The sequence below is a fragment of the Vicia villosa genome, unplaced genomic scaffold (assembly GCF_029867415.1).
Source record: "Vicia villosa cultivar HV-30 ecotype Madison, WI unplaced genomic scaffold, Vvil1.0 ctg.001413F_1_1, whole genome shotgun sequence".
Taxonomy (NCBI): Eukaryota; Viridiplantae; Streptophyta; class Magnoliopsida; order Fabales; family Fabaceae; genus Vicia; species Vicia villosa.
Window position 1 is genome coordinate 384520 of NW_026705608.1, and position 72089 is coordinate 456608.

Genomic DNA, 72089 nt, shown 5'->3' on the forward strand with positions numbered 1-72089 from the left:
CTCAGCAAGCACGACAAATTTTCCTATGTAGCCAGTCTGTAGGAATGCATCAAGGGCATCAACATATGTTCCAAAAAGTATGCATTCAAGTTTCATTCTGTATAGAGATTAAAAAACAAATTCACTAAGTATGCATTCAAGTTTCATTTTGTATAGAGATTAAAAAACAAATTCACTAAGTATGCATTCAAGTTTCATTGTGCATAGAGATTAAAAAACAAATTCACTTAATGTAAGTCATATGGCACCTCAGCTGTAGTATTCAAAGGTTTGTATAATATACAATAGCTTACCCATTAGACTCTAACTCAATCACATTAAACTTAGTGGTGACACAATTCCTTTCATAAACCCTTTCACGTCCCACAGCAGATACAATTGCCACAACTTCTATTTTGAGTGATTAGGAAAAGCAATATCAAAAACATATAATTGTATAATATAATAAAGCACAAAACATAAACAGAATCAAATTTAGAAGAAAAAAAATTGGTTTTACCGATCAAATAGTCCATATCAATTTTCCCAACAATTTCTAGAAAAGATACCAATCTATAAGGAGAGATTGTTATCAGCAGAGCTGTCTCAAGTTTTTGGAGGCCTTGTGTAGGCTAGTCATAATTTAGCAAGAACATAAATAAACAGAGTCCCTATATAATCACAATTTAACTTGGCAAATATTTTATGAGGCCCCATAGCCATAAGTTAACCTTCAAAATTTTGAGGCCCTGTGCGGTAGGCCGCCTTGCACGCCCTCAAAGACGGTCCTGGTTATCAGATTAGTTTCAACTTTTGTAACAACCGTGCCACTTTGCAAACTCAACTTGAATTTATGTTTTGTAGTCCTATAAGCTCCAGAATTAGCGGCAACACCAAAGGATTTCAAATTATACACAGTTCCATCACATATCTTAGATTGAAAAGACAATATGACTTTCCTAACTGAAGCTTGTATCTTGTCACCCTTTAAATTCATAAGCAAAAGAAAAACAATATCACAAAATATAATCAAGAAATAAGGAATTAAGTATAATAAAACCAAACGACAACGATAACCTTTTCATCCATCAAAACCGTTTCCATTGCATAAAAATTCGGTTTGGAATTTATATCCGGTACAAACTATAAACGAACAATTTGAATAACAATGTCCCATGATTCCTTGGCAGAAGTGATGTCGTCAACATAGTCATGTCTTCTAGCGGCCATGGAAAATTCCTGATAGAGAATCAATGGATGATAATTGCAGAAAAATAGATGAGGAAATGGAAGGAATCATGTTTTGGAAAAAGGAATTGGACTTGTTTATACCCCCAAATTTATCGGAAATCAGAAATCAACATGTATTAAATGCACTTACATGGAAAACTGAATGGAATAAACAACATTGATAATTAGATGTATGATAATTAAAAGTGAATTGTAAGGGCTTCATTGAGAAGAACAACTCGAATTGATAGAGGAAGGTCGTCGTTTTGAGGTGAAAGGCGTTAATTGCATGAGTTTCAAAGCTATGCCGGTTCAACTTCTGAACAAATGAAGGGACCCATCTATGTTTTTTGTTTTCAAGGCCCAAGATATGGCAACGCAGAAAATTATACCCCGTACCCCTACATTTATCCCAATACCCCTACAATTTTAAAAAAATCCCAATTTTGTCCTTATTAAATTTTTAACTTTTCTTTTTTATTTTTTTTTTCAATTTTACTGAACCGGATATCCCAGGGGTGGGTGTTCCGGTTCCTTTTTTTTTTCAATTTTACTGAACCGGATATCCCAGGGGTGGGTGTTCCGGTTCTTTTTTTTTTTTCAATTTTGCGCAGTCGATGATGGTCGGATGCTGCATCGGGAAGGCTTCCTCGTAGCTGCTGCGTGCGGAATCAAACGAGATCGAGATCTGGAAGTTTAAACTGCAAGGTTCTTCTTCTGCAAAAGAAACAAATGTGAATTGAAAATGCTTCAAATAGATCTTTGTTTTTCTTTGGTGATTTGGTATATTGTTTATAGTTTTAACAGGTTTTAATTCTGTTAGGTTTGTGATTGTTTCATATTTCATGGAGAATGTTAATAAAATATGATGAAACATGATTTTTGAAAATTATTGATGGATGGATGTTGTTGTAAAGTGTTTATGGTTTGTATTTGTGCATCTGAGAAAACAAAGGAACCGGAACACCCACCCCTGGGATATCCGGTTCAGTAAAATGGAAAAAAAAAGAACCGGAACACCCACCCCTAGGATAACCGGTTCAGTAAAATTGAAAGAAAAAAAAACCGGAACACCCACCCCTGGAATATCCGGTTCAGTAAAATTGAAAATAAAAATAAAAAAGAAAAGTTAAAAATTTAATAAGGACAAAATTGGGATTTTTTTAAAATTGTAGGGGTATTGGGATAAATGTAGGGGTACGGGGTATAATTTTCGGCAACGCACAGTTTGTTATTATCAGGGTTTTAATTGTATCCAAAGTCTAAAATAATAGCTAAAATTCAGTAAAATATTACATTAATTACAAATAAATATTTTTAAATAAATTAATTATAGTCACCATTTAAATATTTTAGAAGTTAAGAATTATAAAGAAGTTACGATTTATAGATTTAAATATAGTTAATTACAATTAAATCTTTTTAAAATAAATTCAAAAATGTAAAAAGTTTTATTATATTAAATTAATTAATAAATATTATTAATATTAATGATAAACTACTTTTATAAATTATATTGAATAATAAATAAATTGAATAATGTGTATACTCGATAAACCATTTGCACTACAATTAACTTTTTTGTTAAACTTAATTATTTTAATTTATATATAAAATTTAGATTAACTAAAAGTGGGCAATTTCATATTTTTTAACTATAATGAACTAATAAAAACAAATATGCGTATTCCTGATATTGAGAATTCAAAGTTTTACTAAAAGTCAATTTCTTAAATTTATATTCTTTGAATGAGAATTCAAAATAAATAATAAATACTAACTATTTACAAATAGCAAAATTGCCATAAAACTTCTTTTGCTTTAATATTTTAAAATTTAAATTATTAAAAATGAATAATAATGTAGATAGTGAAATAAATGAAACAGATTCGAGAGCAAGTATCCCATTATCAAATCCCTCTTCATATTTTATAATCGAAAAAAATCATACAGGTGCTTTTTTGGGTATAATATTAGGTCTTCACAACTGTTTAGAAATGGGATAAGTATTTTGATGAGATATTATTTAATTTGGGAAATGAGTAATGGGGTACAATACATTACTTTTTTCTTGTGTTTAGTTTTCCTTTCAATGGTTTAAAAATAAATACACACATTTGAGGATAAGAAGTTAACATAACAATAAACCATATTTAAATTTGAAATTGTTTCAAGTGAACCGATACAAATTTATAAGAAGTTAACATAATAATGACCAATATTTTAATTTGATATTTTTTCAAGAGAACCGATATAAATTTATAAGTTAACATAACAATAAACCATATTTTAAGATATTGTTTCAAGTGAACCGATACAAATTTATAAGTTCAAAAACACAACTCAAAGTAATGGAAATGTATTGATCAAAACATTCTTAAAATATGTGTTATAATGGAAAAATGTATTGATCAATACATAGAAGATAACTTCTTTTAACTGGTGATAAAAGCAAGAGACAGGACTAATAATAAGGAGGTTTACACTACTTAAAAAAGTAAGGGGTGATTGAAATAGATTTAGGAAACATGTAAGCATAAATAAATCAATTAAACACAAAAACATATTCCATTTAAGTCTAAAACAACTACTGAAATAAATCAGCAAAAAGTCAGGTATTGAACCAGTGATTGTAGATTACAACTACCAGAATGAAACGAAAACCTCAGTCAAAAATATAGAAGAATAACAACCTCAAAGTTCTAAAACAACCAAAAGCATACAAAACTTCTAGGTCATTCTTTGAGCAGCTTCCTTGGCAATGAGTCTTTCCTTGGCCTTGGTTTTTGCTTGAGATTTGGAACCCATGATACCGCCACCCCACTTCTTCCTGTATTCCTCATACTTGTCGTTGAAGTTAGCCTGAAAAAAATCAAGACATTGTAGATTAGTAAAATATAACAATCTATTCAAAATTTAGAGTATGAAAATGCAAACAAGACTATAAGAATCAAACTCTAAAGTTTAACCACCTTAATGGCTTCTAGGATTCTGCTGAATTCCATTTTGTCTTCATTCTTGACAGTTGTCAAGCACAAAACTGCAGCAGTTTTCTTGTGAACAATCTGCAAAATTAGACATTACCTAAGTCAAAATTTATATACTCGCATGTGGAGCTATGGTAATACTATAAACTATAAAAAGAAAAATTACTGTTCCGAGGCGTGCTTTGCCCTTGACAATGCAGTAAGGAATTTCCATCTTCCTGCACAAAGCTGGAAGCCATACAACAAGCTCAATTGGGTCGACATCATGAGCAATCACGACAAGTTGTGCCTTGTTCTGAGAAAACCACAAGTATATGTTAGAACAAAATCATCCAAATGGGTATATGAGAGTATGCATAATCATTCATTAACATAAGGCACAAATAATACCTGCTCAATAAGATAGGTAACATGGTTGAGACCGTATTTCACATTAATAGGCTTCTTTGTCTCAACAGTTTTGCCCTCAGATTCAGCTTGAGCCCTTTTCAATAGACGCTCTTTCTTCTCAGGTTTGTCCTCAGGCCTATACTTAAGGAGCATCTTGAATAGGTTTGTGGCTGCACAGTACATCAAATAGAATTGATTAGCACAAGTAAAAAGCAATTACAATATTACAATCATAAAACAAAAAATGAACATCATAAACATCATTCATCACTACATGTAGCATGTCATATACCAGCAAGCACACAATATCAAACAAACATCTCTCAATATTAACCTCTAAAAACATACTTATAATGTATCATTTCTAAGCATTTAACAAAATTAATAAATTTTAGCTTAACAAAATCATACAAGATATATAACACAAGCAAGTAACATGCAGCAAATCATTCAAGATCAAACAACCAATTAATCCAGACTATTCTTTAAACCCAACAAATCAAATTACATAGCACCAACATCTGTTACACATCTGAGAAAGGTGTGTCTGTGTGAGTGTCTGTCAGAAACAAATTATAAACGTTTAATTCAGTCATTTTTACCAACACCACTTGTGATTAAGTATAATTCATTCATTCATTTCTACAAATTTGATGTCAATTTACAAATTATAAACATATCAAAAACAAAACTTCTATGTCAATAGTACCCAAATTTTAACAAAAACCCATTAAAAATTAACATAAAACCTAATTAAAAAAAACAAACTTTTGCAAAACAGAATCAAAACCAAAAAACCCTAATACTATTGAACAAACATTGAACATTTAACAAAAACCACCAAACTAAAATAAAATCTAAATTAAAAATCACCACTTTATAATCACAAATGATTTATTATGAACAGAGCGAGTTAACAAGTTATATTTACCAAGGTTTTTATCGAGTGTCTTGGTGAACTGGTTAAGTGCAGGTGGAACCTTCAACCTCTGCTTAAGGATCCTCTTCTTCCTCTGGATTTGAACAGTCTTAGGCCATTTCACAAACCGAGTCAAATCCCTCTTCGGAGGCAAAGCACCGCCGATCCCGAATTGCTTTGGCCTCTTCTCGAAAAGCGGGTTCACCACTTTCTCTGGCTGCTTCTTCTTAGCAGCTGCAACTGGTGCTTTTCCACCGCGCTTTGGTCCCTGCAAAACAAAGAGAATCGCGTTTGAGAATAAGCGGTTTTGAGAATAAGCAGATCGATTCAGAGAGAGGGGGAAGAATTGTTACCATAGCTGCTGTTGTTGATGGAAGTGGCGGATGAAGAAGAAAGTGTAGACAAAGGAAAAACCCTAGTTGTGATTGAAGTGAACTTAAAAGGATTCTGAAATGTGGGCTTTCGGTTATGGGTCGGGTTTGGCCCATAGTCGATTTTGTTAGTGTGTTTTGTTAGGCCCGGTTCATAATAAATGAAAATGATTATTATGTAAGTAAAATGTTTGTGATAAAATATTTATTCAATAAATGTAATTTATAAATTATTAAAATAAATTTATGATTTAACTTTAACCGTACAAAAACTATTAAAATTGTATAATTTTTATTTATTGATACAAATAAAAGTAACTATTTTTTAAAAAAATATATTTTTAATTAGTTTACGAGTGACAAACACTTGTCTCATTTACACATTTATGTAAATATTATTTTAATTTTATAAATTAATTAATAATATTTTTATTGTACAAAAAAAAAGTACAAGTGTGTTTCTCTAGCAAAGGCACGGAGACTCATGAGCCCTAGTAGATATATTACATGAAATAGGTCAGGGTTAGTCCACAACGGCGAGTAGCCTTTTTATGGTGGTTTTTTAGAGTATTTACGTGAGATGGGTGATCCTGATGGTGGTCGGTGTTGTTAGGTTATATGTGGGTGGTTATAATGGTGTTTTAGGTGGCTACTCGGAGTTGAGTGTTTTCTGAATAATATTGGGTGGTAATAAGTGGTTGTCACTTGAATGAATGAGGATCTTCTATCCCTTTGGTCGACATTCCTTTTATAAGAGTTTTCCAGAGTTATGGTTCCCCGGACGTGGTCTCGTATACTCCCCTTTTTAGGGAGACTATTAGATCGACTATATCATCGAAGTCAATGAAGACTTTAGTTACTTAAGATGAGGGCGACCAATTGGATTTCCTTAGGCGGCCCAACTATCAGGCGATGGGCGCTTTAATCTAGGACTTTGTCAAATAGGACAATACAATACTTTTTTTCATATTTGACCACTAGCTCACTTTTTTCATATATTATATCGTACTTGTATCAATTACACAAAAATGATAATCTAATTTTATTCGTATAAGACAACATACACGATCAAAATTACATTATTTTTCATTCACTAATATCAACTAGAATGGGATAATTTTCTCGTGCCTTGATAGAGGTATTCCATAATAAAGTAGTAAAGAACCAAGTGTATATGCATCGTGTAACACCCTAATTTTTATTAATTGTTTTATTTTGAATTATTGGTGATTAATGATGATTTTTGGTGTTCTATTTAGTTATCCCGTTGTTGTGATTAGAGGGATGTGAAGCTTGAGGGTGTGTGTCCTTGAAGTAGAAATGTGGAGAGTAATTACAGATTGGTAGAGTTTGATTAACACTATAATGAATAACGTTTTTTATGACAAAGCTTTCATCTCGAACATGCTAAAAACCGAGCATATATATATATATATATATATATATATATATATATATATATATATATATATATATATATATATATATATATATATATATATATATATATATATATATATATATATATCCTAGGAGTGTCATGTTTGATTTTTTTTAATAAAATAAACAACATTTTACCTTGGTGTTATTTAAATCAAGGTAACACAGCTAGCTATAAGTGAGCGCCATCTTTTATACATACGAAAAATTAATAAACCTATTCTCTTGGTTTTTTTGGAGAACTGAGGCAATATAGCTATAAGGCATATCGCTTTGAATGCCCATTACTACATTTAAAAAAATCAATGATTTATCACTTGGCGTCTTTTTCAGATTCCATGTTTTTCTTTGTTAATTATTCTTAAAATCTTTGTTATCAATAAACAAGAATAGACAATAAAAAGAGGAAATATTTTATTGATGATAAAAAAAATAAGACAACAGTTAAAACTATTCCACATATTCAAACTTCCCAGTCCACTCAACTTTAACATTATTCCTAACTTAGAGAAAAGTTCAGAAATAACTATTTCATATGGTAAGAGGAAAGCCATTTCCTCCCGAGAAACGCCTATCATTTCCTTTAAGAAGTTGAAAATGGTAAGATGAAAATTAACTCTGATGTTGTAGGTGAGAAAGTACAAGAGAGGATTGTCATACCAAGTAAGTGTTTCTAGTTGTTTCTCTCTTGGGCAAAGATTTGCCACTAGAAGTTGAAACCAAAATTTTACAATTGGGAATAGAAACTCATGACTTATCACTAGTACAAAAATGTTAATTTACACCCGTTTTTTATTAAATTTACACTCATTATTTTTATAAAAAAATCACGTGTATATCCACCGGGTGAGAAATGTCTAACTAATTTACACCCTTTAAAACGGGTGTAAATAATTTCTTAATTACACCATATTTTAATTAAAATTGGGTGTAAATACATTCTACGTTACACCTTATTTTAACAAAAATCGGGTGTAATTACGATTTTAATTACACCCTATTTTAATAAAAATCGGGTGTAAATACGTTTTTAATATTCAACACAACTACTTGTCTCTTAACAGTTGATTCTCATAGCAATCAGTGATGGAGTAATGAAGAAATAAGAGCCATTGACATAGGAATATTCGACTGCATAATAACCAGCTGGCACAATAAAGACATTCATCCAAATTCATCCAAAACTCTTTAACGAGATTAGTTTATACGGGGCCATGTAGAATGTGAAAGTAACCATTCAACATTTGTTTGTTAACAAATTTTCTTAATTCAAAAAGATCGAAATCATTGAAATCAACAAACTTTTCATTGATAACGAACAAAATAATTGCATCCATTATTGAATAAAAATACTTTAAAACAAGGAAACAAGACACTGAGAGTTTGAATGAGACGTTTAAAATACGAAAAGACTTTAAAATAAGGTCTGAAGACACAGAGAGTTAGAAACGAGACGTTTAAATAGCTTAAAAGCCTTATTGAAAATCCAAAAGAGACGTTGCAACTTGAATATAGATGATCATTGATATTCTAGTGATATGATTTCAATGCATGCACGCCACGTTTTAATTAGGTTTTAAAACAATATACTGCCTCGAATTTTCGCATAACAAAGGGGAAAACAAAACTGGAACCTCTGTTTTTATTATATTTTGTATTTGTAAATTAAATGATCTAACTCGTCGGTTTTCATAATAATAGAAGGATAAATTAATCATATCTTACTATAAAAGCACTCCTTAAATAAAGTTTACCCTAATCCTAACTCGTACGCATCATACATTGGGATAGATGCTTATCATTTCCTTTAAGAAGCTTGAAAAAAACTCTATTATGGATTACAAGTGGAGAAAGGCATTTTTCAATGGTTGGAAAAGATATCTCCTTTATAAGTTGTATGCATTCAATCCATATAACATTTTCCAATGTTTGGAATAGATAACTTCTCACAGCTAAGAAGTCGAATTTATTGCAATATTGTGTTTAAATATTTTGTGTAAACAATGTAACTTCAAAAGAAGATTTTACACCTCGTTTTTCCTAAAAATCGAGAGGATGATTTAACGTTAAAATTGAGGATATTTACCATCGTCCTTAATCAAATCCTCGTCGTCCATTTCATGACTATCAGCACTCAAGAAACTACCATTAGTGATTCGCGTGAAACATAAATAACTTCCATTATAAAAACATTTTGAATATCAAAAACTGATAATAAAACCTCATGAAGCGCTTGAAACTATCCTCCACTTTGAGGTTTGCAAGAGTGTTTGTCGTGAAGAGTTTTCTATGATGGACTGCAAGAGTAGAAAATTATTTGGGTTTAAGGTTTGCGTTCTTAAATATTTATTTAAGTAGAAAATCATTTATTTATCTAACCCTTTTTTCTCCAACCTTGTTTGTTCATATCACAAACAATTGCAAGCAAAAGCCATAGAGAATATTATGCATCCGTCATTTGATCTTCCCCAAAATTATATGATTTGAAGATCTAAAATCTATATCTTGGGGAAATTCATTTTTTTGTGTAAACAATGTAATATTTTGGACAAGTAATGTTGTTTGTGAATAAATTATTTTAGTAATTTTCTATGTAAACAATGTGTAATACGGTGAACTGACTTTTAAAGAAAATGTGCGGATAGCAAGAGTCGCCACCGACTTTTATTTTATCCAATATAGAAAGGCTAAAAGAACAGGAAAAGACCTTTTAAAAAGATTTTGAGTTCGGGGGGTAAGTTATACAAAGGGAAGGTGTAAGGTACCCTTTGCATCCATGGTTATCCATGGGCTCTTAATTGCTTAGCTCACTTGTTTGTTTGAATTGTTTGAAAAGATTTTGAATAAGAAAAGATTTCAAAGAAGAACTTTAGCTTGTAAATAAGCATAGTCTTTTTGAAAGGTTTCTTTGAAAAGGAGTGGGAAAAAGATTTTGAATTTGAATTTGAATAGAGCAAGCAATCAGGAGCACCTACCCTAAGTTTAAAAAATCGTTCTTTTAGTCTTTCAGGCAAAAGGGTCTATCCATACCATGAAAAGGCAGGAAGCCTTTCAATTGGATGTTTAAGGGTCATCGAGAATAATCGTTCGCCACAAGACTGTCCCTGCCATAAAGAGGGCAGGTAGTCTAAGGGAAGGATATAATAGTCATTTGATTTTCTTAGGCATCATGCGAGGATACCTTAGCAATTGGGACACTTATTCTTTATAAGGCAACCTCGAGGGAGTTTCAATGACTTTGAAGGCAACAGGCAACATTGCTTTAGGTATCCTCGGAATCGAGGGACTTGACTATTTAGTATACTTAGAGGCAACAAGACAACAATATAAGGCAACAGGCAACAAGAAATGTTACCCTAAAGGTGTGTGGGTGCACAATCATGTGGTTAACTTCGATGACATTTATCTTGTAATTAGGTGATCTACGTTCAATTCATGGTTATCACTCCCTAAATTACTAACCACGCAACTAAAATAAAATAAAGGCAGAAATACAATTTCCTACGTTATTACAATAAACACCTGCGGGGATGGGATGGGGGGAAATTAAAAGGCAGAAAATAAGAGAGATCAATAATTAATTTAATTATCTTTAATGCTTTGATCTTCCTCGAACCTTTGATTGACTCTGAACATCTGAGAATTAAATGGAAAATAATAGGGGTTAGTGTATTACAGATTCATTAACTAAGGCAAACCCTATTTTAATAAAAAAGTCAAAAATAAAAATTAAAATGATATATAAACAAAAGATAGTTAGAAACTTAGCTTTTTGATATGAATACGCGTGTCTGAAAGATCTTGATCAATCCTGAAAGTCAGGCACAAAGAAAAGGCATGTGAGTGCATTAAAGGCCTCAATAATTATAACGTGGCAGATCAAAAATTAAAATGGTAATTATATGGGCAAACCAATAAACAGGCAAAATCCCAAATGGGGAACAAGTTAACCACAGTTAATAGGCAAGGCAAATAGCATAAGGCAAATAAAAGTTTTGAAGAAAGTTTTGAAGATAGATAAACCCTGATTAACTAAAAATCTACAAACCCTAACTAAACAAAATATGTAAAATAAATGATTTTAATATTTTTAATAATTATTAAAGGTTAAGGAAAATCGAAAATTCGATTAAATAAAATAAGTGGTTATAAAATTATCAAGTAAAGATAAAATGCAAAAATAAAATAAAGTTGATAAAAAGAATAAAATAAGAAAAGAAAATAATTAAAAAGGATGTATGTAATAAATAAAAAAGAAATAAATTAGAAGGACTTAGCTTTAGATCTAGTATGTGCACTCCTTGAGAGTCCATCGTAAAGCATGCCTTCAGGGTCGTCAGATTTGGCCTTGTGAAGATCTGGCGGTTGAGATTTGGGGGTGTATCGTGAGCTCCTGTTGCTTGTACGTACCTGATCTGTTGGCAGCAATTTATCAAAATAATATGTCTTTGTTGGGGTTCGAACCCCAGTCTCCATCATTGCCAGCGCACACCCTTTGCCAAGTGAATAAAATTTGTTTTCTGTATTATAATCACAACCAATTAATAATATATAAAAAACAACAATATAATGGAATTCAAATCAAGAAGTCAAAAGTGGCCCCCCTGGATACTGAGTGACGAATCAGAATGAGGGAAAGTGGATTGGAATTATTAACTGGCCATTCAGACGTAAACACGCGCGAGGAGAGAAAAAGAGTGGTTGACCGCCCATTGACATTACGCCACGCGTGCCCCCTACACTTCATCTTCTTCATTGTGCTCACCTATGGATTTTCTTACGAAAATCGCTGCGGATCTCCCTGCGAATTTTTCCGCAGGTTTTCTTCTTCCATGGTTATGATTCGAAACCTGCCATGAACCACGTTAACTAATCTGCACGCTTACCCAAATCCACTATTTTGACCATTGTGAGTTCAGAGGTGATCTTCGTTTGGCCTGGGAACACCTACAAATGGTGATACGAAAAGTTGAAGCTTAAAGCTTCAACAATGGTGGATTCCTGTTTATGGCCCAAAGCTCCACTATATTATGTTGAACCTGCTCTAATTAACCTTAGAAACTTGTTAGGATCGTTAGTACACGTCCAAACATGATGAAATACAATATATGAAACTTACAACGTGAATATCTTATGAAGAACGAGATCTCCATGTTATGAACGTGATGAACCTCAAATTATGATCCTACCTTACCTTGTGGTACCTCAGAGGTCGATTGGTGTTGTTTGTTTGCCTTTTTTCCTTCTCCAACTAGCTTTTTCCTCATGCCCTAGTTTTTAATGATTTTTTATGGTTCTTTTGGCTAGGGTTTCGTGGCAGCAAACCTTGTGTCTTATATCTGAACATGGTGTGTTTATATATTGGATGGATTAGGGCAACAAATATTGGCCAATTCCAAGTGATTGAAATAAGTGAGATTTGATTTTTCAATCATGCAAATTATGCTATTTTTGAATCTAATCTTGCTCCATTGAGTTTCCACGAATTTGACTCATATTATGGCCCTTTGAGTGATTGAAATTGATTGGAATATAAAACCAAATCAAATCTTTATTATTTTCCTTCAATCATTTGATTTAAATTGCATTTTAAATGAATAAAAATTCAAATAAAAATGAAATAAAATCATATGGACGTGGGAATGGACTTGGATATTCTCATTAGCATTAGAAACAAGTTTGGATCAAAAAATATTGGGCCCATTTGCAATAAAGTCCAATTTAGCCCTTATTTGTTTCATGCACCTTACCCAAAATTGGCCAACTTCAACAAGTCATAACTCCTTCAGTATTTATCATATGAAGATATTCTAGGACTTTTTGGAAAGCCCAAGATGTCCTATATAAGCCACTTTGGAACCTTTTTTCCATTTGGAGATTTTATCTTGATGATATTGCTCCTGACAAAAAACAGCTTTTTGCGATCTTCTAGAAGGACCTATAATGTTTTGGCTTATATCTCTTAAATGAAGTTTTTTTAGCCTTGGCATGTGAGAGACAAAATTGTAGAGAATTCAATTTCCTTCAAAATGAGCTTTGGATGGAAAATTTCTGGTGTTCCATGTGAAAGTTATGGCTGGTCAAAGTTCAGTTGACTTTTAGGTCCAAAACCCTAATTTAGAAAGTTTGAATTTCTGAGCTTTCCTCGATGAATCATGATCAATCCTTGATCAAATGATGACTAATATCTCAAAATAAGGATGTTGACCAAAAAATCAGGAATTTTGACTATACTTTGACCACAGTTGACTTTTAGGTCAAACTAGTCGATTGTTGACTATCTGAACAAATGACTGAGCATTCTTTGGGATCAGAGCTTGAAACTTGTCATGAGGATCCTTTGAAGCATATGATAGGCCATGGAGTCCACTTGAGATATCAGAAGTTGATTTCTCCTTAAGAAAAGAGAAAACCCTAATTGGAGACTTTGTTACTTAGGAGACAGGTAAGTGAGCCTAATCCTCAGTACTTGAGAATTTGAAAGTCAAGTGGATCAAAATATCTTGAAATATGATGGGCAAATTTTGGGATATGACACAATGTAATAAGTTTTAATTTAAGAAATGAGCCGATTTAGTCTATCTATCCATTATAACCCATATCGAGTCATTGCCTTAGTAGTCTTCGGCAAACCCTACATGAAATCCATAAAAATGTTGTCCCATTTCCATTCTGAAATATTCAACGTTGCATCAGCCCCAAAGGCTTCTGATCGATGTACGATCTTCGACTTCTCACAAGTCAAACAAGCATAAACAAACTCAACAACTTCTTTTTTCATACCGGACCACCAAAACAACTTCTTCAAATCCTGATACATCTTTGTAGCCCCGGGATGAATACTTAAACTACTTTGATGTCCTTCCTCAAGAATACTCTTCTTAAGTTCTGATATATCTGGAACACGCACTATATTTTCGAACCTCGTCACACAATTCTCATCAATTCGGAACTCACCTTTGTTACCTTGGTTAATTAGCAGTTGTCGATTAACCAATTTCACACCAGCTTTCTGATCTTCTCTGATCTTCTCAAGGATACCAATTGTCAACTTCAACATATCCAACTTCAAACTGTTAGGAGTTTCTTCGCACACTAAGCTCATATCTCTGAATTGATCAATCAATTCGAACTCGAGTACCATAAGCATCAACATGTGCAAAGACTTCATACTCAAAGCATCTGCTACAACATTTGCTTTACTAGGATGATAACTCAAATTAAAATCAAAATCCTTCAACAACTTAAGCTATCTTCTCTTATCATATTAAATTCCTTCTAATCAAACAAGTACTCAAGACTTTTGTGATCATTGAACACTTCGAATCTCGAACGAAATAGATAATGTCTCCAAATTTTTAATATAAAAACCATCGTTGCCAATTCCAAGTCATGCGTAGGATAATTCCTCTCATGCACCTTCAGTTGTCTGGACGCATAAGCTACAACTTGACCATTATGCATCAGCACACCACCAAGACCCATCTTAGAAGCATCACAGTATACTGAAAACAATTCACTTGGATTAGGTGAAACTAATATTGGAGTAGTCGTCAACTTTTTCTTCATTTCCACAAAACTCTCTTCACACGCAACATCCTACATATAAGCTTGACCCTTTCGAGTCAACTGAGTCAATGGCAATGCCAACTTAGAAAAGTCATCAATAAACTTGCGATAATAACAAGCCAAACCAAGAAAAATTTGTATCTCAGTAGCAGACTTCGGAGTCTCCCTCCATAACACAACATAAATCTTACAAAGGTCAACATCAATTCCATCACTTAAAATCACATGGCCAAGGGAACTCACTTCCTTCAACCAGAACTCACACTTTGACAATTTTGCATACAACTTCTTATTTTTCAACACTCGCAACACAATTCTCAAATGCTCAGCATGTTCTTCTTCTGATTTGGAATATATCAGAATATCACTAATGAAGACCACCATAAATTTATCCAGATACAAATAGAACATTTGATTCATATTTTCCATGAAAATGTAACACCCCAGTTTTCGATATTCAATGATTTAGTGTTATTTTGATATTTTGTTGATTTATTGGATGAATTTTCTTTGATGCTATATGATGATTGTGGAATCGGATGGTATGTATCCTTATAATAGAGCGTAGTGCCTTTGAATTAAAAGTTGCGGAATTAAATAAATATGATTAGTTCTAATTATTCATTTGATTAAATTTATTAGAATATTAGATGATTTAATATGATTAGAATAAAAATTATTATTGAACTTTAATAATAGTAATAATAATAATAAGAGAGTAAATGAGTAAATAGTTAGTGTGCTTATGTTGTGTTAGCATGAGGAATAATGGATGTGTGTTTATTAAGCCCATTAGTGAAGTTAAAAATTAGTAAGGAGTTAAATAAAAATAAGAAAGAAAATAGAGAAGTTGGAGAGAACGTGAAAAGAGAAGGTTTTCGTGAAAGAGGATAAGAGGCACAAAGAGGCTAGGGCAAGGATTTCATTGAAAGAGTAGAGAACCTACAATCCAAGGTAAGGGTTGGGTTCTAACTCTATAAGATTGGATATGATGATTTGTATGTAGGAATGAATTTTAGGATTTAATTGATAACTTAGGTTTTGAAGGGAAATTATATGAAATTAATAAAATCGATGCATGTTGATAACGATTCTTGTTGCTATGTGTTGTATGGAAATTGTATGGCTATGCATTCTGGCTTTGTTGTTGTGTTTCGTAAAAATTTGTATTTCGACCGTAAAACGAAGAATTCTATGAAATTGATGTATGTTAGTGATGATTCTTGTAGATATATGTATATGCGTTGTAGAACTTATATTACATGAATTTTGATGTTGTTGTGTTTCGTAAAAATTAGTATTTTGACCTTAAAATGAATAATTCTATGAAATTGATGTATGTTAGTGACGATTCTTATTGATATGTGTTGTATATGTGTTGTAGAACTTATATTGCATGAATTGTGATGTTGTTGTTGTGTTTCGTAAAAATTCGTATTATGACCGTAAAACAAAGAATTCTATGAAATTGATGTATGTTAGTGACGATTCTTGTTGATATGTGTGTTTTAGAACTTATATTGCAAGAATTGTGATGTTGTTGTTGTGTTTCGTAAAAATTCGTATTTTGACCGTAAAACAAAGAATTCTATGAAATTGATGTATGTTAGTGACGATTCTTGTTGATATGTGTTGTATAACTTATATTGCATGAATTGTGATGTTGTTGTTGTGTTTCGTAAAAATTCGTATTTTGACCGTAAAACAAAGAGTTCTATGAAATTGATGTATGTTAGTGACGATTCTTGTTGGTATGTGTTGTAGAACTTATATTGCATGAATTGTGATGTTGTTGTTGTGTATGTTTGTATGATGATGTTATTATGACGATGAAGTGATGATCTATATTGGCGTTTGTTGAAGGCTTATGCCTTGTGGTTGCATAATTGTTGTTGTTATGTTGCATTTTATGATGTCGCATTTGTTGAGTCGTATATATTGCATTTTTACAATGGCCTGGATTGGCAAACACGTTGGCATAGATTGGCAAAAATGCGTTAGTCTGGATTGGCAAAACTACGATGGCCTCAATCCCATCGTGTGGATTGAGTGCAAATTATGATGAAGGTGTATGCCTTGTTGATGCCTCTATTTATTTGCAATTTTGTGATGACGGTGTATGTCTTATTGGTACTACATGCATTCACGTAGTCATTGGTCTAGTTGCATTTTACACAATGATGAATGATGATGAGTTGTTTGATGATGAATGATGATGAGCTGTTTGGTGATGAATACTTCTATAATCAATGATGTAATGATGGAATAGATGTTGTAAAATAATTGTATACTACTTGTTAATAAATGACGTGGATGTGTTTTGAAGTGGTGAATCGTGTATGACTCTATTCTTATATACTTGTTATCATACACTTTCTTATATTGTTATGATATCTCACCCATTCTATTTGAATGTTACCCCTATGTTGGTAACGTGCAGGTAATCTGAAGTAGCTTGAGATTGAGGTTAGCTGAGGGGATTGTCTCATAGTGAGTAGAATGAGTCAGTGTCAACTCTGATATGTAACACCGAGGTTAATTGCTTCTGTTTTGTTATGTTAGGAGTAAAACCCTTATACAGCTCCACTTTATTGTATTTATTTAATGATGTTTGTTGAATGTTGAATTATGATGATTATAACTTATGTTGAAGAGTTAAGAGTAAATATTGTTGATGTTTTCCGTTGCGAGTAAATGAAATGAAGTTTATATATGATGAATATATAATTATGTGTTATGTATCTTGTTATATGAGCATATGTGATGAATGAAGGTGACATCCTAATTGTCTAATTATTTTAATTCCTTCTATTTATTTTATAAAATCATTGGGGAATTAGGGTGTTACATTAGTGGTATCAGAGCAGGTCGGTCCGTCCGGCCAAGTTGTTGAGTCAGTAGTGTGGTTTCACAGTGAAATATTGTTGACGTATTATTCCCTAGTACACGACATGTGTGTGAAACACTGTCGGTGCTTTCTTGTTCTTCTAATCACTTGTTTTCAGGAGGGAAATCAGAACAAGTGAGGGAGAGGTTGTTGCCTCTCGAGGCTGTTTTAGTTGCAAGGTATGAAGAGTTGGTTTAGTGTGGCCCGAAGTGTAGAAGTTAAAATGTTGGTGAGACCTTGTTAATTTCTGAATTCGGAGTAAGTACAAATTCAAGATTTATGTCTGGCGGTCAAGTCGAAGTATCATTGAGAGGGAATAATCAGGTACTTATGTTGTTCGCATCTCTAGGAATGGAGTCTTGGTGTTTCAAAGACGGAGTTTTTGGCGATTATTGTCTCTCTTGAGTTATAAGAAGAATGAGGTTTTGGAAATGTGTTAGAATTCATGTTTTATGGTTCCAAATCATTACCATATGTTAGGTATGAATGGATGAGTGTTTATTTCATGAAAGATGGCTGAATTTTAGTGAAGAATTAGTATGAACCCGATGGCTGTTCGCAGGAATTTTCTGGTTTTTGGGGAAACTACAAAAATTCATAACTTCTGATCGGGTGTCCGTTAGATGCACTGTTTGAATATGGGAAAAGCTCATACAATGTAATTTCTTGAAAAAATAGTTTCTTGTTCAGGAAATGAATTTAAATTGGTGTGTAATGAGACTTTATGGTGTCGGTGTATGATGTCGGTTGGAAATTCATAACTTTTGGACCGTAACTCCGTTTGGGTCACCGTTTGAAGCGTTAGGAAGCTAGTGCGATATTCTTTTCAATAATAGTGGTTCCGGTACCTGGAATCTATTTAAATGGTACATGGTGATGAATATATTGAAGGAAGGAGAGGTTGGTATTAGGAAGGACGTTACAATATTGGAGAAGCGCATGGAGATACAGCTTATGTCAGTTAAGGATAATTAAAGTGAAAGTAGCTTTTGAGGAAAAGAGAGGTAATGGTATTATTGAGATTACGATTGGAATGAGATACAAATGTGAAAATGTATGGATCCTCGATGTTGTGAGATATAGAAGGAAACCAAGGATTTAGGAATGTTGTTAAAATCTTTTTTGTAATTGTTTCATTTTATTATTTATAAAGTAATTTAATTTTGGAAAAAATAAGTATTTCTATTAAAAAAATTGATTTCACTAAATGGATGGTGGCGGGGCGGGGATACCAGAACCCAACCTAAATCCTTTTGGGTCGAGTTTGAGTTTTAATTCTCCATCCCCGTTTGGGTTTGAGGCGGGGAACGAGGATTGTTTGGGAATTCAAGTTTGGGTTTGGGGGAGCTAATAATCGTCCCTGACCCATCCTGTTGCCATCCATACCTGCTCACCATAATTGAAATAAGTCAGACCTTTATTACTGCACTCAGGGGCATGATGACCTGTCTTACCACATTTTATACATCTCAACACCTTATTGTTACAATCGTTGGCGCGGTGGTCTGGCTCACCACACTTAAAGCACTTGACATAAGCAGGAGCTCCTCCCCACTTGACTTCTTCTCATCAAAAACTTTTTGTCTCCCCTTGTCGACAGAAGTACTATACGGCTTACCATGATCTGGGTTTTTCCCCTTTTTCTCATTATAACTCTTATAAAAAGAAGATTTGGCAATGTTATAAATCCTGCACTTGTTCACTAGCATAGGAAACTAGCGAATCTCAAGATAACCGACACCCTGCTAGATCTCTAGAAGCAGTCCATTCTCAAACTTGAGGCACTTGGACACTTTTGCTGTCAGATTATTATAATGCGGGTAATATTTCACTAGTTCTGCAAATCTAGCAACATAGTCAGCAATAGTTGAACTCCCTTGCTTCAATTTAAGGAATTCAATTTCTTTCTTCCCGCGCCCATCCTCAGGGAAGTACTTCTCCAGAAAAGCAGTTCTGAATACATCCTAAGTAATCTATGTACCCATAATATCCACGAAGGTGTGAGAAACATAAGAAAAAGGGGATTCACGAAGGTGTGAGAAACATAAGAAAAAGGGGATTTGAATTGAGTTGTTGTTGGTGCAATAATGCGACAAGCAAAATATTTTAAACTATTACTCCAGGAATTATCCTGTCCATAGAGAATGGTCAGGTTAGAATGTCATTCAACGATTTCATTGTTTTCGAGTTTGGGTTTGAATGAACAAAAAGTAAAAATGTATAAACAGGAAAATAAATACATTCTTAGGAGAGAATAACCAATTAGGCATGAATACACTACTTGTCACAAACTTAAACCTATCGATCAGTTGCACTTAACCTACAATTCTCGTTATTACCATCACGTGCCTCTCACATCGGTGTTTATCTATGAAGCACTAACGAGACGTACCACAACCGAGGTCATCTCTAACGTAGAGTTGTGAGAACACATGTATTCTCGCGTCGATGATCTCTCGCACGAAACTCAAACACGAAACCATTAAGCTTCGACACACAAGTGATTGTTAGCTCTAAATACATCTCTAGAGTCTAGAAGCTAACTGAAATTTATCCCTAACCATAATCTGTGAAATATATCTCTACAGCAACATAAATGCAAAAAGATCGGGGAATATAACAATAACGATTTATAAAGCGGATTTTGTACAATGCCATGAGCGAAGATTTGAGTAAATATACAAACAAAACCCAACAAAAGATAAATAGACAAATAGGAGAAGAGATAAACCAAACATCTTACAGGTTGTCTGGTCCAATTTATGAAGAATCCACCTCCCATCATCCAAATACACGAGCAAATTGTTGTTCTCTAAGCTAATATAACCTAAGAATGAAATTGAAGAATTTGGGACAAAAAATCCCCAAAGACATAACCCTAAAAAATGTCTCAAATGAGAAATATATACAAAAAGTTCTTACAACCGCGTTAAGCCAACTCAATGGACTGCCACTTATCCCAAAATATTTGGCTGTACAAAAAAGACCGCGCTAAGCAGGTTCAGAAAACCAATTCCGCCTATGTTATTGAAACTGGTAGCGCGCTTCAACTTGGGACAAGTGCGCTATGCGGAATTTTCTTCCTTATTGCTTCAAAACTACGTATTCGAAGTCGTGTCTTCGACACTTTATTGCTCGAGGCTCCAATATGCATCGATACCTATATAATGAATAAAAAAAGGTCAAACGGGTACATAAAATGAATCAAAACTCAAATATACTATTATTTACAAAAAACTTGGGTTTTTACTATAAAAACCAAAAGAATAAAATTAATAAGTGTCACAAATATATACTCAAAATAACTATATTTTGGCACTTATCAACTCTACTCAATTTGAAACGTTGTTTGTCCTCAAACAATGTCAAACAACTCAAAGAATCAAAAGTAATAAATCAAAAGCATCGTAAATCAACAAGTTTCGAAAACCAAAAACAAATGTATGACTCAACATAAAAACGTACAAACAAAGTAATACTTACCATAGTCCTACAACGACAACATGTAAGCGAAACGAATCCTAAGTACACCAATCATACTAAATATTCTAAAACAATACAAACTCACATTATGAATCACACCTAGGAAAAATTCATCGAGGATGAAAAAAAACAAAAGTGAGGGACTTTGACACTCATCCAACAATCTTGCAAACAAAAGACTAAATTATGCATTCATCCAAAAATCATATTGAAAATACAAAGGCGAGAACCACAAAGGCTTTTCAAGGTTGTAATGTGGCTTAGTTAACAAACAAAGGGTAATTTCTAAGGCTAATCAAAATAAAAACTTGCCTAAACCTAAAGAAGTGATCAATTCACAAAGGCTCAAACAACAAAATGTCAATCAAACTTCTTCTTTATTCCCTAGTTGTTATACCAATCATGCTACTTATTTGCACAATTATTTCATACTTTTTTTTTCATTTTTCAAAACTTTTCTCTTTTTTCTTTCTTTTTCACATTTTTTATTTTCTTTTCTCAACCTCATAACAACAACCAAATAAGTAGCAAACATTTATCTCTCCAACTTGAATTCAACCAACATCGAAGTGTGAATACTCCCCACTTTTTAAGGCAAGGTAAAAATTCAAATAAAAAACCATGGTTATGGATTCAAGAAAGCAAAGATCAAAATCCATACAAAAAGGAGAACTAAATACTCATATACAAACATCAAGTTCAAAAGAAACATGGAGATTGACAAAAAGCTCAAAGGAGGTTAACAAATGATCACACACTCACAAGGTGAATTGACTATTTGGTTATGATGGTTGTGCTCAAAATGAAACAAATGCCTTGGTCCTTTCATTCTTTCATACAATCAACATATATAAGAAATTAATCATAATAAAATCTAGTTAAAACAAAGATTATAGCCTCCAGCATATATGAACAATGGAAAGCTTCCTCAGATTTGGAGTTTGGAAACTAAAGTGATTCAATCAACAAGCAAGTAATGCAATAGAATGAATGATATGATAATTGTACAAATGGAAAGTTTTCTAAACATGTTATGCCATAGAAAGCGACAAATGAGTACTTGGAATGATACAACTTCAAAAACATCATTACCATACATCTGTAAGTTGAAGCACTCATACATTCTCCTAACATCCTAATTATTGCCGATGTCGAGTGACTTGTTCTTGACATTTGATCTTGAATTGCAGTCCATTTTTCTAAACACCTTATTAAATTGTCTTCCAAGTAGCACAAGGTCTTCAGATAATCCTTCATCTCTAGCCAGGTCACCTATATCTTTTAAACTTTCAGCATTAGACACAAAGGCTATACTCTTCTTCTTTTCATACTTTTTACCAAACCATATTTCAAAGGCCTTAAGAGATCCCATAAGTTTATCAACCTTCATGTTATTTATATCGTGGGCTTCTTCAATGGCAGTAACCTTCATGTCAAACCTCTTGGGAAGAGATTTGAGAATTTTTCTGACCAACTAGGCTTCTAACATCTTCTCTCCCAGTGCACTAGAGGCATTGGCTATCTCAATAATATTCATGTGAAAGTCATAAATACTCCCATCTTCCTCCGTTCTTAAGTTCTCAAACTTAGTGGTAAGAAGTTGAAGTCTTGACATCGTTACCTTAGAGGTTCCTTCACGAGCAGTCTTCAAAATTTCCCAAGCTTCTTTAGCAACAATTCAACTACTTATTAGTCTGAAGATGTTTTTGTCTACTCTATTGAACAGGGCATTCAATGCTTTAAAGTATAGAGCAGATTTATCATCTTCATCATCCTAGTCTTCCCCCTCCTTCAGTAATTCAATAATCTTCTCATCCTTATCTTTAGCCAATGGAAGATTCCATCCATTGACCACAGATTTCCATGCCTTGCTCTCACGATTAACACACCCAAACCCTAACAAAAACACACGTAAGTTCCACACTAAAACTAGGTTAGTGACAATCTATTTGAAGAACACATCTGAATTGAATTTAGGCTTTAAAAATGCAGCAAGAAGACTGCTAAAGATCTGCAAAAACTTCTACATAAAAATAGGTCTTCAATCAAGAGTTTTCTAAAATTTCTCAACATTCCTAAAATTTCGTAACCTTTAGAAAACTGAATGCTTTTGAGTACCAACATGATCTCTGATTCCTCAGTCTTGGACGCCACAAATGATTTCTTAATATTCTCAAAATATTCAGTAATTAAATCGAACCAACATAACTCAAACTGTAAACTGTAACAAATCAGATGTCCTACTCTTCTAGTTAGGACATCGCATTCGACATGTTGAACCTGCAAGTTGAAACATCTCGTTCAATATGTTGTTGCGAAGTTAATTTTGCCAAAATTGATGCCAATCATAATAGAGAAATAACACCCATTACCTGACCATCGCCATATACATATTCTATAATCAAAGAAAACTCAAACCCGAATTTAAATCCAATCAAAACAGATTTTCTCCGTCAAATTCAGAGCGAATTCAGATGGATACTCGCGGATAGAGTTTTTCTACACTTAGTATATATTTCTTTCATTTCTTCCACTTTGCTTGCATAACTGTATATTGAAAACTAAAACGACTAAGCAGTGAGGTCGTTTTATTAAGTTCCATTGACTAGACGTTCTAACAAGGAGTCCCACCCACCGCGCAGTGCTCTCTTTCTGCTTTCGTACGGCATCTCCGGCCAAAGCAAACTGAAACCGAAACAGCCACCGATCACACCACACCATGGACAGCAAAAACGTCGTCGTTTGCGACAACGGAACCGGAGTACTTCTCTCTCACTCTTTCTCCAATATCTTCTTTTCATATCAAAATCAAACCGCATTGCATCGGATCCAACAGATCTTTGAAAAATCACCAATCTCAAATTATTACAAATCGTGTTTTCCAATTTTCTACTTCTGATGTATTTTTTAATTTTTTTGTGTTTCTATTTAAATTCAGTATGTGAAGTGTGGATTTGCTGGTGAGAATTTTCCTACCTCCGTTTTTCCTTGTGTTGTGGGGAGGCCCATGCTTCGATACGAAGAATCTCTTACCGAGCAAGAGTTAAAGGTATGTGAAACCTGATTTTTGAGGTTTTTGAATTATGATATGTACTTTGTTTGATCTACTAGATGACATGTGGTTGTTTGTATTATGATTTTTTACAAGTTCATAGTGATTTTCCGGGTCTAGTTGCTGAGAGTCAGACGTTGATTAGAGATATTGAGATATGACCAATGTAGTGCTCATTTTAGATAAACTGCTTAATTAAGAGCTTACAAAACCCCAGGGTTGGCCTAGTGGTGAAGGCGGCTTGTGTTCTGATAGTGTGCTCCTTTCAAGGATAGTTTTAAATTACTGTTGCGATGCGGTTGCGGGTGTTGCGATTGCTGCGATGTACATTGTGATTGTTGCGGCGTGAATTTTTATTGAGAAGTAAATTGAGTTTTTGGGTTCTAAATTTTGAGTTTTGATGAAAATACTTGAAAAAATTTGGACGATGTTGTCTGATGCGGTTACTAATGTAGTAGGACACATGATTTAAAATCACACCGCAATTATGGTCCGATGCGGTTGCTGAGACTACCACATCAGCAATATTGCGTCCGCAATTGTGGTTACAAATCATAATTTAAAACCATCTTCGAATCCCGCTAGGTGCAAACAACCCTTTGTTGAGGCAATTCCATACAAAGTTTTGCTCTGGCTGGGTTTAAACGGGCCTCCCACAAGTGGAAGGCCGGATACCAAGATTTAAAAAAAATGCTTACAATATAAGGTCTTACGGGTATGTGTTTATATATAAGCTATTTTTGTAACAAAGGATAAAATAGACCAATCCAAACCGTCTCACAAGGGTTTATGCTAGGAGATAAGCTTAATCTTAAATAAGTCAATCGAAACAGGCTCTTGTTATTGGGCCAAAATCTGTTATTGGGCCAATATTATGCTTATTCCTTCCCATTAGTTCAACATCAAATGTCGGTTTTGTGGGGTTTAGTTAAATCCTAGTTCCAATTTCTAAGATAATATTAGAGCCTATTTCAGATTGGGTCAATGTTTTTTGACTTTCATTTGTTCGTGTTTTCAAATGTTTAGCTGTGGGTGTTACAGAGTGTATTCCTGTTATTGCACCCACATTAATCCACAGTTTAGAATTTGTAGATGGAGATTTCTGAATGTAGGTGGGTGTGTTGAGATTTCCAGATCAACTAGAGACATGTCTTAGGAAGTGTTTACAACGTTTGGATAGCTTTCATCATACATGTCGGTTTTGTGGATTGAGTTAGCCCTCAAGTCTAGTCATCATAAACAATAATATTTATGCACTTTAATTTCCTGATTTTAAGATATTGCTTAGGTCATGTGAGATTTATTATTTACTTCTTTATTTACTTTTCTGTTTAGGATATTGTTGTTGGCGAGGGATGTGCAGACCTGCGACATCAGCTTGATATATCTTATCCTGTGACCAATGGAATTGTCCAAAACTGGGATGACATGTGTCATGTGTGGGATCATGCATTTTACAACGAATTAAAAGTAACCTTCTGGTGCTTCTTTCTCATTGTTCTTTCAACTGTGACTGTTTGATATCATCGCTAACTCTGGGCCACAATTTTACTGACAGATTAATCCGCAAGACTGTAAGATTCTACTTACTGATCCGCCTCTTAATCCCTCAAAGAATCGTGAAAAAATGGTCTGTGCAATTATGCTCTCCCTTTTGCTAATTTCTTGCATTTAATTGTTTTAAATGTTATTGTTTATGTGATTTGACCTGGCAGGTCGAGACAATGTTTGAGAAGTACAATTTTGCTGGAGTGTTTATCCAAATCCAAGCTGTTCTAACATTATATGCTCAAGGTGCTTATAGAGATGAGTGAAGGTTAATGTTTTTTGTTTTGTTTTTTATCTCATCCTAATTAGAGCTTGCACCCTATAATTGCTGTTACTCATTCTTGGAAACTACTAACTCTCATCATAACATACCTATTTATAAACCTTGGATATTCTATAATGTATGATAGCTTTATTTCACAAATCAAATGTGGCGACATCATATATCCTAATTTGCAAGGCTTTGAAATAGGCTAATTTGTGCTTTCAACGATTAAGTAACAAATAGCAGGAACCAAAACCCACACGTACACCGATTTCTACGAATCATACCTTTTATCAATATGCAATCTTTGTGCCTTCATAACACTTCTTTGCTTGTCTCAGGTTTGCTTACTGGATTAGTTATAGACTCGGGTGATGGTGTCACTCATGTGGTAATTAATTAAGCTCTATGCTACTTAATTAGTTAATTGTATTGCAGATCACTATGAGGGTGCTGTACTAGATTCTATCTCTTATTGTTATATAATAACTATGTTGTCAAGCTTTACAATCCAAATTCTTAATCCTAACCACTTAACTAATTTCTTCCGCACATGTCCAATGGTCAAGGACAGTGAGATATCCAGTCTTTAATTTCATCAGATTACGAATCATTTCTCTGGCTTGTGGGGTCTCAAATCGACTACAGGTAGTCTCTAAAATGACCAATCCAACCACATGTCCAAAAGTCATTTGTATGGTTAATAGGGTGCTGAAGTTGGTGGTAGCCACGATAAGCCCCTTACTCAAAATACAGTACAAATAGACCCAGTATTTCTAAGGCTTTTCAGCGAACCCATGGATCACAAACTTGAAATAAACTTAAAATAGCAACAAAACACAAACAATGATCTATAACAAATAAACACAAAACACCATAAAAACATCATATCTCTAACTGGACAATAGTGAAGTGACTTGCCATGATGGCTTTGAAGGGGGGGGGGGGGGGGGGGGGGGTGCTTGGGGTTGTGTCTGCAAGTGAGGGAATAACCATGGGGGCGATATTTCAAAGCCATGTATAAGGTGGGGGACGGTTAACCAGAGAGGGAATTGTGACGATTGGCTATTGAGGGGGCAATAAGTGATTTGGTCGCTCCATGAGTAGCTCAATAGGGAGAGGAGACAAGGAAGAAAAGGAAGGAAGGGAGAGGAGATTCCCCAAAAAATGATGAAGATAAGGGCCTACACAAGCGAGGAAGCTTGCTCAGACGGTGGTGGGAAAAAACCTAACAAGAGGGAGAAAATCACATTATCGCACGAGAGAGATAACCATTTTTCACGTCCTATTATCTAATTTAACTCTAGATAATGTGTCCTGAGACCGTAGTCTGTTTACTCTCACACAACTTTTTCTTGGATATTTACTTTCCTCACACAACTCAATTTATGTTATTGCAGTTAGTTCTGTCAGTTCAGTGCATGGACATTGTCATCAGATTGTTTAGCATTGTTCATAACTTCATATTCATGGATTGCTTATTTGTTTTTTACTAATATACAATATATAAAATTTCTTTGTACATGAATGTATGCATGCGCCACTATGTCATGACACATATTAATGATTCAACACAGTTTGGAGATATGCAAATCTAATATTTGTGTAGAGAATTATTTAAGTCAATTCTTGAAAAGTAAATTATTATTCTCCTGCATGGCTTTTGCTTGAAGCAAAATGAAATGGTGTTGAAGCATAATTTATGAATATGATATACTGACTTACCAATTATAATCTTGTCACACAAGCATTATATAGATTCATGGTTTAATGAAGCAAAAGGTGGTTAACAAGTTTAGTTTTATGAGAAATAGTTATTTGAAAGTATTCATTCAAAAAATGTTGTAATGAAAATTTTGAATCTTGATCTAGGTCCCAGTTGTTGACGGCTATTCATTCCCTCATTTGACAAAACGAATGAATGTAGCTGGCCGGCACATAACTGCCTATCTCGTTGATTTGCTTTCAAGGAGGGGGTGAGAGCCATTTCTTTTCACTTCAGTTGTAATGTAATATAAGTATTATGAAAAGCTGACCCCTTTTATGCTTTAATTCTAACTGGAACACAATTTTCTTTCCTCAAGATATGCAGTGAATAGGACAGCTGATTTTGAGACTGTTAGGGAAATCAAAGAGAAGCTATGCTATATAGGGTTAGAAACAAATCTCAAATCAAATATTAGTTTTGTATGGTCCCTAAAATGTTTTCTCCATAGCTCATCTATTTTACTGCAGCTATGACTACAAGAGGGAATATCAGTTGGGGCTTGAAACCACTATCCTTGTTAAGAACTATACTGTAAGTTGGCATCCTGAATTTCTTGAAATCTGCATGAGTAATTCTGTGTAAATGATTTAGTTAGCAATTCTGGTCGAAATGAATTCCCTGAATATAAAGGCACAGATGGCTCAAGTTCTGCTGATCTATTAATGGTCTTTATTGAGTTGATTTTCATATGTTTTTCAAAGCTTTTCTTTAACAAATTCATAGTAGTTGACAGTTGTGTCTTAATGCATGTGCGTAATATCTACTATGCTTATTATTATTGTTATTGTCACTGTTGTTGTTATGGTGAATTATGTTTTCTCCCCTAACTTGAGGTAATTGTCAATTTTAGTCTCTAAACTTTCCAAAGTAGTTTTTTCATCCTCCAATTTCTGAAATATTTTACAATCGGTCCTCGTTGATATATTTTTGTCCCTACAATACAACATATGGTCTCTTTTTGGAATTCAGTCCTTTAATGTTTGATTATGTTCAATTAGTCGTTGTAAAACGAATATTACATGGACTATAATGAGAATAAATAAAATTATATTATAGGGATTAAAAAAAACAACTGGAACCAATTGTAGTACATTTCAAAACATTTAGGACAAAAATATACTCTTTAAACTTTAGGAATTAAAACTGCAATTACCCCAAGTCGTTGGAATCCACTTGCTTCATACATGCCAAAAGGTGTTGTCATTCATCTACTGTTGATATCACTTATATTGATTTGCACTCTCTAAATCAGCTTCCAGATGGAAGAGTCATTAAAGTAGGCACTGAAAGGTTCCAGGCCCCCGAGGCTCTTTTCACACCGGTAAGTACTTGTTGCTCATTTCACTCATGTTTTCTCTAAATGAGCTTTTCAAAACCTATCAAAATGATTAGTGTAGAAGGATTTGTTAACATTAGAATTTTTATAATGTGCCAGTGCAATTCTAGCTAAATATATAGGGTGTATATATTTTCTTGGTTTATGATTGCTTGGTGTTTTCCCCTTTCTTGCAGGAACTTATAGATGTTGAAGGTGATGGAATGGCTGACATGGTGTTTCGTTGCATTCAAGAAATGGATATTGACAACCGGATGATGGTATGATGCTCCATTTGAAATCTACATTCTTTAATATCTTTTATCATAAGTTATTTTTTACTTGTTGATTATCTCTCCATTTAAAATTTAAAAGGATGTAATTTAATGGTATCTTCCATATCTCAAAATTTAACTATGGGAGTGAAATAGTATTAGTTTTTAGCTTTCTTGAATGACATTTATGACAGCTGTTAGATACGTCACTTCAGCACCTCCTAACCGATTTCGTTTCCCCTTAAATCGAAGAACTTATACTTATTACTAAAACCACTTCAGCTCTAGAGAATCTTTTTTATAACTTTCACAGAATATTCCTATGTCCTCTTGTACTGTATTTTGAAAATGTCATGCAATTTATTTTACATAATGTTCTGATCTTTTGTCTTGCAGCTTTATCAACACATAGTTTTAAGTGGAGGGAGCACCATGTATCCTGGATTACCAAGCAGGTAGTTGGTTATTTCTCCTTTACATCAGCACTAGTTTTCTTTAATCTTTTGTGTTGCTGTTTTTTTTTTAAATATCATTCTGAGCATGTATTGCATAACTCAGATCTCAATCCATTTGTTTCTTTTCAGCTAAATCCATGCTTATGATATTTTAATTGTATATAGTAACGAGTTAATCGGCACTGTCTATCGGTGTAAATTGATTTTACACTCACATCCAATAAGAACCCACTTTACTGCTTTGCCACTTTAATATACAATTAATTTCAAAATACATTTACAAGAGTGAGATGACAGGGAAAAACAATGGAATCTCATAAGTATGCTACACATATACACGATCACCTGTTCAATATTTGAAATCTTTGCGGTATCTCTCTGCATATTTTTCTTTGGCCAAAAGTGTGTTCTAGAACTCTATTATACATTGTTTATTTGCAAGCTAGGTTACTTACCTAAGCATATATCATTTTAAAGATGCCTCATACTTGCTTTACTATTATGCATTAAATAGTATATTTCTAAGAGTCTAGATTGTTTTGAATTTCAAATTTCGACGTAAATAAATAATTTGGTAGGTCCCTTTATTTCTGCTTTTATTTTTTCATCTGTTGGCACATGGTGTTTGGTACTATTAAAACGGTTTGGGGTTTCTTCTGTTGGCACATGCTTTTATTTTTTCATCTGTTGGTACATGGTGTTTGGTACTCTTAAAACGGTTTGGGTTTTCTTTGTGTGTTTCCAAAAGGAAGTTGGTAATCCCGTTTTCTTTTTCTTTCTCCCATCTTCAGATTGGAAAAAGAAATACTTGATCGTTATCTTGATGTTGTTTTGAAGGGAAACAAAGATGGATTGAAGGTAAACTTCAATTTTCTTATCTTTTTGCTTCTGCATTACTGAACACATGTTGAAAACAACTTATCGAGTGCATATCAACTATGCACTTACAGAATACATGTTTATGTCTAAGCTGTTTTTATATTCAATGGGAGAAAGAAGGAGAAGTTCGCATAAACTTGTTCTCATTTTTCTTGTTATTGGTAATCAGAAATTGAGACTAAGAATTGAAGACCCACCACGTAGGAAACACATGGTGTACCTTGGAGGTGCTGTCCTTGCAGGAATAATGAAGGTTTGAGTTAAATGTTAATTTTTTTGCTTGTTGCTATCTAAGCCTTATTGGATTGGGCTATTCTGAAAGTGCAAAATAAAAACCGTTGTTCGAAAAGTTATTAATCTTTTAGCCACTTTAAACATTATTATAGGAAAAAATACACCAGGTGTCATTTAACTTAATTTAAAGTTAAAAAAAAGGCTTAAATACACTTTTGGTCCCTGTAAGTTAGCGAGTTTTTGATTTTCGTCCCTGTAAATTATTATTTTTGGTCTGAGTCCTTATATTTCACTTACAGGGACGAAAATAAAAAACTCGCTAACTTACAGGGACCAAAAGTGCATTTAAGCCTTTCAAAAATGTCTTCTGTATTTTTTTCCCTATCAAGTTAGTTTTTTTTTTTTTCATCTCAGTTATATTTAAAAGCTTAAAAAATGTTCAACCAAACTTAATTTTTCATCTATGATACCAAAAGTCTTAACCACTCAACAAAGTAAATTACATATTTAATGCATTAAGATAACATCATAATGACTGCAATATGTAATCCATCAAAATTAACATGATTTTTTCAATTTTATTATTTAATATCGTGACGTCATTGGTCTCAATGAGTGGTTAAGAGTGTTGCTGAGAAATATGAAGGAATAGAAGTGAACTAAGAAAAAAAAAGTTGTTTAAAAATTTATATTAAAGGGTTCTAATGTAGTTTTGCCTTTATTATACATTAGCATATATTTGATCTGATCAAAGTTTATACGCAACTTTACTCTCTAAATGTATGTTTGGTTTCACGGTTGGAGTGCTTAGAATTGATTTTTTTGACATGTTTGGTTGCTCTTGGGAGAATTGATTTTGACATTTTGGTTGCTCTCGGGTAACTTGATTATGCTTTGCAGAATCGATTCTATTTGAAGTTAGGATTTGTAGCTTTCGAGTTTAAATGTGAATTTTACATAGAAATTTACCGTACAATTCACTTTTGCAAAAATTTATCCAAACATGAGTCACATTAGCTTCAATTTAATTTGAGTCTTTCCTAGTTTGAAAACAAACATCATCCAAGAAACTTTTTTTCTGGTGGTTAAAATGCAGGATGCGCCAGAGTTTTGGATTAACAGGGAAGATTATCTAGAAGAAGGACTGGCTTGCCTGAGTAGGTGTGGCCAAGCTTGACTTACAGAGTTCCATTGATCACCAAAAATAAGACATTATTTTGTGAAGCAAAATCACATCAGAGATTGGGTGATGAATACTCAAATCAAAGCTATAATATTTGTAACTGCCTTCACCAGTTTGCATTAAATGCTGTTGTCCCTGTAAATGTACCGAAAGCTAGTTTTGAAAGAACAAGTCTTGTTTCTTGATAGATACGACAAAAGAATTCGTGTAGTATCTTGCTTGCTACAATTATTGTTGTAACTTTGTTGCCATAAGTGGTGAATAAAAAACTGTGTAAATACTTTCTTGAGAGTTTGTACTAACACAATACAATTGTACTAATCTTTGCATTTCATTGAGTTTTGTTTGCAGATAAATTAGTCTGGGTGTTGAATGGCTATAACTTATAATCCCTATGTAGGCTAGTTTTTTTTTTTTTTTTTTAAATGTGTAAAACTCTCGATACATATGCAGGAAATGATATTTCATAGCCACTAATTATTCAATACATTTTTTTTTTGTTTATATCTACGAATCAATTTGAGTAAGTTGTTAATATTTATGAATAATATTTAAAAAAAATAAATTATTTGCAAGATGTTTTTGCAAGATTAATTTTGGGTTAACCGTTATTTTGCCCCCTGCCATTTGGGGCGAATCTCAAAAACAATCCTGTAAAAAAAATACACAGATTCCGTCCATGGCATTTGTAGATTCCCCTGTTTTACCCCCTCACTGAATGTGGTCAACAAAAATGATGATATGGCGTGCTGTGTTAGATCTTTTTTATTTTTCTAATTGCTGATGTGGCTGCCATCTGGATTTTTTATTAATTTTAAATTTTTTATTTTTTTTAAAAAAATTATTATTTGTCAAATTATTATTTTTAAATTTTATATTCACACTTTTTAATTTATTTTATATGAATTATTGGTTTAAATGATAAAATATGATAATGTACTCAAAAGTTTAGTATGGTAGGAGTTGAACCCACCACCTTGACATTACAATACTAACAAGGTATCCACATGATTTTTATTATAATACCAATGCACTTAGTTATTTTTAGAGCATGCAAACGCTTTTTAAAACTGAACCAACTAAGACTAATAAAATAAGACTAAGTTAATTAAAACTAAATTAATTAATTTAAATTATAATTAAACATAATTAATTAAAACTATACTAAACTAAATTAATTAACACTAAACTAATTAAAAATAAATTAAACTAAACTGAGTTTGATTTAGTATATATACTAACGTTAATTTTAAAATAAATTAATATATTAAACTAAAACTAATATAAATTAAAGTGAATAAATTAAAACTAACTTAACTAAATTGAGTTAAATAACACATTTTATCGTTGAATATATAAAACTAACTTAATTAACACATTTTGACGTTAAAAAACTAAACAAAATTAAATAAACAAAATTAATATTGTTATATATTATTCATTTTTTTAATGTTAAAAAACTAAACTAAATTAAATAAACTAAATTAAAATACTTAATAATAATAAATTAATAAAATTAAAATAATTAATGTTAAATACTTTTACTTTAATTTATATTTTTAGTTTATTATAATTTTATTATTTTCAGTTTATTATAATTTTATTATTTTCAGTTTTTAAATAATGTTTGTTTAATAATTATTAAATTTATTTATAATAAACTAAATAGCGTTTTTAGCATTTTAGTAATTATTCATTTTAGTTTATATATTTATTATTTTTATGTTAATTTTATTATTAATTATTTTTTTAATTTTTAATTTCAGGTTAATGAATTTTTGTATGTAATTATATATTGTAAACCAGTTAAATTTATTTTGCCCAAAAATAAGATTTAAATGAATTCAAGACTAAAAATAATGCGGGAATCATAAAATCCTAGACTAGAAATTTGAAAGTAACCAATCATACCAATTGCTAGGATTCTCACGTGTATTTTGTTTTGCTTTGCTTTATTTAATATTAACTAGATGATATCCAGTTGGTAGCCACGTCAGCAATAAAAAATAAAAAAATCCAACACAGCACGCCACATCATCATTTTTGTTGACCACATTCAGTGAGGGGGCAAAACAGGGGAATCTACAAATGGCAGGGACGGAATCTGTGTTTTTTTTACAGGGTTGTTTTTGAGATTCGCCCCAAATGGCAGGGGGCAAAATAACGTTTAACCCATTAATTTTTAATAAGCATTCAATCATTTTGTACTTTTAAAATCTCATATGGCTTATTCCCTTTTTTTTAGTCCATCTCATATGGCTTATTCCCTTTTTTTTAGTCCTAGACGCCATCTGACATGACACACTCAGTCTCAATAAGCCATGTCAAATGGCGCCTCCCTTCAACTTTTAGGAGGAGGAGCTATCTCATATGGCGCCTCCTTGTATATTTTTGTTCAATTTTCCATTTGAAAATGCACCAAGACGCCATCTGAGATGGCTTATTACAGAAAAGTTGTACATAGGAGCCATCCCAAATGGCGCCTCCCTTCATTTGATACGATGGTGGCGCCATCTCATATAGCGCCTTGGTGTCAATGTTTTCTGAAACTTGGTTATTTACGTAATTTTTTCCGAAATATGGTTATTTGCGTAATTTTTTTCTAATACATGGTTATTTAAAAAAAAATTCTAATAGTTGTACATAATTATATTTTAATAATAATTTAAATGAAAATAATTTATTTGTTAAACTATAATTGTCTCATTTGTTAAATATTAAAATTTGCCAAATTTAGCAAATTTTCCTCAAAATTTGATTCGCGCAAAAGCAATCATAAACCTCAATGAATGTATTTTTTTTAGAAAAAAACAATTGACAAAAAAATGAAGGCAGGAGGCGTTGTCTTGATTGCAGTAAGTAGGGACATATGACCCTTTTCTTTGACAAACAAAATATTAATTTTTTAAAATAATATTTAAATACATGTTTTATAAGAAAATTTAGAAAAAAATATGATAAGAGACGTTTGTCTGAATGCAGTATGTAGAGACATGGCTTTTACTAAAGAATTAATTTTCTTTGATTTATACAAGTGGTAGATAATTTAACCAAAACTAATAAGAACTATATTCAATACATTTTTATTCTCTAATATTATAGATTGCAATTTATAATCAAATTTTACATTAACAATTCCACAAAATTTTCTAAACATAATTTAAAGTAATTCGTTACTCAATCATGCAACTTTTCCTAACACTGCCAAAAATGATGACGTGAGGAAAGAACAATTCTAATTTATCATCACGATCATCATCTAAGAAGTAACTAATATTGATTTCATTTTATTTTAAGTTTCCTCAGTTTCAAACAAGGACCGACTCATGTAGTAAAATGTGTTAGGTTATCAAATGTTATGGTCACCAATCTCACCAAACAAATCCTACACATTGGTTTTTTTGACTTGGTCTTTTTGTCTTAAGTCTCTTTACTAGTGACCTAACCTCACCCAAACATGATCCAAATATTCACAAAAGAAAAGCAAAAAAAATTTCGATTTTCTAATAAGAGTCAATCAAACCATATTTGTATAGGTAGAAAAATCTAATAATAAAACTCACTTACACTTGACAAACACACTTATCATCATGTTTAAATCCGTTAGACAAAAACAAGACGAGATCGACATTATTGAAAGCGCAGGTCTAAAATTTTGATATGTCTTTAAAAAAAGTGAAGTTGAGCAGGACGGACAATAAACTTTTAAAATTTAAAAATTATAAAAGCTTATGTTAGTTTCTGTACCCACAAAAATTCGAAAAAGAACAAACATTGTGAGTGGACATATTTGACAACGCGAACCTAAAACATAGGTCTGTCTCGTAAAAAATCGGGGCAAAACGAAAATGATCAACAGATCAAATCCGTGTTATCATTCCTACTTACACTATTCCGTTAATCAACTCAATTATTAGTTATAAAAAAATATATCTGATTGTTAATCCAACTCGATGGTTAGTTGTGAGAACATTCGAGTACAAAAAATATCATTCAAATTTACGATAGTCATTTATTCATCTTTAAATATCTTTTTAAATAGAAACTTTCACTTAAACTCAAAGAGATCTATCTTTTCATAGTATTTTAAAAAGGTGTAATTATAGTATTTTTAAAGTATAGCTTTTTTAAAAATCCACGTTTGTAGCTTGTACCGTTGTCCAAAAACAACTAACTCTAACCTCTTCCCATTACATTTATTTTCTATCATATCTTTTATTTAAACCCCTAAGGTACACCATTCCATATATCATACATATATAACAAACCACTCTTAAAGATACTCATCACATTTCCCATTTCATATTTGTGTTAACCAATTCAGGTATCATCAAATAACAAAACACATACATTCCATGTGACATTTCCAACATTTCCTTAACATTTGTTCTTGTTTTTTTTCTTGTTTTTTTCAGGTGAATTAATCAAGAACATTTTGAGATGGAGAATTCTAACTATGAAAACGGTTTCCAACAAATTAATGTGAAGCTAACAAGTGAACCATCACTTGTTCCACCATCTGAGGAAACAACAAAAGGAACATACTTTCTATCAAACCTTGATCAAAACATCGCGGTCATTGTTCGAACCGTTTATTGTTTCAAAAACAAAGACAAGGGAAACGAGGATGCTTGTGAAGTGATTAAGAATGCATTGAGGGATGTTCTTGTTTATTATTACCCTCTTGCTGGGAGGTTGAGTATAAGCTCAGAGGGGAAACTGATTGTGGATTGTACTGGAGAAGGTGCTCTTTTTGTTGAAGCTGAAGCTAATTGTTGTATGGAGGAAATTGGTGATATTACAAAACCTGATCCTAGGACTCTTGGGATGTTGGTTTATGATATTCCTGATGCTAAACATATTCTTCAGATGCCTCCTTTGGTTGCTCAGGTATGTTTTGTGACTAGTGAAACTAATTTTTTTTAGTTAGGTCCCTAATTTTTTTTGAGTAATTTGTAATTAGATCTTAAAATTTAAAGATTTACATGTTTAGAGATTTAAATTTTTAAAGGTTGGATCCACCTACTAGACCGTGACCGAATACAAGAACGTCATTGAGGGCATGCAATATAAACTACTGCAAATAGCCCAAAATTTTCCACTGTGAAACCATGGTTAAATAAGACTCATAGAATATTTATTATACTTGAACTTCGGCAAAATAAGGCTCCTATTTATTTTGCCTTTGCCACGGAACGTGTGCTTCAAAAAAACTTAAGACAACCCAGACAGTTAGGGCTGTGCAGGGCATAGTTCAGTCAAAAAATCAAATTGAGTTATTGTAAAAGATAATTTGAATTGAATTAAACCGTTTTAATTTACTTAAAATCGAACAAAACTAAAACTATTTATTTGGTATATCCGCTCAGAACTCTGAACCGCACTAAATTGTTTTTCTCAAATCGAACCATTTGCTAAAGTATCAAACTATTATATATTTTTTAAATCTTTTAATAAACATTTTTAAACTTGATTTTAGCGTTTTCATTTTCAATTTCGATTTAGTTTGGTTTATTTACCATTTAGTTCAATTCTAAAGCTATTTATGTAAGATAGTTCGGTTTATTAATTAAATAATTCGATTATTTCAACTTCAATTTGATTTCACGGTTATTTTTATTGTCCTCCTTGATCATAGACACTAAAAACCTTTTATGTAAAAAATGATAAAAAGGAAATTTTTTCACACTTTGTCTTGTAACCTTGAAGAATCAATTCAATATTTTAGGTAACTAAATTCAAATGTGGAGGTTTCGCTCTTGGACTATGCATGAATCACTGCATGTTTGATGGAATTGGAGCTATGGAGTTTGTGAATTCATGGGGAGAACAAGCAAGAGGTTTACCAATCTCGATCCCTCCGGTTCTCGACCGGAGCATACTAAAAGCGCGCAATCCGCCAAAGATTGAGCATTTGCACCAAGAATTCGCTGACATCGAAGACAAATCAAACACTAACAGCTTATACGAAGACGAAATGGTGTATCGATCATTCTGTTTCGATCCCGAAAAACTAAAAGAATTGAAGAAAAAAGCCATGGAAGAAGATGAAGATGGTGTTCTTGAATCTTGCACAACATTTGAAGTGCTTTCAGCTTTTGTTTGGATAGCTAGAACAAAAGCACTTAAGTTGCTTCCAGAGCAAGAAACAAAGCTTCTTTTTGCAGTTGATGGAAGGGCTAAATTTGAGCCCAAACTTCCAAAAGGGTATTTTGGGAATGGAATAGTGCTAACAAAATCTGTTTGTAAAGCAGGTGAAATTACAAACAAGCCCTTTTCATATACTGTGAAACTTATTCAACAAGCAATTAAGATGGTGAATGATGGATACATGAGATCAGCTATTGATTATTTTGAGGTCACAAGAGCTAGGCCTTCTTTGGCTTGCACACTCTTGATCACAACATGGTCTAGGCTTTCTTTTCATATCACTGATTTCGGTTGGGGCGAACCGGTCCTGTCGGGACCGGTTGGCTTGCCGGAGAAGGAAGTGATTTTGTTCCTTTCACATGGGCAGGAGAGGAGGAACATCAATGTGCTTCTTGGTTTGCCTGCTCCTGTCATGAAGATCTTTCAAGATTTGATGAAGATTTAGGATTTTATTATTATGTTATGTTATATATGATTTGATTATGTTATTTTTACTATATGGCTATGTTATTTCTTAAAGTGAGTATTTATTATGTTTAAGAATTTATTGGAGCTACTGTTAGTTAATAATTAATGTCCTTGTATTAACAATTTATTTATATTATTATATAAATATAAATATATTTTTGATGGTTGATTTCATACATTTTATTGTTATTTTTTGGACTTGATCTCTAATTTTCGGAGAAAACATCTATGAAAATTTAATAGAAGAATAAGTAAAATATAATAAATAACTATTTCAGACGGAATCAAACTATAAATTTAAAATTTAGTTAAAAAATAAGTAGAATATGAAGTAAAGATTTTTAAAATAAAAAGAAAAAGAGCAATAAAAAATTATTAAAATAAAACTCTTTCGTATTCATTTGATTCTCAAATCATAAATAAGTTAATGCATACTCACAATAAAATTAAAATAATTGTTATTAGTTTTTGCATTAAGTCTTTTATTTTTGCCACTTCCATGCCGCCGCCACCGGTTAAGTCACCAAATAGATGTGCATAGACAGTGGTTCCAGAATATTCTCACTAATATTCTCAGTGAAGGTTAAGGAATTACTATTGTGAAGGAGAGAGTGAACCTGGATGGAAAGGGGCTTATGAAAGTCTCTCTTGAAGAAGAAAACTGATTGCTACCAACGGTCACGTTGGATGAGAAGTTTTTTCCAAGAATTGGGTAATCCTTGAAAGGAGAGACTGGTCATTAAACTCCTAGGGAAGAACATGTGATTTCATTGATGGAGGATATGTTTAAAAGATGTGGAAACTTACCGGAAGTTTTGAGATCATGGACGTTGATAAATGTTTCTTTATGGTCAAGTTAGAACTGCTCGCAGATAGGGAGAAAATTTAGTTAGAAGGTCCACAGATGTATTTGACCATTATTTGGCAGTAGCTCGATGGACTTCAGACTTTGCATCTCCTATCACAAAGTGGAAAAGACTCTGGTTTATATTCGATTTCCAAGGCTTAACTTATTGTATTATGATGAGAGTGTCCTTCTTGGTTTAACACCTGTTGTGGCTACTCTTGTTAAACTAGATACTAACACCTTGAATGTAAAGAGGGGGAAAGGTGTTAGAACAAGATTTGTTCTGATCAATATTCTTAGTTTTGATGATAACAAGTATATGAATTTTGTATGAGATAATGTGGTACTCTAATACTATTCAATTTCTGTTTCAGGAATTATGTAAAGAGTATGCACAAAATCAGCGCAAGAAGCACTGACTCAGAAGGTTAAGCATGCAACATCAGAACATGGTCTGGCAAGACATCAGAAGATGGTCAAGCAGAATCAGAACACGGGTCTATGGAAGCATCAGAAGAACTTGAGATCAGAAGCAGAAGCACTGAAGTTCTCATGGTATCACGCTCAGAAGCTCTTCAAGGTCAGAAGACAAGAAGATGCTCTGCACCAAGCTGTTTGACTCTGATGACATTCAAACGTTGTTTACACAAACATCAGATCAGAAGCAAGTACTAGACTGGCAGGCTACGCTGACTGACAAAAGGAACATTAGAAGCTATTAAAGGCAACGTCAGTAGAGACAGCGGAAACAAGGCTCGAGGTAGTTGACAAAAGAGTGAAACATTAAATGCAATGCTGTACGGAATACGCAAAGCATTAAATGCTCCCAACGGTCATCTTCTCAAGTGCCTATAAATATGAAGTTCTGATGAGAAGCTTAACAACACTTGCGCACTATCCAGAAACACTGTCAAATTCAAAAGCTCTCAAACTTCATCATCAAGCTCACTACATTGCTGTTGTAATATCTTAGTGAGATTTAAGCTTAAACTTAAGAGAGAATCACAGTTGTGATAATAGCTTTTTAAGAAGCATTGTAACTCTTAAAAGAATTTGTTTACATTAATTTGTAAGTTCTAGAGTGATCAGGTTGTTGATCAGTATACTCTAGCAAGTCTTAGAAGTTGTCTAAGCAGTTTATTCCTAGAGTGATCAGGTTGTGATCAGGATACTCTAGAAGACTTAGCAGTTGGCTAAGTGGAAAACTATTGTAATCAAGTGTGATTAGTGGATTAAATCCTCAGGTGAGGTAAATCACTCCAAGGGGGTGGACTGGAGTAGTTTAGTTAACAACGAACCAGGATAAAAATCATTGTGCAAATTGTTTTTATCTTACAAGTTTTAAAGCTACACTTATTCAAACCCCCCCTTTCTAAGTGTTTTTCTATCCTTCAATTGGCATCAGAGCGCCGGTTCTAAGGTGCAAGCACTTAACCGTGTTTAGAAAAGATTCAGGAAGAGAAAAACGCTTCAGTAAAAGATGGCTGGTGAAATTCCAACAAACACACCTACATCTACATCTGGCTCTGCTGAGCAATACAATGGAAATGGTAACAATGGTTATACTAGACCACCAGTATTTGATGGTGAAAACTTTGAATACTGGAAAGATAAACTGGAAAGTTACTTTCTTGGTCTAGATTGTGACTTATGGGATCTTCTGGTGGATGGTTACACACATCCAGTGAATGCTACTGGCGTAAGGCTTACAAGACAAGAAATGAATGATGATTAAAAGAAGCTTTTCAAAAATCATCATAAATGTAGGACTGTTTTGCTGAGTGCTATCTCTCATGCTGAGTATGAGAAGATATCTAACAGGGAAACTGCCCATGATATATATGAGTCATTGAAAATGACCCATGAAGGAAATGCTCAAGTCAAGGAGACCAAAGCTCTTGCTCTAATCCAAAAATATGAAGCCTTCAAGATGGAGGACGATGAAGATATTGAGAAGATGTTCTCAAGATTTCAAACGCTAACTGCTGGATTAAGAGTTCTGGACAAAGGTTACACCAAGGTTGATCATGTAAAGAAGATCATCAGAAGCTTACCCAGAAGATGGGGTCCACTGGTGACTGCATTCAAGATTGCAAAGAATCTGAATGAGGTTTCTTTGGAAGAGCTAATTAGTGCCTTGAGAAGCCATGAGATAGAGCTGGATGCAAATGAGCCTCAGAAGAAAGGTAAGTCTATTGCATTAAAATTTAATATTAAAAAATGCACTAACGCTTTTCAGGCTGAAGAAGTAGATTATGAAGAATCAGAATCAGAAGAAGAAGATGAACTGTCCATGATCTCCAGAAGAGTAAACTAACTCTGGAAGAGCAAACAAAGGAAGTTCAAAAGCTTCAGAAGTTCAAAGAAGTTTGAACGAGGAGAATCTTCTGGTGGCAGAAGATCTGACAAGAAGGTCGTCTGCTATGAGTGCAATGAGCCTGGACACTTCAAGAATGAATGTCCAAAACTTCAGAAGGAGAATCCCAAGAAGAAGTTTCATAAGAAGAAAGGTCTTATGGCAACATGGGATGATTCTGAATCAGAATCAGAATCAGAATCAGACTCTGAAGGAGAGCAAGCCAACTTTGCACTAATGGCCACAGTGGATGATGGATCAGAATCTACATCAGAATCAGATTCTGAAGAGATATCCTTAGCTGCAAAGAGGACAAAGCACAAAATGTCATGGTACCTGGACTCTGGGTGCTCGCGACACATGACGGGAAAAAGGTCTATGTTCCAAGACCTAGTGCTTAAGTCTGGTGGAGAAGTCAAGTTTGGAGGAGATCAGAAGGGCAAAATAATTGGCTCTGGAACCATAAGTATTGGTAACTCTCCTTCCATAACTAATGTACTTCTTGTAGAAGGATTAACGCATAACTTATTGTCCATAAGTCAATTAAGTGACAATGGTTATGATATAATCTTCAATCAAAAGTCTTGCAAGGCTGTAAGTCAGAAGGATGGCTCAATCCTATTTACAGGCAAGAGAAAGAACAACATCTATAAGATTGATCTTTCAGATCCTGAGAAGCAGAAGGTGACTTGCCTTATGTCTGTTTCTGAAGAGCAATGGGTCTAGCACAGAAGATTAGGATATGCTAGTTTGAGAAAGATTTCTCAGATTAACAAACTAAATCTGGTCAGAGGACTCCCAAATCTGAAATATAAATCAGATGCTCTTTGTGAAGCATGTCAAAAGGGAAAGTTCTCCAAACCTGCATTCAAATCTAAGAATGTTGTCTCTTCCTCAAGGCCATTAGAACTTCTGCACATTGATCTGTTTGGACCAGTCAAAACAACATCTGTCAGAGGGAAGAAATATGGATTAGTCATCGTAGATGATTATAGCCGCTGGACATGGGTAAAGTTCTTAAAACACAAGGATGAGTCTCATTCAGTGTTCTTTGAATTCTGTACTCAGATTCAATCTGAGAAGGAGTGCAAAATCATAAAGGTCAGAAGTGATCATGGTGGCGAATTTGAGAACAGATTCTTTGAGGAGTCCTTCAAAGAAAATGGTATTGCCCATGATTTTTCTTGCCCTAGAACTCCACAGCAAAATGGAGTTGTAGAGCGAAAGAATAGGACTCTGCAAGAAATGGCCAGAACCATGATCAATGAGACCAATATGGCTAAGCACTTCTGGGCAGAAGCAATAAACACTGCATGTTATATTCAGAATAGAATCTCTATAAGACCTATTCTAAATAAGACTCCTTATGAATTGTGGAAGAACAGAAAGCCCAACATTTCATATTTTCATCCTTTTGGATGTGTGTGTTTTATTCTGAATACTAAAGATCATCTTGGTAAGTTTGATTCTAAGGCACAAAAATGTTTTCTTCTTGGATATTCTGAACGCTCTAAAGGCTACAGAGTATACAATACTGAAACATTGGTTGTAGAAGAATCAATCAATATCAGGTTTGATGATAAGCTTGGTCTTGGAAAACCAAAGCAGTTTGAGAATTTTGCAGATATAGATATTGACATATCAGAAGTTGTAGAACCAAGAAGCAAAGCTCCAGAAGCTGAAAGTCTCAGAAGCAAAGGATCTGAAGATCAAGTTGCTGCATCTTTAGAGAATCTCAGGATTTCTGAAGAGCCAACAGTCAGAATATTTCCCAGACTCACTTCAGCTCATTCAGAAGATGTGATTCTTGGAAAGAAAGATGATCCTATCAGAACTAGATCGTTTCTAAAGAATGACAATCAGAAGCAGTGATCAGAATCAGAAGGTGTAAAGTCTATTCAGTGCAACACAGCTGTCATCAAGAGAATTCTGATGGTGAACACGTGTATGTACGGTTGGTAAAAGCGTGAGTTAATCTGATGGGACGCCGCCCTAGGTAACTGTGTTAAATCATTTCATTTACCACGATCTCTCATCTAACGTCACTCATCATTTAATGCAATTGATTTCATTTGATTTTGTAACTGTTCATTCTCATAACTTCATTGCATTCATTTTCAAAGCCGTCTCTATAAATACTTTTCAAATCATAACGTTTATCTTTTTCGCTCCCATTCTCTCTTTCTTCTTGCATGCATTTTTGCAATCTTTTCAGTCTCTTCTCAAACCCTAAGCGCAAACCCAAATCTTGTTCTTCTAATTTCTGTTCTGTTTCAATGGCCGCTTCATCATCTCTCAATGTTGGCTCATCTGTCTCTCTTCATCTTCAAGAAGAAGAAAATCAGCAAATCACTCCGGTTGTTGCCTGCTCTATTCCTAAGAAGGATCTAGAAGTTATCTGTGAACTCGTGGTAGATTTTGATAGCATCGAAGAACATGAATATCATCTTAAAGAAGATATCATTTTTCAAGGATGGACCTCATTGTTTGCTGAGTTCTGTGGACCGGTCTACCCAGATCTTGTTAAGGAATTTTGGGTACATGCAGTTGTTGCCCCTAAATCCATTCTGTCTTTCGTCCATGGGAAGTTTGTGGTAGTTACTGAGAACATTCTGAGAATGATGTTCGATCTAAGAAACCCTGAGGGTGCTTATGAAATTGATCAAAGGGCTGATTGGGATGAAGTGTTGTCTACCCTTTACACAGACGTTAAGAAGACAAAGCATGTCAAGGACATGAAAGACCTCTACAAAATCTGGACCAAGATTCTTCTGGGGTGTTTCTATCACAGGAAAGGAACATATGTTGCAGATTTCGTCAACAATGAGCAGAAATACATTCTGTATTGCATTGCCACTAAGAAGAAGGTTGATGTTATCTACATAATCTTCAATCACATGTGGAATGCTGTGTGGGATTCCAGAAATGCCTTCAGAGTACAAAATTGTACGATCATTCCCTTTGGAATAATCATTACAAACCTTCTGGTTCACTCCAAGACTGTTGAGAACCTGGAAGCTGAAGGTACTATCAAAGACCTTGTCGTTACCACTGGAAGTTGCTTGAATGCTCTCACTTTGAGAAAGATGAAAGTTATTGATACTATCATCAAAACCCCTCAACCTCTTCCTGGAACAAGAAGCAGAAGAGATCCTATTCTTGCTAACTTTGAAACCTTCTTCAGAAGTGAGGTGCCAGAAGTCAGAGCTAAATATCTGAAGTCACTCAAAGAAGATGAAGGAGTAAAAGATCAAGAGAAAGGTGCTCCTGCTAAAGGAGGTCGCAGGAAAACTTCTACTTCTAGGGCTACTGCCTCAGAAGATGTTTCAGAAGCTGCTCCTTAAGCTGCTGAAAAGAAGGAAAGAAGGACCAAAAGAAAATTTGATCATCCTTCTGATAATCAGGTGAAGGTAGTTCAAAATGTAGTTGCTGCTACTGTTAAAGAGGTTGTTCCAAAAGAAGTTATTGCTGAAGTCGTTCAAGCTGTGTCAATTGAATTTGAAAAGAATAAGAAGAAGGCTGCTGATAAGAAGAAGAAGAAGAAGTCGATTAAAAATGTTGAAAATGTTAAAGCTGTTGAGAAGAAGAAGATCAGAAAAAGGAAGCTGACAATAAATGACTCCGATGAAGAAGAGGTTGTTCAAGAAACTGTGAATCAGCAAGCTAAAATCTCTCAAGGACCAACAACTCAAGCAGTTGAAGGTCAAAAGGTTGCTGTTAATGAGAAGGAAGCTCTGGAATCTGCCAGAAGGAGAGAAATCTCTCGTGGTAAAGCAAAGATTGTTGAAGAGCAGAAGAGTAAGAAGCAGAAGAAGCTTGAGGCCGTGTTCGAAGCTGTTCAGAAGGTATCCAAAGGTATACATCTCTCTGAACCTGATTCTGTTCCTGTTTTACGTTCAGAAGTTGCACCAATAGCTGTTGCCCAAACCCCTGAACCAGATAAAGCCCCATCAGAATCACCCATCAAAATCCATGTTCTTACACCTCCCACTTCTCCTGTAACCAAAATCCTTACTCCTCCTCCTTCACCCACTCCAGATGCTCCCATTCCTTCTCCTCCTCCCTCAACCAACCTTGCTTCTGACCAGGTCCTTGATAACCCTGTTCTTGATATACCACCCCTACAAACTCTCTTTCCACCTCACACAAATATATCCACTTCTCAACCTCCTCCCCATGCCAGCTATGAACCCATTCCTTCCACCTCTCAAAACAACCCATGTGTTTCTGATCTTCCAGACTCTGCATCACATGAGCAATTGCTCCGTGATTGCAACTACACTCCCAAGCCTCGTCCTGAAGCTGAAATGGTAGTGTTAGACTCTGAGAATGAAGCAGAATCATCTTTTAGGTTGGATAGAGAACCTCAACCCTATTCTATCCCTAACCCTGTCTCTCCAATAACCAAAATAAAATCCCGCCAGGAATACCCTATTGGTGTAATTTTTGAATTGGTAAAGAGGAATCTCATAAGAGTCTTTGATACTCTCAGAATCGCTGAAAGTGCTGGCCTGAATGATGTTGCTATGCGAAAGTTCTGGAGAATCTTCCAAAGAAAAGCTGATGCTTGTTTTGAAGAACTTCAGGAAGTTTGTGTAGAAGCTGCTCCACGGCCTTGTGGTATTCTGAGAAGTTATGAAGACTTCTGGTTTGCTCGTCTCGGAGGGAGATATATCTTTGAGGAGAAGCTGTTCATTGATGAACTGGAAGAAGCAAGAATTGCTGCTGCAATGGAAGCTAACCCTTGCAGGGAGATTGTGGTCTGGAGATCTCAATATCCTGTTCTGCTCGGAGACTTCAGGACTCTCTTTGAATTTCTGAGGGAAAACCCTTCTGAGGAAGATCCAAGCTTGGTCATTCCAGAAGTTGTTGACCCACCAGAAGTTGAAGGTCCTTCTGCTCCTAGGAATCTTGCTGCCATTCTTCAGGCACTTGAGAATGGAGATTCTGAGGTACCTGCTGCAGAGTATGGAGATGCTTCTATGGAAGAAGCAGATGCTGAAGCTCATGTTGCTGAAACCATTCCTGTTGAGAAACATCCTGCAAATGATCTGACTATGGAAGCTACGGATCCGCATGCCATCCCTCTGGAAAGAAGTTGTGAAGCTTCTTCTGATGAACCTTCTCGTTTTGCAAGGACTTTGGAAGTCATTCAGAAGAACCAGGATGAGCAGAGATCGATCAACGCTGAGTTTCATGCTTTCATGGAGAGGCAGAATGAGAGCAACAATGAGATTCATGATATGCTGGCCAAGATCATGTCAAAGCTAGGGTCATCTTAGATTGAGTCTTAGATTGTCTTTCTTTTGCTGTGCTGTATCTGTTTTCTCTTTGCATCTCCCCTTGCCCTTCCTCTTGTACTTCTGAACTTTTTTTCCGTGCTTAATGAAAATTATCCTTTTTCTTCTATGTGTTTGTCTTGTTTTTCATCTGAATCTTTTATGTTTTTGATGTTATGACAAAAAGGGGGAGAAAAATGTGATAAATGATCTGATTTATTTTATCAGTTGCTGGGAGAAAGGCTCCACATTTCTAACAGAACTTGCAAAGTTCTATGTCTTTGAATGTTGTTTTGCAGGAATTGAAGATCCTATTTAAAGCTCAACATGAGAAGCAAAGACATGGGGAAAAGCAATTCTATAGAGAATCAAGCTCATGGAAATTGAAGCAAGCTGAGTGCTTTAAAGCCTCAAGAATCAGAAGCAAGAAGGAAGAATGTTCTGATATTCTGATGATAGAATATACTTTCAATCTTATTCTTTACATGTTCTGATGCATGTTTTTAGTTACAAAATATGCTCTGAAACATTTTGTGTGTGTGCTCTAATACATATTATATGTTATGAAACATATTCTATGTTCTGATTCATTCATGCTGACTTTTGTCGTTTAGTTTGTTCTGTAACATTTCAGGATGTAGAGATGCTCTGATGATGCTCTGGTACATTCAACAATGTTCTGATACAATCTAGCATGAAATGACTCAAGAAGAAATTCAAGCTCTGAAGCTTTCCAATGGAAGCAAGAATCAGAAGCTATGAATATTCTGAAGATCTAGGAAATTCAAGTTCTGAAGCTGTCCTATGGAAGCAAGAATCAGAAGCTGCGAATGTTCTGAAGATCAAAGCATATGTGAAAGTCTCTACTGAAATACTCAGGGAAGTATTTTATTTATAAAAATTTCTCTAGTATTTATTTCAGGGGGAGATTATTTATCTCAGGGGGAGATTGTTAATCTCAGGGGGAGACATATTCACACATTGTCTATATGCTTATGCTATAGCTGTGTAATTGTCTTTAGCCGTCTGATTTTCTGATAGCAAATTCATATCATTTATGTATGTTTTTGTCATCATCAAAAAGGGGGAGATTGTTAGAACAAGATTTGTTCTGATCAATATTCTTAGTTTTGATGATAACAAGTATATGAATTTTGTATGAGATAATGTGGTACTCTAATACTATTCAATTTCTGTTTCAGGAATTATATAAAGAGTATGCACAAAATCAGCGCAAGAAGCACTGACTCAGAAGGTTTAGCATGCAACATCAGAACATGGTCTGGCAAGACATCAGAAGATGGTCAAGCAGAATCAGAACACGGGTCTATGGAAGCATCAGAAGAACTTGAGATCAGAAGCAGAAGCACCGAAGTTCTCATGGTATCACGCTCAGAAGCTCTTCAAGGTCAGAAGACAAGAAGATGCTCTGCACCAAGCTGTTTGACTCTGATGACATTCAAACGTTGTTTACACAAACATCAGATCAGAAGCAAGTACTAGACTGGCAGGCTACGCTGACTAACAAAAGGAACGTTAGAAGCTATTAAAGGCAACGTCAGTAGACACAGCGGAAACAAGGCTCGAGGTAGTTGACAAAAGAGTGAAACATTAAATGCAATGCTGTACGGAATACGCAAAGCATTAAATGCTCCCAATGGTCATCTTCTCAAGTGCTTATAAATATGAAGTTATGATGAGAAGCTTAACAACACTTGCGCACTATCCAGAAACGCTGTCAAATTCAAAAGCTCTCAAACTTCATCATCAAGCTCACTACATTGCTGTTGTAATATCTTAGTGAGATTTAAGCTTAAACTTAAGAGAAAATCAAAGTTGTGATAATAGCTTTTTAAGAAGCATTGTAACTCTTAAAAGAATTTGTTTACATTAATTTGTAAGTTCTAGAGTGATCAGGTTGTTGATCAGTATACTCTAGCAAGTCTTAGAAGTTGTCTAAGCAGTTTATTCCTAGAGTGATCAGGTTGTGATCAGGATAATCTAGAAGACTTAGCAGTTGGCTAAGTGGAAAACCATTGTAATCAAGTGTGATTAGTGGATTAAATCCTCAGGTGAGGTAAATCACTCCAAGGGGGGTGGACTGGAGTAGTTTAGTTAACAACAAACCAGGATAAAAATCATTGTGCAAATTGTTTTTATCTTACAAGTTTTAAAGCTACACTTATTCAAACCCCCCCTTTCTAAGTGTTTTTCTATCCTTCAAAAGGTTTACGAGAATTTGTTTGGAGATTGATCTAATCTTGCCGATTGTCGAGAAGGTTAATGTTAATGGCACTGGTACAACGTTAAGTATGAAGGTCTTCACACTATTTACTCTACTAGTGGTTGTTATGGACATCACACTCGTAATTACAAGAAAACATCAGATAATTTGACACAACCATCAATTCCTACGGTGGCGCAACCAAGAGGTCCGCTGGAAAACGATGTTGTCCATGAGCAAAGACTAACGAGATTACATCAGAAAATGGGCGAGGATACCGCCAAAATTGTAGCAAAAGATTCTAGAGAAATAAATGCAATTCATGATGATTGGTTGGTGGTACAGAGGAAAAAATGCAACAAAAGAGTTAGTTTTGGTCAAGGGAAATCTTTATCCAATAACGCCCATAGTGATACGAGAAGTTCTATAATTAAGAGGATTGATGTTTCTTTAAAAGGACTAGGCGCTGGCAGCAAAATTGTTGGACCCAGTCATAAAATGCATGTCCTATCTTTAACTTAATAATGGAACATGGAATAGTGATTTTCTTTGGATCTTTGAGCTTTGGTGGAAGCTTCCTTTGGATGACTGCATTGCATTCTTCTTTGAACGTTATATTTTCATCATATATTGGCTTCCTCGTTCCGGTTAATAGATCTTTCACAAATTTTGCATAAACATGCATTTTCTCTAAAACTTCACCATAAGGAACATTGACTTTATGCTTGGTGGCATTCTCCACGAACTTCTGGAACCAACCATATTCCTTTTCTTTATTCGACATTTTTTCAAGATAGGATAATGTGGTTTCACATAATAAGGGAGTTCGAGATTTAGTTCGTTGAGAATTTGCTTCTCAGTTCTTCTCAAAGGCAATTTTCTATCAATTAGCTTGCCAAATGTGTTTCCTCTTCTAGTGTCTTCCTATTTTTCCTAACTTTTCTCTCCCTTAATTTTCTTCCAGTTTCTTCCTATTTTTTCTCACTTTGCTCTTCAATAATCTAAAATAGATCCACGTCGACAATTTTTCGTATCAATTGTTGAACCCACGCAGCAAAAGAATGACCAGAAGGCTCATTGCCTGAAGTAGTTGATGAGCTTGAAGATTTTTCAACTGAAATAATTCGATTGCTCATAAACATATTCAGAGCCTCGAATGAGAGGAGTGTTAGAAGCGTTAGATGAAGAATCCCGAATTGGAAATAAACACTAGTCGCTGAGACCGAGAGTGGATGCTCATTGGCTATTGGCGAATTTGTTGGAATAGGAGACACTTGTGGTTATTCTTTTTTGACAACAAAAAATTTATTTTCTATTTGTGTTGGGTCCTCTTGGGTTCGATCATCATTTTGGTATTCTTTTGTTTGATCAATATATTCTGGTTCTTCTAGTATTTAGGTGCCTTCATTAAGAATAGTTGATTGTTGTCTAGGTACTGGATTTTCTGGACTAATTGAATGTTGTTCAGGATCTCGAGTTCCTGGAGGAGATTGGTGTTCAAAATTTTGGTTCTTTGGGGTAGATTATTGTGAAATATTTTGATCTTCGACCACTTCTTTCAGTTGTTCGACTGGTTTACTAGCAATTGGTTGTGGTGATGAAGGATTGCCAATGGTTGGTTATAGGGGTGATCAAAACCAAACCAACCCAATAGAAAACCGCAAATCAAACCAAACCAAACCGAAACCGCAAAAAACCGCATTTGGTTCGGATTAGTTTGGATCAATTTTTACAAAACCGCACGGTTCGGTTTGGTTTGCGGTTTGTATTTTGTAAACCGAACCAAACCGAATCAAACCGCACTATGTTACAACCTAAATTTTACTAACTCACATCCAACCCAAACTTAAACTTATTATACATTAGCATTATGATTACGAACAATTTTCTCATCCTTACACATATAATTTCAGTCCCGATCTTCTAAAATCTCTAATAACATTATCGCACCTTCTTTGCCACATACATCTTCCCTCTTCTTCTATAATCTCTACTCTCTTATATTCTTTCTTTTTCACCTTATCATTTTTATGTAAATGTTCCGTATTCCAGTTTCGTTTTTATCGCATATCTTCTTCTCTAATCTCTCAACACTTTTTTTCTTCTTCACTTTCACTAATCTTTCGTCTCTTCTATTTTTTTGCTTCGTTATAATAATTTTTATATTGCTTTATGCTATTATTTTATGTTTAATATTCCACTTTTGTCTAATTTAATTTTTACATATTAAATGGAAAATTGTTGTCAAAATATGACGAGTTTTGTTGTTATTTGATAGTGTATGAATGTATAAATACAAAATTATGTTATCATCTATATGTGTATGTATGGCTCAATAAAATATTTGTAAAAAACCGAACCAACCGAACCGAACCAAACCGCATTAGTTTGGTTTGGTTTGGTTTGGATTTTTTTAAAAGCCAACCGAACCAAACCAACCCGCACTATTTTTTCTCTTGCGGTTCAGATGATTTTTTTCGTCAAAACCGCCCAAACCGCACCGCGAGCACCCCTAGTTGGTTATGGCGATGGATTTTTAACAGAAAGAGAAATTTTCTATAAAGAATAGATAAGTCAAATGATATAATATAATTGTGAGATATAAGTTGAAGAGGAGATATAAATGAAACTTAAAGTATCATGGATGTCCTGAAGTCAAGACTAGAGCTTACACTCTTTGAATTTTCTTTAAGAATGGATTGCTTTAGGCATTTTATTGTCATGCGGGTGAACTGAGGTTCTCATTTTTCTTATTCTTCGTCCTCATCATCAATAGTGACAGCAAGTTCCTTCCTTGATTTCTTTGGTGAACTAGCCTTAGAAGCTTGGATTTTTAACTTCTTTTTCTTGGCCTGTTGAAGTTCTGAAACCTCAACAGAGACCTTTTTCTTTTTAGCATCTCTAAAATCAGAGGCTGCCAGTTTTTTTAGCAAGGTATTAATTATGATATTTTGGGGGTATGGTTCGAGTAGAAACCTCACTCTCATCACTTTCATCCATGGACTCGATTTCTTTAGTTTCTTCCTGAATTTTTTATTCAGACTAAAGCATTTGTAATTGTTCGTATAATAAACAATGAATATGAATAAATAGAAGAGAGTCAGAGAGTAGTTTGTTGATGACGGGCTATCAGTGCACGCCATTTAGTAAGAAAAACCACAACATGAGTTATTTTGTTACTTCGAAAGTTCCTGAATCACAACATGATTTCCATGGATCAGCAGACGCACTTTATGGGAGGATTGACAACAAATACCCGAAATCTAATTGATGCCTCAGCTGGAGGTACATTAAGAGAAAAGACTGATGAAGAGTTTAAGACACTAATTGAAAATATGTGTCACAATAAATACCGCTCAAGTGAGCGAGCTGTGAAAGGAAAATATGGGTTAACTGTTGATACACAAACTGCATTACCAACCCAAATTGAAAGCTCTCACCAAACAGTTGGTTGCTTCTCAGTTGACTCATGCTAATGTGACCTTGTTCTAAACTCTGAAATGTGATTTATGTGGAGGTTAGCATGCAAATGGTAATTGTGTTCCAAATGTGGAGAGTGCAAAAGTTTAGTAAGAAAACTTCCAAAGAAATAATCCACACTCTAATACATATATCCCAGGGTGGGAAGATCACCCCAATTTAAAATGAAGCAAAAATAGCCAGACCTATAATCCTACTCGAAGTGCACCTCAAGAAGCTCAAACACCTCAACAAAATTCGTCCGTATTGAAGGAAACTCTAAAAGGATTCATGCTTTCCACTCAAGATATTTTTCATAAGGTAATCTAGGCACAACAAGAGATGATGAAAATTCAACTAACAACCAATAAGAACACATAAGCCTCCATAAAAAAATCTAGAGGCGCAAATAAGGGAGTTGTCAAAGAAAATAACAGCTCAGGCGAATTTGGTAGGAGGATTAAATGGTAATATTGTTGATAACCCGAAGAATGAAAATTGTAGTGCTATTGGATTGAGGAATAAAGTAGTAGAAACACCCACCCAATTTAGTAATGCGAATATAATGAGTGAAAATAAAGTAGTGATAGAAGGTGATGTTAACTATCAGAAAAGTGAGGGGGAAAATGATAAGGAGAGTAATGACGAGGTTAAGGGTTAGACTTTTGACCAGTTTATAGATAAGTACTCACAATGGAGGAGGACCAAGAAACACATTCTTAATGATCCAAATTCAAAACTTGACTATATCAAAGCACCCTACCCTTTCTTGATAGAGAAGCTTCAAAAGAAGGATAAGAAAGAACAATAGTTAAAAAAGTTCAAGGAGATGTTGCAAAAAATTCAAGTCAACATCCCCTTTTGTGAAGTCTGTAATTGCATGGGCCCCTCGCAAGGCAATCCCGACACTTCCACCTCACGATTTTCTCTACCCCCTCTTTAGTAGAGTTTTTGCCTTTCGTGGGAATCGAACCCTGTACCATGGGGTTCAAGTACATGTTCAATCCATTCCCACTACCAATTGAGCTACTAGCTCAATTGGTAGAGGAAATGGATTTTATATGTACTTGAGCCCTAGGGTATAAGGTTCGATTCCCACGAAAGGTAAAAACTCTACTAGAGAGGGGGTAGAGAAGATAGTGAGGTTGCAGTGCCAGGATTGCCTTGCGAGGGGCCCGTGCTGTTACAAAAAAACTCAATTGATAGTGGGAATGGATTGAACATGTACTTGAACCCCAGAGTACAGGGTTCGATTCCCACGAAAAGCTTAAACTTTACTAGAGAGGGGGGTAGGTAAAGAAGATCGTGAGGTGGCAGTGCCGGAATTGCCTTGCAAGGGGCCCAGACTGTTACAAAGCCATAGACCAAATGCCTGTGTATGTTAAGTTCATGAAAGAGCTACTTTCTGGAAAGGGATAGTTGAGGGACGACGAAAATTTTATTTTGGCTAAAGAGTATAGTGCTATCATTCAATAGAAGCTCCCACCCAAACTTACTAATCCTGGTAGGTTCACCATTTTGTGTTCTATTGGGCCTGTAAAAGTTTATCAAGCTCTTTGTGATTTAGGAGCAAACCTTAATCTAATGCCACTTTCAATGACGAGGAGGTTGGGTTTTGAAGAGCCAAAGTATACCCATATGAATCTTACCTTAGCTAACAGGTCTTCTACGTACCTGTATGAAATATGAAATTTTGGAGGATGTGTTAGTTAAGGTCGATGATCTTAATTTTTTGCCCGACTTTGTGATTTTGGAGGCAACCCACAATTCAATAACTTAATTTAAATTTAGTTTAATTAAATTTCATTTATGTTAATTTTAAAATTCTACGTAATTTGCAATATTTTTGTGTTGGTATTTTTAAATTGTTTGCTAAACGTGTAAAATACTAAAAAAGGGAAATGGAAATAGCAAGTAGCAAGAAGAAAGTGAGATAGAGCAAAATTTTGTGCAGAAAAAGAGTCTTGCCACTAGAAATAATGCTAGCGCGTAAAGGTTCAATGCGTGCCTGTGCTAACGCGGATGCATTGAACAAATTGACCGTTAAAGAATTTTGATCGTTGAATGGTGACCAATGGCCCTACCGTTGGCCAACGCGGGCGTGTTGGATTTCTACGCTAGCGAGTTAGGCGCGAAACAAGCCTATAAAAGTGGCTTTTTAGCCATTCTTTTCTCATTCCAAATTAAACTCTTTCTTCTTCTCACTAATCCTTCTCTATTATTCTAGCAATTTCTTGTGTTTTCATCCTATTTGTAGAAATTATGGAACCTAAGAGAAGTCGTACCTTTAATCCATCAACATCAAATTGCTCTAGCATACCCCACTAATATGTTTGCAGCGGAGCAAGCACATAAAAATTCATACAGATAAAGAATTACATAGTTGTAGCGGTAAAAATGTGACTCAAGCGTTTATCGCGCGCTCAAAGTACAACAGAGTCGCCACCGAACTTTATTTATTCCAAGAAGGAAAGGGAAAATATCGATAAAACCCACGAGATAAAGAAAAATGGATAAGATGGTCATCGCAACCAAATTAGGGTTCGGGAGTCGGTTAAGCAAGGGGAAGGTATTAACACCCCTCACCTCCATCGTACTCGATGGGACCCATTTAGTTAGTTTCGTGTTTGAGTGTTAGTGTAATGTTTGCGTTCTTGAGCTTATTAATCGAGAAAAGATAAAGAAAGGATTTTTTTAGGGTTTTTTTTATTATGAAAGAAAAAGAAAAGATTTTTTATTATTATGCTCGCCAAGACGTTTGTATCTTGTGCCTACGTATTCCCTAGTGCAATGGGAAAGTCAGAGCAATCGTAGTTCGGGCTAAGAACCACGAAAAGTTTGTTGGTTGATTTTAGCGAGAGGTACTCGATCGCTTTCAAATGGAAATACTACGCGCACATGGATATGATATCACTACAAGAATGGATGACTAAATCAAGATAAGTCATGATTTTGGCCATCATCACATTCGTATGGAAGATGTTCGATCTTCACATGTGGAAGTATGTTCGTATTGAAAATTGGATAAGTGTCTCGTTTATGAAAAGAGTTTTAAAAGCCATAAGGCAAAAAGGTTGAATGAAATTGAAGTTGTGTTTTAAAGGGACATTTAGCAAAGGATTGAGCATAGGTGTTCACCTAGCGCGTCTTTACCCAAGGTATTGAACAGGAGCGAGCCCCATTGTCACTTGTTGTCCTTGTTAGTTAATGTATTTTAATTCAAAAGATCAAGGTATTCAAGAGGTGTTCACCCCTTGTCACAGGATCTTTCGATTTGATTAATGTGTTTTAGTTTAAAAGATCAAGGTATTCAAGAGGTGTTCACCCCTTGTCACAGGATCTTTCGGCTTTATTAATATGTTTTAGATTCAAAAGATCAAGGTATTCAAGAGGTGTGCACTTCTTGTCACTTGATCACTTTGATTTGGTTAAAAAAAAGGTTCAAAAGATCAAGGTATTCAAGAGGTGTTCACCCCTTGTCACTTAATCTTTTGATTTGATTAAAGAAAGGTTCAAAAGATCAAGGTATTCAAGAGGTGTTCACCCCTTGTCACTTAATCTCTTGATTTTATTAATGTGTTTTGATTCAAAGGATCGAAGGTATTCAAGAGGTGTTCACCCCTTGTCACTTAATCACTTTGATTTAATTAATGAAAGGTTTAAAAAAAAAAGTTAATCCAAAAGAATCGAGGTATTCAAGAGGTGTACACCCCTTGTCACACGATCTTTCGGTATGATTAAGAAAAAAAAAGAGTTTTTCAAAATGAAGAAGCTCGACGTTGGATCGAGAATTATTTGAAACGACTTGGCATTGGACCAAGATTTATTGATTTTCGAATTGTGAGATTAATCTAATATTTTTTTATTTTTAATAAAATAAGAGAAAATAAAAGTCTAATTCAAATATAATATAAAAAATGAAACTATGATTAAATATTTTTGTATTTTTTCAATTAACATAAAAACAATAACATGAATATTAAACAAAAATAATAGAAACAAAACAAAATTACTAATGGGCTAAAAGAGATAAATAAAAGGGGGTGGTAATAAAAAATTGATGGGCCTAAAATCACCTGAGCCCGTATCACTTAAACAATTGGAAACCCTAAAATCAAGTTGGAATAGCCTCCCTCTCCAAACACTTCTCACAAAAAAATTCCTCTGTGTCTCAACGCTATAGTCTCTCATCTCTCAATCGTTTCTGTGTTTCAGAAAGAAAAAGGACAACAAAAGAATCATCATCACCATCGATCTCTCACCTCTCTCGCGCTTATGCTCTCTCTCCTTCGATCTCATCCCTCACCGTTACGGTTTCTCTCGGATTCAGTTTAACAAACAAGAACAATGCAACCATACCAAATATTCAAGCACAAAGATACGACAACAAAGTCACAAATAACATAATACAAGCGCGAATGATAACAATCTCATGAAAACACGACGATTCGTAAAAGAGTAAAGAAATAGGTACCGATCTGGACGTTCCCAGATGTAGCGACTCCACGAGTTCGGTCTCTTCGATTTGCAATTTCTGGGCACGTTTTGATATTTAAATCGTTGTGTTGCCGTCGTGTCGTTGCTTCGAAGCTGCTGCCTTAGATGTGAGAGTTTGCTGCGAACATGTTTATGACGTTTGTTGTTCTGAAAGGTTGGTTTGGCTATGAAAATATGATGACCAAAGGTGATGGCATGGATATGTTTAAGCGTGGATATGCAGGTTCAGTTAATGTAAGTTTTTGGTGAGATGATGAATGTGTGAAGTAGTGAGTTATTGAGTGGTGAACAAGGTGGATTGAAGGATTTGTGATGTTGTTTCCGTAGGTTTGGAAGTTTGAAGGAAGAGTGAAGTTTAGCAGAGTTTTTGTGGTTATTCCCCTCTGTTTCCTCTTTTTCGTGTGGTCTCTCCCTGTTATATAGATGGGATCAGAATCATTTTGGGGGGAAATTTGGGATGGAATTTGAACTTTTATGGTATCCTGATTCTGTGCTTTATAATGCAGGTGTGCAGGTGTGGTGTAGGAACAAATTGGTGCAAGATTTGGCTTTGTTGGGACAGATTTTTGGAGCTTTGTATTTGGCATGGCATGGCATGGACAGCATCGATTTTGGACTGTTGTGGTGGTTGGAGAAAGATGCAGAGCAGCAGCAAGAGGCGTGGGATAGCAGAGATAAACTCAACAATTTCCTATTCTTTTGTATTACCTTTTTTTGTATTATATTTTCTTAATGTAAAAAGAAGAGTGTAAATGGACCTTATGAATAGAACTTGGGCCCAAAATATCAAAGCCCCCATTTTTTTGTTTATATATTTTTGGTTAATAAAAATAAAAAACAACATTAATCTAATTAAAAACAAGAAATAATAAATAAATAAAATTTACATTAAAACCTAAAATCAAACTTTTTATATATATTTTTAAAACGAAACTTGGATGATAGGCAAAGATGTGAATGCAAAAGTTATTTTTGTTGACTTTAAGTAGAAGTCATTTTTTCCAAAATATGCAAAGTGCGATGATTGGATGCACATGAAATGCGAATGCGACATGACTATATAAAAAAGACTAGGTCAAAAATTGGGGTGTGACAATAGTTATAAAGGAGCATACGTTTGATACATATCATATGAGTGGTTATGAAGAGCTCAGTATCACGCTGGAGACAAGAGGATGGACTTACCTGAATAAGCTAATTAATGGGACACATGAAAGCATTGGGCTCGAGTTCTACGCGAATGTAGCCAACCAAGACTCTTATGATGATAAATAATATGTTCGAGGTAAAATTATTGATTATTCTCCTCAAGATATTAATTATATTCTTCGTATTTTAGCACCTCCAAGCTGTAACATTCAAGATAAGGTGCGTCAGTCCGATGAGATGAGTCAGAAGATGTTGACAGAGTTTTGTCAACTGGGGCGGTTGAGTGGGTAATAGTTCAAGACAAATACATTAAGCTTAAGGTTAGAGAGGCTCCCAATACCTAAACCTCTGGACTAGGAAAAATAAACAACACCCGTATGATCTTAATTGTCTTCGCAACTTCTGTCGCCCAAACGATAGTTTCTAATTCAACAGTTCTACTTTGATTTCCTCTTTTTTTGTTTTATTTCCATCATGCATTAATCTAAGGAAGAGGGGAAGCTACCAAAATTGTTCCACCCCAAATTTTGTAATGCTTAGTTCTCTTTGATTAATGAATTTTGTTTGTACTTGTTTTTTTTAATTAAATTACTTACTTTCCATTGAATAGAAAATCAGTCACAATGGAAAATAAATAAAGTGATTAAGATTGAAGTGACCAACCTAAGTGTTCTGGACTGGTCCAAGAATAGGCCCAACATGGTTTCGGCCCAATGAACCTCAGAGGCCCAGTTCCAAACGATAGTTTCTAATTCAACAGTTCTACTTTGATTTCCTCTTTTTTTGTTTTATTTCCATCATGCATTAATCTAAGGAAGAGGGGAAGCTACCAAAATTATTCCACCCCAAATTTTGTAATGCTTAGTTCTCTTTGATTAATGAATTTTGTTTGTACTTGTTTTTTTTAAAATTAAATTACTTACTTTCCATTGAATAGAAAATCAGTCACAATGGAAAATAAATAAAGTGATTAAGATTGAAGTGACCAACCTAAGTGTTCTGGACTGGTCCAAGAATAGGCCCAACATGGTTTCGGCCCAATGAACCTCAGAGGCCTAGTTCCCTCTGTGACCCACGTTTGGGTCTAAAATGCCCGTCTCTGTTACTCTCGGCATGATCCTCCTCGGGAGCCATCTGACGCCCGGCAGAGATGCTCCCCGCGAGCATCTTCTCTGCCGAGGACCCTGCTCTCCGCGAGCACCCATTCTGCCGAGGACCCTGCTCCTCGTGAGGGTCCTTTCACTTCCAACCCCCCGAATAATGCGGAGTCCACGTGGTCCCTAAAAGACCGCATCTCCCTTAAACTTCGGAGCGGTTAACCAGGACAGAGGGCACTCACGCACCTCCGATATTTTCGCTCAGGAAACCTGGCAGTCTCCTAGTTGGGCTTGGAAGTCCAACCCAACAGCGAGATCATGGCCCAGCGGTGGGGGCTACAAATACCCTCTTTTACTAGAGGGTCAGGTATTCACTTCTTACTCACTTTAGCTTGTACTTGCGCTCCTTTGCTCCTCTTCTCACTTTGGCATCGGAGTACCTTGCAGGTACACCCCCTCCTCATTTCTCGAAGATCCAATTCCGAGCAGCCAGCGACGATTCTTTTGATCAGGTACGATCAGAAGTCCAACCCAACAGCGAGATCATGGCCCAACGCTGGGGGCTACAAATACCCTCTTTTACTAGAGGGTCAGGTATTCACTTCTTACTCACTTTAGCTTGTACTTGCACTCCTTTGCTCCTCTTCTCACTTTGGCATCGGAGTACCTTGCAGGTACATCCCCCTCCTCATTTCTCGAAGATCCAATTCCGGGCATAGCCCAACATACAGAAAATGGCGCGCATGCCGATAAAGACAGGCACGCAGGCCAAAGTAAAAAACTGACTATTCTTCGCCGTCGGGAGATTCGGGCACCAACACCCCGTCCACGATCTTCGAAGAGAGCCCGATGTTGTCCTCCTTCAAACCAGGGTTTAGAAGCTTCAGCTGACGAACTGCACAGTTGAACCCAGCTTCAGCCATCTCAGCAAGGCTCATCTTCAGCCCATCTATCTTCTCGACGAGCCTCGGCCCTGGACTTCAACGCAACCTGTAACACCCTTCTAAACCCCGCGGTAATTTTAAATAATTATATCAGAGTAAAACATAAACACAAGGGTGCCACAATTATTTAAAATAAATAGACCAATCATGGTCGAAGTCATGCTTCATTAGGGAACAGTTCACCAAAACATAATCATGTTTATCACAGCGGAATACGAAACATCATCAAATACAACCAAATAGAAATATAATCCAACACCAAATAAAAATGGAATAATCTCATAAAACTCTAAAACTATCGTTCCCCAGGGTTACAGATCAGAGCATGACCGACACGACCCAATATAAACGGATAAACTCTACGAGTCATCCTCACCAAGCACTAATGCCGCTACTCCTCAATCTGAAAATGACAACATGTAAGGGTGAGTCTCATTCTCAATTAGTAAATATTATGCAATTCATAAATAACAAGCATCATAATATACCGTTCACCCAATTATACATATTCAGATTCACACAATAATAGATTACAATACATAACACAGAAATCCATACAATCATGTTATGACGAAATGCAACGACACAACCGACACTATGCATGTGGTACCAATAAACCGTGGAATCAATCCACCTAACCGATCTACGCCTCATCGAGATACGGCCCACCGACACAATTTCCGCACAATGGGAAATATGTCCACCAACGATCCAAACATCACCGGGATCCAACATCAAATGCATATGAATGAATGAAACACACATAACATACTTAAAAACATCACCGAATCACGATGAACAATTCACCTCAACACCACATCACCGAATAAGTATGTACATGTTTTCAACATCATTCAAATAGTCATGCATTCATCACAATCATAATAATAATCACAACCAATTCATCATCACATCAAACACATTGTCACACCTATCTCATATGCACACAATGTTCAATTCTCATCAAGTAATTAAATCGAGTTTTAAAGAAATAAAGTCGGCCACCGCCCATATTCATCATTCGTCATATAAAACATTTAATTACTTGCACAACTCTCAAAACGGCACTAAGAAATGATACACGGATCAAAAGATACGTTATTTTAAAGTTTTTAGAAATATTCACACACAGCAAGGTTCGCTCAGCGAAGCAAGACAGAAGCGAATCCTTCAGACCTCCGCTCAGCGGACCACTAGCGACGTCCAACAGAAGCGAACTACGTTGGGACCTCCGCTCAGCGGACCCCCCTCCGCTCAGCGGACCTGCGATTTCAGCAAACCCCAAGTCTGCGACAGACCCTGCGATTTCACTCCCTTTTCACCCAAAAACGATTCCAGACATCACATACAGGCATACAATCATCATATATTCAATTATACACCACAAAACATCATTTAGACGCGTTATTAACCAAATAGTTCACACAAATCATCATCAATTCAATCCAAATTAGAACACCCTAACCTAACAACCCCAATGTCTAATTGAATCAAACCATACATCAATCTACCTATTACCTAAGACCACATAAGAGATACTAAAAGGAAGAGTCCCCCCTTACCTCGATGAATCTCTTGAATGTTCTCCTTCCGGTTCCACGTTCTTGCCTCTTTCTCTTCTCTTGCCCTTTTCACGTGTTCTTCCTTTTTCCCCAAATGGTTCCTTTTTCTTATTTTATGAAAAATAAAATAAAATAAATTAACCACAACTTAGTAAAAGGCCTAACTAATTAGCACCCCTCTTTTACTAACATCACACCATAAGCCCAATAGCTTTACTCCATCATTTTCCAATTAAATCCGATTAAAATACTAAAATTCCAATTATTCAATTTAAACCCAAATTAAATTAATAAACTGAAATTATGGGATGTTACACAGCCACATCCGGGAACTCGTCAGCCGAGGGTGCCCATTCCAGTTGAAGGTCAGCAAGCTTCTTCTTCTCCGCCGCGCTCTCCCCGTCTTTCTGCTTCAGAGCCGCATCAATTTTCTTCTTCAACTTCTCACGGTCGGCCTCCATGGATTTCACCTTATCCTCAGCCTGCTTCCTGGCCGACTCCGCCTTCTTCAGAGCCTCGGCAGAACCCGAACCACCCTTAGCCAACACTTGAGCCATTCCCAAAACCCTCATCACGGCGGCACCATCGCTCGCCAGCTGCTTAAGGAGGGCCGGGGAATCCATCTCGTCGACCCGACGGGCTTCATCCAGAGAAGTTACCAGGGGAAACTTTTCAAAGTAACCTCCATCTTTGAAGCAAGGAGGAAACAGGAAGGCACGGCCGGGTCTCAGATTCGACGGCTTCTCACGGGCTGCCTCAGCATGACGAGCCTTCTTGGGGGACCTCTAATCCAAGTTCACCCGGGGAGAACCAGCCGAGCCCGAGTTATCTCCAACGCCAGTTCCGCGAGCCTTCTTCTGCCGAAGCTTCTTCGCATCCTGGGTCACCATCTTCAAGAGCTTGTCATCCTTCTCCGGCATAGCATCTGAAAAAGGGAAGCAAACAGGTTAGCGAAAACACCAAACAGAAGATACAAAACAAAATAAATAGCCCAAATACGACCTAACAACGCACGGGCCTCCTCGGGGGTCCGACAAGATAACAGGGCCTTAGTGTTAATTACCCGCGGCTCCACCTTCGGCACACCATTCTCGTCCAAGACGGGATCTCCCTTCCTCGTCACCCACTGAGACATGGTGAAACCGTCCACATACTTGCAGAGAACCGAGTACGATGCCGTATCCTGCTCGTCCAGATCTCCGTCTTCCCAAGCATAATTTTTAGGGGGAGACGAGAAGTGGCCTCTCCACCAAAAGAACGGGAACGCTGTGCAGAACTCCTTCACTACCTGCCCGTCCTCATCCCTCTCTAAGTTGCCGGCCTCATCCCGCACCTCCACTATATCAGACATAGCGGAATAAGCTGCCGGGCTGCGCGGACGGACGAGGAAGTATCGATCCTTAAAACCTTTCACCGAGTCGGTATACATCCCGAAAAGTTTTCTGTCGGCATTTCTAAAGGAGACCCAGCTATATCGCCCGTCCGCCGTCTGTCTTTGGACACGGAAGCATCGGCCGAACAAGTCGGTCGTAGCACCAATACCCAAGTAGTCGCAAACAATCTCGAATGCCCGCATAAAAGCAAAGGCGTTCGGATGCAATTGAGATGGCGCCAGAGCAAGAAACGCCAACAAAGAAGTCTGGAAGCCGGAGAAGGGCAGGCGAAAACCAAGCTCCTTGAACACATGTTCGTACATAGCAAAACTGTCCCCGTCAAACCGAGAACATATGCGCTCATCTCGGGACGGACAACCTACTTGGTAATTCAATTCATCACCGTCTCCCCGGACCTCAATCTCCCTAAAAGCTCCGTTTAAGGATTCGGTATATCGAGAAACAACTGACATAGGTTCGTCGGCTACCCAGTCGAGGTCGATCGTGCATTCATAACTAAAGAGCGGCATTGGAGAAACCCCTCCCTCGGCGTCCGAACTGGGAGAATCTGCATGGTCCTCCTCGGCTGCGGCGGGCGAGTTTTAAACTTCAACAATTTCAACATCAGAGCTGCTCGCCGTCGTGTCCTCCGACCCGCTAGCCCACAAGCCAGATTCCGAACTGGACCCCGAACTGGCACTCGAATCAGATTCACCTGCATGCAAAAGGAAAAAATGAATTCGACAGTTCATCAAATCCACCCTTCCACCGCAACGCAAGCGAAAGGGTAGAGCAGGAGCAGGAGAGCCCCCGGCTAAACCCCCATCGAGGAAAAAACGTCCGTCAGCCGAGGACTCACGCCAAAACTTAACGAAAAGGAAAGTGATTGCGGCAATCGGATCTAAAAAACCACGAGGACCTAACCATGAACGTCATCTGATCCACAAACTAACCCCCGGGCATCGCTTGGATAACCCGAGGAGAAAGTAGCGAATGTGCATAGAACTCAACCGACGTGGATGGTGAGAACAGCGAAAGTACGCAGTCGCAAGCTCTCGATACCCTACGAAAAAGACATAAAAACGACGAAGAGATTCGTAAGCATACCTGAAGACATATTAATGAAGGCTAGAATGAACTCCTCAGCGAAAGACGGCTGCTACTATGAATGATGGGACGAACAGTTGATTCCGGGGATCGTCTACCTGAAGCCGAGAACGCGAGCAGAGAGAAAAAATGCCTAAATGTGGGGACTCACCCCTTTTTATAGGGAAAACGCTCGGAAGGAGAAACGTCGCGCCCCCTGACAAGCGTCGCCATCTAGACCCTAGGCAATCATTGGCTATGCCACGTCAGCGCGTGCTACACACGCGCGATCTTTCGTTTCAACCCACAGACCAGTCCGTCCGGGCACATCCACTTGACGGGGATCCACCTTGCCAGGGCCGGGCATCACCAAAGTCGCAGCTCCTTGGCCAGGAAACTCCGACTTAGAGGGCTCCTGTTCTGGACTGGGCCAAGAATAGGCCCAACATGGTTTCGGCCCAATGAACCTCAGAGGCCCAGTTCCCTCTGTGACCCACGTTTGGGTCTAGAATGCCCGTCTCTGTTACTCTCGGCATGATCCTCCTCGGGAGCCATCTGACGCCCGACAGAGATGCTCCCCGCGAGCATCTTCTCTGCCGAGGACCCTGCTCCTCGTGAGGGTCCTTTCACTTCCAACCCCCCGAATAATGCGGAGTCCACGTGGTCCCTAAAAGACCGCATCTCCCTTAAACTTCGGAGTGGTTAACCAGGACAGAGGGCACTCACGCACCTCCGATATTCCCGCTCAGGAAACCTGGCAGCCTCCCATTGGGCTTGCAAGTCCAACCCAACTGCGAGATCATGGCCCAGCGCTGAGGGCTACAAATACCCTCTTTTACTAGAGGGTCAGGTATTCACTTCTTACTCACTTTAGCTTGTACTTGCGCTCCTTTGCTCATCTTCTCACTTTGGCATCGGAGTACCTTGCAGGTACACCCCGTTCCTCATTTCTCGAAGATCCAATTCCGAGCAGCCAGCGACGATTCTTATGATCAGGTACGATCAGAAGTCCAACCCAACAGCGAGATCATGGCCCAGCGCTGGGGGCTACAAATACGCTCTTTTATTAGAGGGTCAGGTATTCACTTCTTACTCACTTTAGCTTGTACTTGCGCTCCTTTGCTCCTCTTCTCACTTTGGCATCGGAGTACCTTGCAGGTACACCCCCTCCTCATTTCTCGAAGATCCAATTCCGAGCAGCCAGCGACGATTCTTCTGATCAGGTACGATCACTAAGTAAAGGTTGATGAAGAGATGGGACACCAATGCTGATGCTGAACCTTAAAATACCTGAACAAGTGAGATTTAGGCCAAAATATTAATAATGTTTACTTATTTCTTTTTCTGAGTGTATCCATGCGATTGTAATATCTAGAAATTGCATTTTATCTGTTTTAATTAGTTGATATGATAAACACACATAAAGGCAGCTGTTTGTGAAAACTCCGCGGCCTTGTAAACCACCCGTGCTTTATGATTTATATCCCTTGTTAACCAATTTGAGATTTAGCCTTTCCTTCGGTGACTTAACCTATTATAAGTATTTGACTTGAAAGATAAAAATCTTTCTAGCCTTCTTGGAGTTAGGTAGATAAATTTCATTTTTAGTATAAGCTAATCACTAAGTTTAGGGTTGCTTTTGGAAGTTAACAACATTTAAGTTTGGAGTTGTGGGTAATAGAGACGTTGGTCAAGGAAAAAGATAGAAAAAAATAAGATGTAAAAAACATGGTATTTAAAAAAAAAAGGAGGAAGAAAAGAAAAGGACCACAAATTTGAAAAATATCTAGTACCCAATTTGAATGAAAGAGTGATATGACAAGAATAAAATAACGGAAGGACAAAGAGGCACCTAACTCCAAAGTTCAAGCCTACTATCCAAAAAGCTATCCTACTCTAACATAAGCCAAGATACAAGCGTAAAATTCCTCAAATGTATGTGTTTAAATAATTTCTGACTGGTTTTACAAATAGCTTACAAATTCATTGATTTTTAATCTTGTATGTGATTGAGTGAACACCCTTGCAGATGATAATTAAACAGAGTTTTAAATGGCTATAAGATGGTATTCAACACACATGGAACTTTGAAGTTGTTTTGGGATCCAGAAAAGACTTGACAGTGCTCCACAATCTAAATCCAGGGATGACATTTATAACTAAACATTTGGTAGAGTGTCTGTATCAGCATAAAAAGAACTGATAATCACTCTGAACATGGTATATCACCTCTAAAATTTCCAATAACTGAGTAACAGTAAAAAAAAAACAATTTAAATGCCATAGAAGGGGATGATGAAAAATGAAATACAATTTAAATGCTCCAAACAAACACAAATTACTTGAGCAATTCATACCATCGACATAAAAGAAAACAAGTATTTATGAATAAAACCATAGTTGAGCAGTTCATACACGTCCCACACGTCAAAATACAAAAATACAAGTTTCAAAAAATGACTCCAAAAAAGAAAGGTTTGTGTTGTTGAGTCACAAAGTGACTCCAAAATATTCAAAAAATCCAAAATATTAAAAAAAGTAAAAAATAAAAAATTCGCTCATGCAAATAATTTTATTAAATCAAATTAGTATAGTTAAAACAATATAAAATACCCAAAAACCATGGAAGATAACCAAAACACAACTAACGAAACAACAATTGTCAATTAGAATAAAAAAACACAACAACATAAATTAAAACAGAAGTGCAAAATAACTTCTAAAACATAAGCACACACAATAACAATAACACTAGACAAGCTAACACAGACAAAAGTGATGTTTTACTTTTGAATATGATTTCTCTCATCAATTAACCATAAACTCATTATCATACTAAGAATTTTTAGGTGAAAAACTTTATCAATGTAAAGGATGAAATTCATTCAACCTAATCTAATAGACATCTTCATTAGAAAAAAACAAAATACACTTTTTTTCCATGTCTATTCACTACTCTATTATCATTTAGATCCGGTTTTCACTAGGCTGAAAACAACAACTCAAATCCGACCAACTAAAATTATGTGAACCAAATAAACAGCAAACTAGTAACTCGAAAATCCGATCTAACCAATCCATTTCTTTGCGGGCCATATGGATTGGTTGGATTGAGCCGGTTCTAAAATTTCTGTCCAGCCCTACTAAACTGTGTATCATTTTGTAAAGTAATGATTTGGGGGTGCTAAATCAAAATAAAAGGGTGTGAGGATAAAATCTCTCACGTGGACTAGGTTTGGGATAAGGTTAGTCACTTTTCAACCAGTATTGGATTGGCCCATCCCAATTTAAATTAAAACTATATAAATTATTTATTATATAAATTTTATTTACAAATAAATTATTTTATTAAAAAAAAAGTTTTTGATATCATGCACTTAATTTATCAATTAAATAACTCAAGATTTTAAATAGTCAAATCATTTTTACAACTTCAATCTATTAATTAGATTGACAAAAGCTATAGCTATCATCTTCACGCTACTAGTGTTAATTTTTTTTACTAGAAAGTAGAAAAAACATCATTAAATAAAATGAAAATATTTAAATTTATTTATATTTGAAATTATCTCGTAGTTTAATCACGTTTTGATCCTGCCACTTTATATTTTGATTAGAAAATACTAGTTGCAGAATTTTGGAGTATATTGGTGTACTTGAATTCATATTAGGAAAAAAATTTACTATCACCATCCTCCAAATCAGAACTAATATAGACCAGAGAAGACAGTGTTATCATTATTACCTGACATTTTGTTTGTACTGCCTTCTGGACTTAATTGCAACAACCTATGCTTCATGCTTCAGGGTCCATATAATTTAATGGATAATAAAACAGCAAAACTTCGACTAAGGATCCTCTCCATTTCTCAAAAGAAATGGAGGTGTCCATGGTTTTGGTGCATAAATGTGTAATTAATGTCACCACTTTTAAAAATACGTGGATTTATATCTTTTATTTTCTTGAAAACTATAGTAATGGACACCTCTATTTCTTTTGAGAAATGAAGAGGATCCTTACTCAAAAACTTCATAGTATTAAAGAAAAAGAAAATTAAGTGTTTTTCTTTTTTAATATTATCGATATCATTTGCGAACAACTACATAGATTAATCCCTCCAAACAAACACCGTTGTGTAGTCGAGGTTGAGTGTGTCTAAAACTGAATTTAAATTTAAGACCGTGTCTAAGACTGAGTTCAAACATTGTTGCGTGTTCGGTAAAATTCGAACCTAGAACTTCTCATTTTTAATTAAGAATGTCATATTGCTAATTCAAGTACTTTTAAGTTAAGAAAAGAGTTAGTTATGTTATTAAATACTACTCCGGCCTTATTTATAAGCAAATATTTTTTTTAGGTTTAATTAGGTTTATTGAATAATGAATGTACCTGATCTACATAATAAATCAGATACATTCGTTACTCAATGAACCTAAAAAATAATATTTTCTTATAAAGGAAATAATTATTTTAGGATATTATACTATGACAATAATGTTACCAAACAAATAATGCAGCAAGGCAGTGAAGAAAATGAGAAAGATAATGAAATGACATAAATGCCCCCAGTAGGCTGAAAAAAAGAACATAACATTAGCAAGTAACCAAAGAAAAAGGCTAATTATGTAATTAATTACCACACAAACTAGTATCCTTCTTAGATGGTCTAAAATTCAAAGCATTAAGACTATATATGCAGAGATTGGTTTTTCTAGCTTTGACTGAAATCACATTAGAAGTGCTTTTGTAGCCAGGAACATTGCAAGAAGAAGTTGAACTTCCAATCAGTTTAGCTTCACAGGAAGACATAACTTCAGACCCTTCAGCACATTTCACTCCATCAACTGATGGTATTTCAATCTTGTACATTCCATACTTGTTTGTTGTCCTGTTCACTGATAGTGTAATCTGTTCTGATGTTTTTGCTGAAATTGCTTTGAACATGCAATCTACTGTCACCTCAGCACCTGAACAAACAAGTAACAGATACTGTTAGGTTAGACGTCATCATCAGAGTTCGAACTCTGATACTCACAATTATGTGAGAGTTTTTGATAATTAAGTAAAGTAAAAAAAAAAAAAAACAGATAGTATTAAATTATACGTCATCACCAGAGTTCGAACTCTGATAGTTAAGTATAAAAAATAGCATATGACATTACCTGGCAAGAAGTAGCTATGTCTAGAAAAGGTGTTATTTGAGCAGAAATCACAATAAACAAAGCCCATGACACTGATTTGAGAGGTAGGAAACTTTGGTTTCCCTAGAACTTTTGGTCTTGCAGGTTCAACTTCCAAAAACTGTGTAAAGAAAGGTAAAATAAGCAACAAAGTTAGAGGATTCATGGTTGAGATTGTGAATACTATAGTTGAAGATGGGTTTGGTGAGTGTGTGTGGATAAAAGAAGTGTAGTTGTTAGTGGAGAACCAAAGTTTGAAATAATTTTATCTTAGTTTATATTTTTTTCACTAGAAACAAAGACATGTGAATGTTGGTTGGCAAGACATGGGAGTTGTGAGTAGGAGAGAGAAGGGGTGAGAGATTCTTTTGATTGGGAAGAGAGGAGGGGTGAATAGGAATAGGAATAGGAATAGGAATAGGGTGATTTGAGTTATGTGTTTGGGGGGTTTAAATAGAAGATAGTAGTGAAAAGAAAAAGATAGAGATCAAGTTATTATGAACATAAAAGGGTCTTGTGAGTAGTTATGAAGGAATATTTATTGCTATCACGTTTTTCTCTACTTCCTTATCTTTTAACTAAAGAGGAACCAATTATTTTTATGCTATCAACTCTCAAAGTGGAAGCTCTTTTCAACTTGTGGGTGATATTAGAAATATAAAGTTACTTAGTGTATAAATAATTTGTTTGTTAGCTCTCTTATTTGCTTTATCTATAAAGAGTGTTTCATATATTCGTTTATTTATAATATAAGAAAATTAATGGTTGTGGAAAAGTCCAAAATACCCTTATTTGATTTTTTGCCACCACATTAAAATTGTGGTTTTTTGGTCTTTCTACCATAAAGTTCTTAATTTTATTATTAAAATAATACAACACTATATTCTATCAAACATATCAAATCTCTCTCTATTCTCTATTTTTTTTTCTCTTTCATCACTTTTTCACATCTTTCTTCCAAAAAAAATCTATCATCTATAATATAAGAAAATTAATGGTTGTGGAAAAGTCTAAAATATCCTTATTTGATTTTTTGCCACCACATTAAAATTGTGGTTTTTTGGTCTTTCTACCATAAAATTCTTAATTTTATTATTAAAATAATACAACTCTATATTCTATCAAACATATCAAATCTCTCTCTATTCTCTATTTTTTTTCTCTTTCATCACTTTTTCACTTCTTTCTTCCAAAAAAAATCTATCATCTATAATATAAGAAAATTAATGGTTGTGGAAAAGTCCAAAATACCCTTATTCGATTTTTTGCCACCACATTAAAATTGTGGTGTTTTGGTCTTTCTACCATAAAATTCTTAATTTTATTATTAAAATAATACAACTCTATATTTTATCAAACATATCAAATCTCTCTCTATTCTTTATTTTTTTTCTCTTTCATCACTTTTTCACTTCTTTCTTCCAAAAAAAATCTATCATCTATAATATAAGAAAATTAATGTTTGTGGAAAAGTCCAAAATACCCTTATTTGATTTTTTGCCACCACATTAAAATTGTGGTTTTTTGGTCTTTGTACCATAAAGTTCTTAATTTTATTTTTAAAATAACACTACTTTATGTTTTAACAAACTTATCAAATCATTCTCTGTTCTCTATTTTTTTTTCTCTTTCATCACTTTTTCACTTATTTCTTCCAAAAAAAATCTATCATCTATAATATAAGAAAATTAATGGTTGTGGAAAAGTCCAAAATACCCTTATTTGATCTGAATATTTTAAATTATTTTATATACGAGAAATTTTTAAAAATATTTTTTTATACGAGAAACTGTATTTATGATCAAATATTTTTGATCAAAAACTGGTATACGGTAAAAAACATATTATTGATCTAAATATTTTTATTTACAAAAATTTAATATTTATCCGAATATTTTTGTAAATGATATCTAAACAAAAATAATATTTGTATACAGAAAAAAATCTATTATTTACGAAAAATGGTATTTATGATTCAAATATTTTTTATTTAAAAATGGTATACGGAGGAAATTTATTATTGATCTAATTATTTTTATATACAAAATTTATAATTGATCCAAATATTTTTGTATATGATACCTAAACAAAAATGAAGTCTGTATACGGGAAAAAAATCTGTTATTGATTTAAATATTTTTATATACGAGAAATGGTATTTATGATTAAATATTTTTAATCTAAAAAT

The 72089-nt window shown here is 35.1% G+C and overlaps 5 protein-coding genes across 5 annotated transcripts in view; 2 read left to right on the top strand and 3 right to left on the bottom strand.

Annotated features, from left to right (window-relative positions):
* Nucleotides 1–1209, bottom strand: part of LOC131635036 (uncharacterized) — a 1251-nt gene extending 42 nt beyond the window's left edge. Inside the window, exons 1-5 of the mRNA XM_058905638.1 lie at nucleotides 1135–1209; nucleotides 803–964; nucleotides 500–611; nucleotides 294–390; nucleotides 1–97 (exon numbers count right to left, since the gene is read on the bottom strand). The exon at nucleotides 1–97 is cut by the window's left edge and continues 42 nt beyond it. Coding sequence (XP_058761621.1) covers nucleotides 1–97; nucleotides 294–390; nucleotides 500–611; nucleotides 803–964; nucleotides 1135–1209 — 543 coding nt within the window. The remainder of the gene's footprint in view (nucleotides 98–293; nucleotides 391–499; nucleotides 612–802; nucleotides 965–1134) is intronic.
* A 2549-nt stretch (nucleotides 1210–3758) lies between these two features.
* Nucleotides 3759–5968, bottom strand: LOC131635038 (large ribosomal subunit protein eL8y). Its single transcript, XM_058905640.1, has 6 exons — nucleotides 5859–5968; nucleotides 5518–5773; nucleotides 4587–4756; nucleotides 4363–4491; nucleotides 4182–4274; nucleotides 3759–4071 (listed from the first exon to the last, which is right to left on the bottom strand). The coding sequence occupies exons 1-6, from the start codon at nucleotides 5859–5861 to the stop codon at nucleotides 3940–3942; spliced, it is 783 nt and encodes a 260-aa protein (XP_058761623.1). The 5' UTR covers nucleotides 5862–5968; the 3' UTR covers nucleotides 3759–3939.
* A 17846-nt stretch (nucleotides 5969–23814) lies between these two features.
* On the top strand, nucleotides 23815–32509 carry LOC131635028 (actin-related protein 2). Its single transcript, XM_058905631.1, has 15 exons — nucleotides 23815–24016; nucleotides 24194–24304; nucleotides 25643–25777; nucleotides 25866–25937; nucleotides 26023–26101; nucleotides 26462–26511; nucleotides 27993–28096; nucleotides 28205–28273; nucleotides 28356–28419; nucleotides 29141–29209; nucleotides 29401–29484; nucleotides 29875–29933; nucleotides 30725–30791; nucleotides 30982–31065; nucleotides 32143–32509. Exons 1-15 carry the CDS (start codon nucleotides 23975–23977, stop codon nucleotides 32221–32223), a joined length of 1170 nt encoding a protein of 389 aa, XP_058761614.1. The 5' UTR covers nucleotides 23815–23974; the 3' UTR covers nucleotides 32224–32509.
* A 3900-nt stretch (nucleotides 32510–36409) lies between these two features.
* On the top strand, nucleotides 36410–39009 carry LOC131635030 (omega-hydroxypalmitate O-feruloyl transferase-like). The gene is made up of 3 exons (XM_058905633.1): nucleotides 36410–36553; nucleotides 36645–37119; nucleotides 37958–39009. Exons 2-3 carry the CDS (start codon nucleotides 36670–36672, stop codon nucleotides 38822–38824), a joined length of 1317 nt encoding a protein of 438 aa, XP_058761616.1. The 5' UTR covers nucleotides 36410–36553; nucleotides 36645–36669; the 3' UTR covers nucleotides 38825–39009.
* Nucleotides 39010–69255: 30246 nt separating this feature from the next.
* Nucleotides 69256–70321, bottom strand: LOC131635032 (major pollen allergen Ole e 1-like). Its single transcript, XM_058905634.1, has 2 exons — nucleotides 69884–70321; nucleotides 69256–69688 (listed from the first exon to the last, which is right to left on the bottom strand). Exons 1-2 carry the CDS (start codon nucleotides 70065–70067, stop codon nucleotides 69351–69353), a joined length of 522 nt encoding a protein of 173 aa, XP_058761617.1. The 5' UTR covers nucleotides 70068–70321; the 3' UTR covers nucleotides 69256–69350.
* Nucleotides 70322–72089: the final 1768 nt, after the last annotated feature.

Coding starts and splice junctions, on each gene's coding strand:
- LOC131635032 (XM_058905634.1), bottom strand. CDS start 70,067: ATGAATCCTCTAACTTTGTTGCTTATTTTACCTTTCTTTACACAGTTT. Junction 69,689..69,883: donor ACATAGCTACTTCTTGCCAG/GTAATGTCATAT, acceptor TTGTTTGTTCAG/GTGCTGAGGTGACAGTAGAT.
- LOC131635038 (XM_058905640.1), bottom strand. Junction 4,757..5,517: donor GACACTCGATAAAAACCTTG/GTAAATATAACT, acceptor TGTACTGTGCAG/CCACAAACCTATTCAAGATG. Junction 4,275..4,362: donor GCAAAGCACGCCTCGGAACA/GTAATTTTTCTT, acceptor CTAATTTTGCAG/ATTGTTCACAAGAAAACTGC.
- LOC131635028 (XM_058905631.1), top strand. CDS start 23,975: ATGGACAGCAAAAACGTCGTCGTTTGCGACAACGGAACCGGA. Junction 28,097..28,204: donor GATTTGCTTTCAAGGAGGGG/GTGAGAGCCATT, acceptor TCTTTCCTCAAG/ATATGCAGTGAATAGGACAG. Junction 29,210..29,400: donor CCGAGGCTCTTTTCACACCG/GTAAGTACTTGT, acceptor CCTTTCTTGCAG/GAACTTATAGATGTTGAAGG.
- LOC131635030 (XM_058905633.1), top strand. CDS start 36,670: ATGGAGAATTCTAACTATGAAAACGGTTTCCAACAAATTAATGTGAAG. Junction 37,120..37,957: donor TGCCTCCTTTGGTTGCTCAG/GTATGTTTTGTG, acceptor TCAATATTTTAG/GTAACTAAATTCAAATGTGG.